The sequence below is a fragment of the Oncorhynchus nerka genome, linkage group LG11, assembly GCF_034236695.1.
Source record: "Oncorhynchus nerka isolate Pitt River linkage group LG11, Oner_Uvic_2.0, whole genome shotgun sequence".
Lineage (NCBI taxonomy): Eukaryota > Metazoa > Chordata > Actinopteri > Salmoniformes > Salmonidae > Oncorhynchus > Oncorhynchus nerka.
In genome coordinates, this window is record NC_088406.1 from 35,864,287 (window position 1) to 35,936,375 (window position 72,089).

Consider the following 72,089-nt stretch of genomic DNA (forward strand, 5'->3'; position numbering starts at 1 on the left):
AAGACCAGAATTTGGAAGAAACAAAGACATTTGACATGAAAAGTTTGTTTGCGGCAGCTTCAAAAGGAGACGAAACCAGACTAAATGGGCTACTACAGTATCTTGAAGTTACCAATAAACATCTCACTGATGTCTCAAATGTGAGACAGAGAGAGAGAGAGAGTGTCTCATTTTCATTCTTGGTCAGAAATGTAACAATGCTCAAGGGCAAATGCTAGAACTACCCATTAAATACGGCCGGTATTTATTGTTCATAACTGATTTATTGATTGCTTGATTGATTGACATTTCTCTGCAGATCAGACAGCCCTGCATGTGGCCATAGAGAGAAAGAGCTTTGACTTTGGGGAGCTGCTGGTACAGGAAAGAACAGATGTTCAGGCCAAAGCCAGTGGAGACTTCTTCCAGCTCCATAGAAGGCTGGGATTCTATTTTGGTTAGTACTAAGTAATAAGTAAACCTTTTTTTGCTTTGGTTTTAGTTTAGTTTGAGACACAGCAAGTTTTTTGAATCACAAACACTATCCCTACTCATGTCTGTACTTTTGCTCCACCCGATTTCGGTTCCAAGATGGCGTAGCAGTCGGACGTCTGTTTTGTCTTGTCCTGCCCCGTCCCATGTATATATAGTTTTCTTTGTATATATTTAGTATATATTTTTTATCTCAATTTCCATCTACGGACTGAACAACCCGCCTCACCCAAAGTGGTACGGATCTGCTATTTTTTTACACTTTAGAACCGGAACCCCCATCAGAAGCTAGCCAGCTAACTAGTTACTAGCTAGTAGTCAGTTGGCCACTGCTAGCGATCATCACCGTTAACTCGGACATCAGCCAGCCTCAGCCCGGTCAATTCCTGCCAGTCTGCACAGCGCGATATCAACCCAGAGCATAACGGACTACTTTTTCTCCGCCACATCTCCGGATTCCTACCGCAAGCTCTGAACCTTTACACCGGATCATCGCAGCTAGCTAGCTGCTATCGGAGTAGCTACTCCTGGCTAACATCCCTGTTCCGAAGCAAGCACCAGTTAGCCTGGAGCTAGGCCCATCTCCCGGCTAGCCGAAGAGGTCCATCAGCCAATTCTTGGCCTAGAATACTTATTTTGCCAATTGGCCTGGACCCTATTACTGACGACACGGAGCCCCGCCGATCCAGCATGGCTGATCTTATTTCACTGTAGAGCCTCCAGCCCTGCTCAATATGCCTTAGCTATGCCTTTTGTTCCACCCCCCACACATGCAGTGACCGCACCAGGATTCAATGGTGCATCTAGAGACAAAACCTCTCTCATCGTCACTCAATGCCTAGGTTTACCTCCACTGTACTCACATCCTACCATACCCTTGTCTGTACATTATACCTTGAATCTAGTCTTGTAGGAAAACCCTCAAACGGATCACTAATACCTTTGACCTTACACAGCTAGTTAGAGGGCCAACCAGGGTGACTTGTTGCTCTAAAACACAGATTGATTTGGTGTTCAGTAATAAACCAGAGAGAGTGACTAAATCATTCAATATGGTTACTGGACTATCTGATCATAATCTGACACTTATAGTCAGAAATCTGACTAAGAGCAGGTTTAACCTCTCTACTGTTAGAAAGCTGGACCAACTAAGAATACCTAAGAGTGAATTAAACTATTTTGAAAACGCAATTAAGGGAATTAATTGGAATGATCTCTTGTCCTATACAGACGTGGAAGCTGATAGTCAAGTTTTTCTATCCACAATCCAGACTACAATAAATGGTTTCCTAAAGAAAATCAAATCCAAACCTGGCCAAAAGAGCACTCTTCCTTGGCTAAATGGAGAAATCTGGAAATTGATGAAAGAACGAGATTATGCTCTAAAAATAGCCCTAAAATCCAAATTAGAGCATGACAGACGTAGGTTTACCATGTTGAGAAATAAGGTGATGAAAGAAATCAGACAGGCCAAGGCAAACTTTTTTATGAACATAATTGGTGAAGCAAAGGGAAATTCTAAATTGATCTGGGAGAATCTAAAAAAGTTAACAGGGAAAGACCATAGTAACACTGCAAAAAGACTAGAAATCATGGTGAATAACAATCTAACACAGGATGCAGTCGAAATAGCAATAGCCTTCAATTCCTACTTTATTGACTCTGTCAGGGTACTGACACAGAACCCATCCACTGGTTTCTTGGGCTCAGTGCTAGTAAATGATGCTCAACCTGTCTTCATCATAAGGGAGGTTTCTGAGTCAAAGGTGAACAAGGTGATTAGCTCACTAAAGAACTCTAAAGCCAAAGATGTGTTTGGGCTGGACTTTCTTAAAAACTACAAAGAGTCACTCATTGGCCCCATTACTAAGGTCACCAACAAATCTATTGGTCTCGGTGTTGCCAAGGGTATGGAAGTCGGCCATAATAATGACCATCTTTAAATCGGGCGACCCTGCTGACGTGAGTAACTACAGGACCATACTACCTGTGGTGTCAAAGGTTGTTGAAAAGTGTGTAGCAGAACAACTGATTGCCCACCTCAACAACAGCCCCTTCACATTACACTCCATGCAGTTAGGCTTCAGAGCGAAACACTCCACAGAAACGGCCAACTGCTTTCTTCTGGAAAATGTGAAGTCTAAGATGGACAAAGGGGCCGTTGTTGGGGTTGTGTTTCTGGACCTAAGGAAGACTTTTGATACTGTTAACCATGATATTCTCATCACAAAATTGTCCAAGTTCAACTTTTCCCCCGATGCCTAGAGATGGATGAAATCATACCTTGAAGGCAGAACTCAGTGAGCAATGAGCTGTCGCCCACTCTTAGCTATGATGTGGGCGTGCCCCGAAGGTCAATACTAGGGCCCCCAGCCTGTACATTAATGATCTGCCTTCTGTCTGTACTAGGTCTGAAGTTCAAATGTATGCAGATGATACAGTGATATATGTGCATGCAAAGAGCAAACAACAAGCTGCACAAGAACTCACTACTGTAAAGGTTACAAAGTGTCTCAGTGACTCGTGTTTGCATCTCAATGTGAAAAAAAAAGTTCTTCACAAAGAGGGCAACAGATGCTACTAAGCCAGATGTCTATGTGTCAGGGGAGAAGCTCCAGGTGGTATCTGATTTTAAGTACCTTGGCATCATACTTGATTCCAATCTCTCTTTTAAAAAGCATGTGAAAAAGGTAATTCAGACCAGACCAACCAAATTCAACCTAGCTAATTTTCGATGTATACAAAATTGTTTGACTACAGAGGTAGCAAAACTGTCCTTCAAATCTATGATACTCCCCCACTTAACATACAGCTTGGCTAGTTTGGCCCAAGCTTGCAGTACAACATTAAAACCAATTCAGTCTGTCTACAAACAGGCTCTCAAAGTGCTTGATAGGAAGCCCAATAGCCATCATCACTGTTACATCCTCAGAAAGCATGAGCTCCTGAGTTGGGAAAATCTTGTGCAATACACCGACGCATGTCTTGTATTCAAGATCCTAAATGGTCTGACTCCCCCTCCACTCAGTATTTTTGTTAACTTCTTGCGACTAGCAATCCCGGATCCGGGAGCGTAATCATAGCCTCAAATGAATTAGCATAACGCAGCTGACATAAATACCCCTAGAAACTTTTCCTATTCATGAAAATCGCAAATGAAATATATTCAAACACAAGCTTAGCCTTTTGTTAATCACACTGTCATCTCAGATTTTCAAAATAAGCCAACGCTAGACAAGCATTTGTGTAAGTTTATCATGGCATAATGCTATGCTAGACTCTGCTGGCAGCAGGCAACATTTTCACAAAAATAAGAAAAGCAACCAAATTAAATAATTTACCTTTGAAGAACTTCGGATGTTTTCACTCAGGAGACTCCCAGTTAGATAGCAAATGTTCCTTTTTTCCAAAAATACAATTTTTTTTAGGCGAAATAGCTTTTGTTTGTTCTTCACGTTTGGCTGAGACACTACAACACCAAACTTTTTTCCAAATTAGCTCCATAATATCGACAGAAACATGGCAAAAGTTGTTTAGAATCAATCCTCAAGGTGTTTTCCACATATCTATTCGATAAAATATCCGTCGGGACAATTGGTTTCTCATAAGAAGTGATTGGAAAAATGGCTACTTGTGTAATTTACGCAAGATTTTCTGCCGGAGCCATCATGTGACCACTTGCTAAATGTGGTCCCTTACGGCTATTCTTCAACATAAATGCGTAAAAAGACGTCACAATGCTTTAGACACCTTGGGGAATACGTAGAAAACGTAAGCTCATTCGTAGCTCATTCACAGCCATATAAGGAGTCATTGGCATGAGGCGGTTTCAAAAAATGCGGCACTTCCTGATTGGATTTTTATCTGGGTTTCACCTGTAACATCAGTTCTGTTGCACTCACAGACAATATCTTTGCAGTTTTGGAAAGTGTTTTCTATCCAAAGCTGTAAATGATATGCATAGTCGAGCATCTTGTCGTGACAAAATTTAAAACGGGAACGTTTTTTATCCAAAAATGAAAATACTGCCCCCTAGTTATTAAAGGTTCATGTATTTACTTGTGAGTGCCCTTGTTCGTTGTGTAGTTCTGAACAGAACTACAGAGTTCACTCTTCCATTCGCTTCTGAAGCTGCTTATTTGAAGATAAGCCAGCTGTACCGATGGTTCCAGTGGGGTGAAGAGAGTAGCGTACGGTGACTTGAGACTCGTAGTAGGATGGGATGGTTTGAAGAGTGTGAGATATTTGACTCAGGACAGCTAATCAGCTGTATCAGTGATTGTCTGAGAGGGGAGTTTGTCGCTTCTTCCTCCTCGTGTTGATAGTCAGGATTTAGACCACTTCAGACATGGGCTGCAGCTCCCTGTCTTTCCTGGTTCAAAGAAAGGTGAGTTTAATTATTCACCTCATGTTGAGGTTCAAAGTTCCAACCATTTCAGACATGTACCTTCCCATCCTACGCATTTCTGGTCTAATGTTAATTTTGTTACCAAGGCATTTTATGCACTCTGGCCTTAAGGGACGGCTCTGTTCATCTGACATACCCTTCTGACCTCACTCGGGGTGTGGCTACTTAATGTGTAAAGGATATGATTAGAAGTTATCTCTTATGACTCCTAAAATCACAGTCATATCTTAACAATAATACTTTCATCATTGTTCATATCATATGCACAACATATTGGATGGAAATTTGACAGATAAAGGGGGTATCCTTTCCAAGTTACAGTATTTAATCCATACAGTTTCAATGACATCACAAAATTAAGAACAATATGACATTAGTTTTCTACATCTCCCTCACTGACCATTCCCCACATTCTTGATGTTAGAATTATTGTTCCATTATCCACTTTTTGGACGTTAGAGAGTTTTGGGCGGGCAAATGTCTCTGGAGACAAAGGGACATTCCTTAAGCCAATACTGGAGGGTAGAGGGAGAGTCCTCTCCTGCTTAATTTACGGTGTGAGAAGGTCTGGTTATTGTCAGCCATTGCCAAGCTGATCTGATCCATTGTGATACTCATATGACAGTCATGACACCACAATGGAACTGTTCAAGTTCACCATTGGCATAGGAGACCTGGAGTTCATGGAGCAGGTCCAGTACAAAGAGGTGTGTACATGGGATCTGTATTGTGAGACCTTTATTTTGATAGATTTTTCTGGCTCTGGGGTAAAGAGCAGGGTATGTGCTCATTTTATGTGTTATTTAATTTTTTCCCCGAGTAAGGTGTGTGGTACTCTGATTGAATTTAACCTTTGCGTCTTATACTGAAGTTGTCATAGTGCCTCTGAATCATCATTCTTTATCATCGGCCTTACAGGTGTTTTAGGTTCTACTCATATCCTACATTGTGCTCACCTACGCCCACCATGCTTATCACCCTCATGGGAAAGACAGTGGAAAAGATTTCCAGAGAGCAAAAGGATCTAGCAACTACAGGTAAATAAACCCACTGACGAGTCAGTCTGAAAGTGATTCTAAAAAGAAAATGGCTTACGATAATGAGTGTATAAAAATACATTACATGTATGTGCTTGTGTGTAAGCAAGTGACTTGCTTAGAAGTCTGGATTGGGTTGTGTGTGTGTCCACAGAGAGCCTGTGTACTATCCTGGACCTGGAGAGCTACCTGCCCATGTGTCTGAAAGAGAAACTGTGCTCAGGAGAGGTGCAGAAGAAAGGATTGTTGGCCGGAGATGAAAGTAGAATGTTTTTCAGGTAAACCCCCTTGGGCTGATTTCCAGGCCAGAAATTAAGCCTAGTCCTGGACTAAAAAGCTATTTCAATGGAGATTCTCCATTAAACATTATTTTTACTCTAGAACTAGACTTAATCTTTGTCCGGGAAACCGGTCCCTTGAGTACCTTCCTATAGTAGGACAAAGGATAGCCTTGCGAGAATACGACACCTGGTTATGTACAGTACCAGTCAAAAGTTTGGACACACCTACTCATTCAAGGGTTTTTCTTTATTTTTTACTATTTTCTACATTGTAGAATAATAGTGAAGACATCAAAACTATGAAATAACACATGGAATCATGTAGTAACCAAAAAAAGTGTTAATATATATATATTTGAGATTCTTCAAAGTAGCCACACTTTGCCTTGATGACAGCTTTGCACACTCTTGGAATTCTCTCAACCAGCTTCACCTAGAATGCTATTCCAACAGTCTTGAAGAAGTTCCCACATATGCTGAGCACTTGTTGGCTGCTTTTCCTTCACTCTGCAGTCCAACTCATCCCAAGCCATCTCAATTGGGTTGAGGTGGGGTGATTGTGGAGGCCAGGCCATCTGAGGCAGCACTCCATCACTCTAATTCTTGGTCAAATAGCCCTTAAACAGCCTGGAGATGTGCTGGGTCATTGTCCTGTTGAAAAACAGATGATAGTCCCACGAATCGCAAACCAGATGGGATAGTGTATCGCTTCAGAATGCTGTGGTAGCCATGATAGTTAAGTTTGCCTTGAATTCAAAATAAATCACTGACAGTGTCACGAGCAAAGCACCCCCACACCTCTTCCTCCACGCCTCACGGTGGGAAACACATATGCAGAGATCATCTGCTCACCTACTCTGTGTCTCAGAAAGACACAGCGGTTAGAACCAAAAATCTCAAATTTGGACTCATCAGACCAAAGGACAGATTTCCACCGGTCTAATGTCCATTGTTCGTGTTTCTTGGCCCAAGCAAGTTTCTTCTTCTTATTTGTGTCCTTTAGTAGTGGTTTCTTTGCAGCAATTCGACCATGAAGGCCTGATTCATGCAGTCTCCTCTGAACATGTGCCTGTTACTTGAACTCCGTGAAGCATTTATTTGGGCTGCAATTTCTGAGGCTGTTAACTCTAATGAACGTATCCTCTGCAGCAGACGTAACTTTGGGTCTTCCTTTCCTGTGGCAGTTCTCACGAGAGCCAGGATCATCATAGCGCTTGGTGGTTTTTGCGATTGCACTTGAAAAAATGTTAAAAAGTTATTGAAATTTTCCATATTGACTGACCTTCATGTCTTAATGATAGACTGTCGTTTTTCTTTGCTTATTTGAGCTGTTCTTGCCATATTATGGACTTTTACCAAACATGGCTATCTATTGCTGGGCTGATGAAACAGTGGATTAGGGCGGCAGGTAGCCTAGTGGTTAGAGTGTTGGACTAGCAACCGAACGTTTGCGAGATCAAATCCCTGAGCCGACAAGGTAAAAATCTGTCGTTCTGCCCCTGAACAAGGCAGTTAACCTACTGTTCCCAGGCTGTCATTGAAAATAAGAATTTGTTCTTAACTGACTTGCCTTGTTAAATAAAAGGTTTAAAAAAGTATATATATTTTGTATACCACCCGTACCTGGTCACAACATAGCTGATTGGCTCAAATGTATTACAAAGGAAATAAATTCCACAAATTAACTTTTAACAAGGCACACCTGTTAATTGAAACGGATTCCAGGTGAATACCTCATGAAGCTGGTTGAGAGAATGCCAAGGTTGTGCAAAGCTGTCATCAAGGCAAAGGATGGCTACTTTGAAGAATCTCAAATATAAAATATTTTTTGGTTACTACATGATTCCGTGTGTGCTATTTCCTAGTTTTGATGTCCTCACTATTATTCTACATTGTAGAAAATAGTACAAATAAAGAAATTCCCTTGAATAAGGTGTCCAAACTTTTGACCGGGTACTGTATGTGAGATTATACAACAGGTGGGTCTAATCCTGCACGCTGATTGGTTAAAACCGCATTCCAGCCAGTGTCTATCCCACAAGTTACCACAGGCTAAATCTATGATGTTAAAAATGCCTATTTACTCTGTTCCATCTGACTGCGCAATCCACTGTCTCATCAGCCCAGCAATTGTTAAACTTGATCTCCAGCGATAAGGACGTTGCCAGTATGACAATGGAACATTCAGAACAAACGACTGGGTCCTGTCCATAGATACAGAACAAAAATAATGAAAGTCTGGGTCTCGTCTCTGGCAACCCGAACCAATAGAACGAACGACCAGCCGGCTTGGGTAGCAACCCTAGATTTGTGTCCGGACTATATCTTATGAATGAAATAGTATGAATAAAATAATACAAATAAAGTTAATGAAAATATGTCAGTCATTATTTGAATATGTTGGAAACCCTTTGTATAAAAGTGATAATGCCATTGAAGCTGGTGTTTGGAGGATATATTGGCACGGTTTGCTGGTAACAACAACTGTGCCAATATATCCTCCAAACACCAGCTTCTCTGGCATTATCACTTAATTAGGCAATGGCTACAGTGGTTCTATTGTTGCAGGTGTGACCTTAAGTATTTTTATACATGTTTAGAGTTGAGGAAGTAAATTGGGAAAAATGACACAGACCTGGGTATAGTCAAGGAGGATCCTGGTAACTGTGACATAATCAGACCCCACCCTCGTGTGCCATCAGACCACACCATAACACGTATGTATGGTGACAAACAGATCTGTAGAGCTAACGGAGGTTATTCCTCATCTGCTCAAGTCCATTATTCAAACTAATAAATCTGAACTATATTTGTATTGGCCTTTATTCGATACATTAATATACATATAAAGAGGTGTTGTCCAGTATGCTACAGAAGGTGCCAGTATGAGGCAACAATGATTAGCAGAACCATATCCACTCAAGCTGACGTATTTGCAGGGAGATGGCTCTATCCTGAAAAGGTTTAGCTTGTCCACTTGCCGCAGCTCCACATCCATGAGCTCTGGAGTCTTGAGTTCATCCTACCTAACCTCACACACCCTAGACAGTGATTTCTGACATGTTTGCATTGGTGTCTGTCAAATCTTACATTAGCACACCAACCATATGACTATTGGATATTATTTCTAGACTGTCAACAAATCCATAAAAAATGTATAATCGATGTTTGGGAATTATAAACAATTGGAAGTGTTTAACTTCATTCCATCCATGAATTGACATAGAATGACTATTAGAAATGGTTGTATATCCTTTGAAAATCCCCTGTTTCATAGACATCTCAAGCCTTGCTGTTACAAATAAAATAAACTGAAAATAAAAAGGTATCAGTTTTGCAAATGCAAACTTTATTTTGGTTAAGGGGGGAATGTTAGTGCAAAGCATAGTTCAAGGATAGGTAAGCTGGAATAACACAACCACTGCCATTCATCTCACATTTCCACTTATGTGGAGCAAAAACACTCACCAGCACCATTAACATCACAGTCCCACATTCTGTTCCTACAACTGTCTAGAGGGCAGCAGACCACTATTTTGTCACAACCTTAAAATAGCATGATTCTTTAAAACTAATACAAACCAACATGGCTAAAGAATGTTAGCATCCAAAATGGCACACTACTTTCGAAATAGTGCACCACTTTTGACTATGACCCTAGGTCAAGTCGTACACTATGTAGTGAATAGGATGCCATTTCAGACATAGAATGTAACTAGGCTTTGGGCCATGGTGATTATGGTTGAGGGGAAGGCTTGGTGAGTTTGGTCAGTGATTCAGCAGCAGCCGTTCAGACTCCCAACATTGTCTGGAATCATCGTGGTATGTAAACGCGGACACCTGTCCAGTATCAGTAGTTAGTTAGAAGCTTGGTCCCCCCCAAAATGGATAGATGTGCACCACTGTGTAGTGTGCACACGTATCTAGGCTTTACACCCTTTCTCTCGCACACACCCACACATACTATTTCATATGAAATGTTTCCACTGGGATTAATTTACATTTAAGTCATTTAGCAGACGCTCTTATCCAGAGTGACATTAGAAAGTGTAACTGTAAACCTGACGTTCTCGGGCTGTAGCATGGCTGTACAACATTATAGAACAAGTAAATCAGGTCAAATGGAACAACAGGTACATCGCTTGGTTCACTGCAGCAACAGTTGGTCCATTTCCACTACACAGATTTACAATCTCGCATTTCAAAAATCCATGACAAGACATTATAAATAGGAACCTTTATTCCAATAGTACAACCCATACATCATTACTATACACACACACACTCTTGTGTGTTCAGATTAGAATTCGATAGCAGCTTCAAGGGCCAGGCACATCAGGAACACAACAGTAGTAAGAGCCAAACAGAATCTAGCTACTGCCCTCAGGGAAGAAAGCTCAATCCATAACATTAAAGGTGCTACACAGAACATCTCCCCTATGTGGAAGCTAGGAGAAGTGCAACAGCACTAGGCTGCATTCAAAACAAATGTACCATCTCCCCCACAACATGGAGACACACGCTTGAGCCTTTTACTTTCGGGTTTTGGTCCACCAGCTTTAAACAGCTGTAAAAAACAAAACGTTTTGTTATTAAAAAGATATTTCACAGCAATTTAGATGGTACAATGATTCCCTCCACTATTCAGTGCTTGTTTTTCTCACACATTGAAAATGAGCGAACCGTGTAGAATTTTAGCAACCAGGAAATTAGAGACATTTTTACATTGGCTGCTTGACCGATTTCCACACAGGCAAGGCAAAACAGCTTTCCCATTTTGACAGATGCCGCTCTGGCGGGAGAAATCAATAGGTGTTTATAACAGCACTGGCGGGCAGGTAAGTAATACTGTGAAACACTTATCATTCCCCTAGTACTGCAGATATATTATGGCAATTTTCTGAATGACAATGCAAAAAAATAAAAGGTGTAGCGCCTTTAAGGCTACATAACCCCTATAAATAAAATTACCTCTATGACTTAACATCGCTTACTGAATGCAGCTAGTTGTGAGACATCAGTTTGCATTGTTTTGTGTCTGATCATATGCGTTACTATGGCACCCGTGTGGAAAAACCTATGGCTTCAGGATGCAGTGTTCAAATAAATAAATTAGCTAAGAACTAAATTAGTGTAGGGCATTTGTCACGTAGAAACAACGAAAGAAACGTAGTCCAAAGACCATAGTTACAGCCCAGTGCCACACACCTATGAAACTCTACTTAACACTATTCATACTTATTATCCTTTAAAAGGAGGACTTTTACTTAGCAATTTAACAATGGCCTTAAATGAAAACATATGCAGAAACAATTTTCGATATAGGATGCGACACCATGCACTGTTTAAGGAAATCCGGCATGGTGTAAAAAGTCAACATTTAAGGTAGAAGGTAACTAATATAACATTTAAGGCTTTTTCCCCCAAGAGCTATCAGGGAGGAGGAAAGAGTAAGCCAAATTAAACTGAGGAAAAACGCAGCATGCTAGACCCATAGAAATATCATTACTTAGACGTAATTATATTTCTATGGCTAGACCCATCTACAAGCATGAGGAGGTAACCTGCCTTTAAAATAACTGGAATGAACCTCGGTTCTCCTTTCTAGGTAGTAGAGAGACAATACAGTTCGGGTTAGGCTAGCAAGTGAAGGAAAAGAGGTATCCCAATAAGCAAGCTAGATCTGTTTTCTGAAGCGAACCAGCTTCTGTTAGCGTCACATTCAAGCTCAGTCTTTAGCCGTACTACGACAGTGGATTTTGCTCATACACCTGCCACTAATTCTAGCAGGCTTGTAACTGCACGTTGCACATGGCTAGTCGAATGCCATACTTTTCATTAAGACTCAGTTGACCAAAGTTAACTCTTCAAAGCTGCTTCGTAGGATACCCCTCAGCTTACCAGAACCCCCAGACAGGTAAAGATCCACAAGGAATCCATTCACTTGTTTACAGTAGTATAGTGGTGAAACAAATAAATATTTTAACCTTCCGGTATGTTCGGTTGTACTTGCACACTTGCAAGTGATCAATTTGGTCTAAGCAAACAGACAATTCCTTTCAAGATCAGGGGATTGATCCTACTGGGTTCACATTATTCAAAAAACAATTAATGTTTTTCCCAAAGGGAGGTTTTGTTCCTTTTGTAAATATTTAGAATGACATTTCGATTCTCTTAGTCCTCATACTGAAAGCGTCACTGGAGAAATTCAAGTAGAGACAACTTAATTTAAGTAACAGAACAAGGTAGGGATAAAAAATAAAAACGACTTCAAAAAGTTAAGGTCTTATCACACACAAGAGGACAGGACAAAATGGTTGTAGCAGTACCTTACTCTATATGGGGAGAGATTGAAGTAAGAATATACTCAGACATGAACCTGATTCATATTAGCATACAAAAATACCCATTCAAATGTAAACATGGGGTGTTATTTCCTGGCCTATTTTCAGCCGCTGCATTGGCAGCTATTAGGCCACTAATGTTGTAAAAGGGCGTGGTTGGTTCCATGACAACCTGGGGATAACTATGGTAATTATTATGTGGAAAGGAAGTAGCCCTACTAGGTTCTCTACTTAGTCCTAGATCACAATACAGTATTCCAGAAAATACTACAAGAAGCAGATGTCCATGTTGTGGTATGAGTAAGTATTCTTCATCATTAGAATAACAATCAAAAACCCTTCATCTGGCACTAAGGTTTAACAGATACCTTTAAGGGCTAAGGACCTACTTTTAAAACACATAAGTCAGCGATTAAACATTGAGAGCAGGAGCAACCGACTAGGGAGAACAGTCAATTGATCACTTGCAAGAACTCTACAACATGTGGACACCTGATTATAATCTTGAATCATTCACCAACCATGACACACAACTGGTGAGGTGAAGACTGCTATCTATCTATAATCTTGAATCATTCACCAACCATGACACACAACTGGTGAGGTGAAGACTGCCATCTATCTATAATCTTGAATCATTCACCAACCATGACACACAACTGGTGAGGTGAAGACTGCTATCTATAGCCTGGGTGATGAGCGGGGATATTTCTATCGTTGCCTAGCTCTGGGCCCTGGGCTAGAGCTCTACCCATGGGGGGCCTGTGCATCTTCCCCATGGCACCTGGGTTATGCTGGAAAGCCTGGAAATCCCCAGCCAGGTAATCAGACACGTTCTGCTTCATCAGCTTGGTCTGACCCGAACCTGGGAACCCGGGTCTGGCTCCTGGTCGGTACTGTGATCCTGGTGTGCTGCAGTCTATGGAGGCCCCTGACGGGCCCCCCTGGAAGGCCAAATCCAGAGGGCCAAGACCATCACTTTTGCCTGCTTGTAGGACACTGCCCCATGGAGCCTGCAGGTAGCACCCATTGGTGGAGCTGGGCATGGTGCCACCCGGTGTGCCGGTTACAGAGGGCGAGGGGGTTGTCTTGTCTGATGGGTGTTTAAGGTAGAAGGCTTGTGGCTGCGAGGCCAGCAGCACGTGGGGATAGTTGAGGGTCTTGGCAGGGAAGACAGGCCCAGAGGGGATTTCTCTCCTGGGGTTCTTGCTGGGGTTGGTTCCCTCAGGCAGGTGCTGCATGTGAGCCAGCTGGTGCTGGTTCCAGGAGTGTTGCTGTTGGAGTTGCTGCTGTAACTGATGTTGTAGCTGTTGCTGCTGATTAACCTGTTGGAGCTGCTGTACCTGATTATGTTGTTGCTGCTGATGAACCTGTTGGAGCTGCTGTACCTGATTATGTTGTTGCTGCTGATGAACCTGTTGGAGCTGCTGTACTTGCTGCTGCTGTAACTGCTGCTTTATGTCAGTGTGGAAAGCAGGTGGCAACCTGTTCATGACAGCTATGTTGGGCTGTAGGCCACCAGCAGGGCCCTGGGACTCTCCAGGGGCCTTCTCTGTGGAGCCCAGCAGGCCGGAGGGAAGGAGGTCCAGATTGTGGGGTGTGTTGACCCTGGAGCTGGCATTGATGAGAAGGTTACGGCTGATGGGGCTGGGGTTGGCAATCTGGCCCTCACACACCGAGGTGGCACCCATTCCGGCCCGAGCCTGACAGAACTGGTTGATCTGGTGCACGATGATGCTCAGGTCTGTGCCCGGCCGGTTGTGGTGCAGGCAGGCCGCCATGGATAGCGGGATGGTGGAGGTAGATACAGTTACGTTTGGCGGGACGTCTGCGTCTGGCAGCTTCCTGGGGCCGTAGGGGGGGCCTGGCTGGGGCTGCAGGGCAGAGGGAGGGCCAGGGCCGGCACCGGAGGCCTGGGGGAACTGCTGAGATGGGGGGAGGCCCTGGGAATGTTGCAGACTGGGTGGAAGCTGGGACTGGGTTACGTCAGGCTGGTGCCGGAGGCCCTGGGGGAGAGGCTGTGACAGGCTCTGGGGGTGCTGCATGCCCTGGGAATGTTGCAGACTAGGTGGAGGCTGGGCCTGGGCTAAGTCAGGCAGGTGCCGGAGACCTTGAGCCTGAGCCACAGCCTGCTGTACTAAAGCTTGTTGGTGAGGAAGAGTCTGGTGCTGCAGCGTCTGAGGATGAAAAAGATGCTGCTGCTGTAAGGTTTGTGGCCGAGTCTGATTTTGCTGTCGTGAAGTCTGCATGTGAGGCAAACTTTGCTGCCGCTGGATATTCTGGGGGTGCGCCAGATTCTGCTGTTGCTGCTGTACAGTTTGCAGCTGGGACAAGCTTGGTTGCCGCTGTAAAGTTTGAGGGTGGGCCATGTTCTGTTGCTGTAAAGTTTTAGGGTGAGGTTGAGGAATATTCTGTGGCTGTGAAGTCACACGATGAGCCATGTTGTGCTGCTGTACAGCATGCTGTGGATGTGGGTGGGGGAGGCCCTGTTTCTGGTTCAATGCCTGGTGTTGGCTTTGGGACATGCCCTGGAGGTGGGGGACAGGCTCGGGGAGATTTAAAGAGCTTTGAGCGACGTGTGACCCGCTGTGGAGGTTCATGGCTGCTTTGGGAAGCAGATGGGCTTGGCTGCCGTCTGTGTCTTTGATGGCGCTTTTCCCGGTCGAAGTGCGGAGGACGGCTAGGAGGCCCGCTCTGGTGCTGCTGACCTGAGACTGGTAGGGGCTGTGGCGCTGGCTGGACGTGTCCAACCCGTTCACTGTGCGGCGGATGTGCTTTCTCTGAGGTACTTTGACACTGTTGGGGAAGATCTTTATGGTCAGAGGCTTGTTGGCGACTTTCTTAGCAAAGGCATCTAATTCTGCTGGGGTTGGATAGTTGGCAGATCTCATCTTCTGTGTAGTGTCCCCTAGGATGGAAAGAAGGACAGAGAGAGACAGAACAAGGAATTTTTGCATAACCAAAGTTTCTTCATTCAACTAGTGACTGGAAAGGATTTACAACTCATTAGGTAGAAATATGAATAGGAAACTGATTTTAGATTTCTATGAAACTATAGTATTCAATTCTATCAGATAAAAACACTTACATTGCTGAAGTCCAGTGTTCATCTGCGTGTGGGAGAGAAATCGGGTTGTAGGGTCACCTGATGATGCTGGCAGACAGGCCAGCATGTCACACTTCCACTAATGCAACATGGGAAACACTCTCCTCACCATGCTGAGAGAGACACGCCACATTGACCATGTAAAATGACTCAGCCATAAGGCTATTTATTTCCTGTACATTGTAACCTTTCTAAAATGGCAGTCAGTTGGTAATCAGCCCGCATTTGTGCCTCAGCCTTTTACAGCAAACACCCTGCCTGCCGCTAGACAGACAGAGCAGGGGGCTTAAGATGGAGACGCCGTTTCTCCTTTCCCAGGGCACAGCAGGACATACTGCATGATGGCTACTGGCTAGAGAACCTCAAGCTAGCTCCACCAATCTCTGTATCTGCATCACAAATTACACCCTATATAGTGTACTACTCCTGACCAGGGCCCATAGAGTGGTGAGGAGGAAGAGGAGCTCCACAGACCCTTAGCCTCCAGAAGTAATTTAGCCATTGCGATGTGTAGAGTTGATATTTTGTCAAGTTTTCTTGAGTCAATTAACTCGACATTATTAATGAGTAATCCAGTAAAGTCAGATTTAATCAACAACTACAAGTCAGTTGAAAAAAGGGTAAGGGTACAAGACCATGTACATATGGAAAAATCCCTACATATCCCATCAAGCCAAGCGGGGAGAGGCTGCCTGTTGTCACAGTTCCAAGACCAGTCAGATACTTCCAGCTAACCCTATGCCAATGAAGATGGTGGATCTCAAAACTGAACTTGGATCAGAGTTAAGTAGCAATGATATCCTACGCCAACTGTCGTCTTACGACATATCTTGAAACGGTCATGACTTTAACAAAATACAATTTAAGTTTCTTTCCAGCAAATGACTTAGTTACATGATTGTATAACTAGCAAAGGAGTTTTGAAGTTGAGAGTACAGTATATGAAGTTTGGTAATGAGGTTGAAAACTAGCATAGTTCAGTTAGCCAGCTGGTTTAAATAAAAATGTATTGGTCACAAAGACATATTTAGATGTTATTGCGGGTGTACCGAAATGCTTGTTTAGCCAGGGAAAATGAGCTCAGGTCTAGTGCTTATATGCAGCTCAGTTGGTAGAGCATGGCACTTGCAACCCCAGGGTTGTGGGTTCGATTGCGATTTTTATTTATCTAACCAAGTCAGTTAAGAACAAATTTTTACTAACAATGACTGCCTACTCCGGCCAATCCCTAATGATGCTGGGCCAATAGTGGGGGACCAGTAAGAAAATGTATGCACTCACTACTGTAAGTCAATCTGGATCAGAGTCTGCTAAATGACTATAATGTAAATGCTTTACAATACTAAGTGATGCAGGACAGCTGTGTTTAAAGTATGTTCTGGAACAAAGCTGAATTTGTCAGAACCCAGAAGTCCCAATGACTCAAGAATGCAAAGTCTTACACTGACCAGTTCTTGAAAAGGATGGAGCTACTAGTTACAATAAATATACTCAGACAGTCTGATGACTAGGTCTACCATAAATGTTATTGCATCATTGCGTAAATATCAATAACAGTCATTCAACGTTGGCTCTGGCCTGGGTAGGGTTTCTCTGATCTAGAATGCGAGGACATTAATATAACTAGTTATGAACAAAGACCGTATAAATACAAACTAGCTGGTGTCATCGTTGAGTAGCATTGTCGTCTAGTAGTCAATAGACCACTTAAAATGTAAATGAGCGCTAACTATTTAGCTACACAATATTAGCGTGCCAAAAAGTACTTTTTTTCCAAACAAACTACACAACAGACATTGTAGTTCTAATCAGTAACGTTGCTTAGGCTAACGTACTGTTTACACGAGAGGTTAACCATTAAGTTAGTCAGTTGATAAAGAAGCAAGCAAGTGTTAAATACCTCGAGTCATAGCACCACAAAGCATTGAACACTTCTTTGTGCTGCTAGCGATCAGCTAGGTTAACTAGCTAACGTTAGCCAGCTATCATAACCGGCGTCTGATAGCTACTGAAGTAAACATTTTACAAAAGGAAACGCTGGAAAGTCATAATTCGCAAAATACATACTCCCCCGCGAAATCAAGAGAAAGGTATTTGAGAAAACATTCTTGCGAGATGATCGAACATCGATATTTTGGTTATGATGTTAGCTCACCGATGCTTTTTCTACTGCTTGCTTTCTGCAACAGAAACTTTGAGAAGGCATGCGCATTAGGCACCCGGAGTTCTAGGCCCTTTATTCGGTATATTTTAGGTGTGCATACTGAATGCCTGACTAATATTCCTTGGTGATCTGACAAGAGAAGGAAGTGCTGAGATTCTTCATGCAAGAGGTTTTAAAAACGAATTATGATAAGGATTGATTGAATGAATGACAGGCCTTGGCTCAAGATAGTAAAGTATTGCATTCTAGCAAGACTAACTGGTTTTACATGCCATGAATGTGTCAGCTAGCTTTGATCATACTGTTCACCCCAGACCATATATCAATATCTATGATGTACACCCACCCTGTTGTCAACTGAATTATTACATTGCCATTAGAAAAACAGCACAACTATTTGTTGTAATTTTATTAGAATGACAGATGACAAATATGGTAATTTTATATAATGTTACAGATTAATAACATTCACACATATGTAGGATCACTTGTGTCCTGTTGAGAAAAAACATCTACATTATCACAAAACTGGTGGCATAAGTACATGCACTGTGAATGATTATCTCTACATTTGACACAACAGTAAAGTGATGATTTTCACACAAAAAATGACAAAAGCACATTTCCAAATTACCTCTGGATCAAACATACAATATCTTCAGTGGTTTGTCTACAAATTGTATGCTTAGCCAGAACAATGCATTTGGACGTGAAGCCACAATGCAACTCAAAAATCAAAATTACAGCTGCTACACAACTGACACATTTTCACAGTATTAGAAAAATTACATTGGCTGCAATGAGTCAAATCAATGAGGGCAGCAAAAAATAAACATAACAGTTTCACAGTCCTTCATAGTAGTAACTTACAGTTGACTTATTACAAAGAATGTTACGATATGTCTGGGAGGGGGAAAGGACAACATTTTTCCAATTGAACATGGTTTGAGAACTGATATTCTTTACAAAAAAGCACTGAGCAAGTTAGAATCGGTCTACTTACATGATAGCTGGACTATTCCCATCTTGGTTTGCCATTTCCCATGATCTTATGTTAAATAGTGCAAGTCACCAAATCAGTGATGATGGCATCCACATATATTAAAAATGAACAAGATCTGCCATTTCCCTATCCTTGTACAAAGGGCTACTCTCCACCTTGTTTAAGATAACGTAAATAGTGATACTAAACAAGAAGAAAGTTAGTCTACCTCCACAAAAAAAGCCAATATAATCAGATGGTGATTATCCATCTTGGAATGAGCTCAACAAACAGATCATAAACATGGAGGTAATGTGGAATGACAATAGTATAACAGCACATATACCCATTTTCACAATTATATTTCATTAAAAGCAAGATAAATTACTAAATACATTGAGTAGCATTGTCTGAACAGGAGTGATATCTTTCTCTGACAAGTGTATGATATACAAAGTTATCTTTAGCTAAAATTACATTGTGCACAGAACCTGAAGGGCTGTCTTACATGGTTTAACATTGACATATTACTATATAAAACTGCAACCCCCCCCCCCCAAAAAAAAAACAAGTGTCTGTCAATGTTAGTCAAGTCACACTAATCAAATGAAACATGAAATTAAGAAATCAACAGAATGAACAAACTCATTTCTTAAACATATCCCAGCTCGTGTTTTTATAATATATATAAAAATCAAAAACTTGTGTATAATAAAAAATGATAAGGTGCAATGACTAGTATTTGGCTATGAGTAACACCATTTTACTTCTTCTTTGACTCAAAAACCCTTCAATATTTCACATACTGAACCTTCTCCAGGGCAAAGAGTTATCTCAATAAATTACCCTGGATCATAGCATCCCACAAAATTCATAATCTCTCCCTCAAACTTCAAGTCAATTCAGTACTTCAACTTACTTTGAGCCAATTCAGAAACATGCATCATAGCCAAAGAAATAAAGGTCTGGCAATCAGGTTTCTGTGATTAGTTTAAAAAAAAAGGCCATTATTGTTGCTATAAATGAAAGTGTTAGGAATAATGTACTAAACATATTATTTTACAACATACAACTAAATGAAAACACATGATTGCTTGTTGAGTGGGAAGAATTCCCAGTTACTCAGAGTTTTGTAGTAGAAGCCTAAATAAATTTGAGGATAGTAAGCACCTTATTTTATGTAGCACTTCATACAAATTGTCACCTGATTGTGAAAACCCATAACTCATCATAAAAGGATACAAATAAAATCAGTTAAATTAAAAGTTATATACAGAGTACAGTAATTTCCATAACCTATACAATAATCACATGATAGCAAGAATGGATAATGACTCAGTAATCATGAAGTGTATAATTGGCAAGGTGAGTACACCTTTGGATGAAAATCACTGAGGTTGCTCTTCTTAACAGCTAACTGTTCACTGAAATTACATGGTAAGGTAGAGACTAGAGGTATATAAGTTAAACAAAAAAAGGCTCAGTTCATGCTAAATGATAACAATGCATCCCATGTGATCTACTGATTGTAAAAGGCTTCCATGATTAAAAAAGTAGTGAACTCGAAGATACATAGAGTATATAAAGGAGCAGCAGTACATGCAGATATTCTGGTCCTGTAGAAATTAAGGCACCAGAGGTTAAAAAAAAATTAACTTCATATAAAAAAATATATATACAATGGGGAGAACAAGTATTTGATACACTGCAGATTTTGCAGGTTTTCCCACTTACAAACCTGCACAAGGCTGGGATGGGCTACAGGACAATAGGCAAGCAGCTTGGTGAGAAGGCAACAATTGTTGGCGCAATTATTAGAAAATGGAAGAAGTTCAAGATGACGGTCAATCACCCTTGGTCTGGGGCTCCATGCAAGATCTCACCTCGCATCAATGATCATGAGGAAGGTGAGGGATCAGCCCAGAACTACACGGCAGGACCTGGTCAATGACCTGAAGAGAACTGGGACCACAGTCTCAAAGAAAACCATTAGTAACACACTACGCCGTCATGGATTAAAATCCTGCAGCACACGCAAGGTCCCCCTGCTCAAGCCAGCGCATGTCCAGGCACGTCTGAAGTTCGCCAATGACCATCTGGATGATCCAGATGAAGAATGGGAGAAGGTCATGTGGTCTGATGAGACAAAAATAGAGCTTTTTGGTCAAAACTCCACTCGCCGTGTTTGGAGGAAGAAGAAGGATGAGTACAACCCCAAGAACAACATCCCAACCGTGAAGCATGGAGGTGGAAACATCATTCTTTGGGGATGCTTTTCTGCAAAGGGGACAGGACGACTGCACCGTATTGAGGGGAGGATGGATGGGGCCATGTATTGCGAGATCCTGGTCAACAACCTCCTTCCCTCAGTAAGAGCATTGAAGATGGGTCGTGGCTGGCCCTTCCAGTATGACAACGACCCGAAACACACAGCCAGGGCAACTAAGGAGTGGCTCCGTAAGAAGCATCTCAAGGTCCTGGAGTGGCCTAGCCAGTCTCTAGACCCGAACCCAATAGAAAATCTTTGGAGGGAGCTGAAAGTCCGTATTGCCCAGCGACAGTCCCGAAACCTGAAGGATCTGGAGAAGGTCTGTATGGAGGAGTGGGCCAAAATCCCTGCTGCAGTGTGTGCAAACCTGGTCAAGCACTACAGGAAACGTATGATCTCTGTAATTGCAAACAAAGGTTTCTGTACCAAATATTAAGTTCTGCTTTTCTGATGTATCAAATACTTATGTCATGCAATAAAATGCTAATTAATTACTTAAAAATCATACAATGTGATTTTCTGGATTTTTGTTTTAGATTCCGTCTCTCACAGTTGAAGTGTACCTATGATAAAAATTACAGACCTCTACATGCTTTGTAAGTAGGAAAAACTGCCAAATCGGCAGTGTATCAAATACTTGTTCTCCCCACTGTGTGTGTGTGTGTGTGTGTGTGTGTGTGTGTGTGTATTGAAGGCAGTCTATGGGAGTGCATAAAACAGATATCGGAGTAGAAGGGAGAGATTGTTTTCAGGCCTGAGCATAGGTCATCTTCTGCAGTAGTGGGATCTGTTGAATAGAAAACAAAAACAATTCAATTTAGGTTAGGTTAGAAAAAAATATTGTATTCTAAGGTTTAATTTCAATATTTCTGAAAAAATTGCATGTAGGCTGGAAAATCCAACAGCACCAATAGGATCCTATGCAACATATTAGCTAATTCATAGAATTACTAGAACAGACATTACCACTCTATTCAAGTCAACGTTCCATGATAGGTGGACCATCTGGCAGCAATAATGAGTGTTATTCTATTTCTATAGACACACTAATATATGTTTCACATACCATAGACCACACCACTAATTACCTTTGATAAGTCAATTCCAGTGAGGGCATTGACGGACACTGGAAGTTCAGCCAGGAGCCGATTCACTTCCCCAGTCACACGGTTGCCCTTCCCGCTCAGGATGACTATCTCATTGGTCCTGGCCAGCGGTGCCGCCACCTTGGCTGCAATCTAGAAAGACATGGGCACATTGAGATGTTTTTTTATTGTGCTCACATCACAAGACAGGTTTAAGGTATATGATGTCATATTACATCAACCTCTGGTTGAACAAATCACTTGTGAGTCACTTTAAAATGGTGTAATCTCCATTTGTACTACCACCTCTAACACTGGCTGACAAAGATACTGTAGATAACTACTGGTGGGTTATGACTGATACTACTGTACTTTGTCCAGTCAAAAAGAAACAAACAAATAAAAGTCAAACACTGGCTTGTCATTATTACAGTGATGAGATTAACTGTTTATTACTGCTTTATTAATATTAAATGTGACTAGGTTTACCTGGGGGCATGATAATGAGTGTGTCTACCAATGTTGTGTTCAAGACCACCTAAAGCGAGACTGATTCAAGACCTAGATCGGAGCAAATCGAGTCAGAGCCAAGACCGAGACCGGGAGAGGGACAAGGGGTCCGAGACCGAGTCAAGACTGAGACCAGAAAAATGTCCAATTCAAAACCACCATTTGCCAAATCACCACAATAAGAGTTAAAAATGTCCAATATTTCTGTGTTCATATTTCAGAACATATGGATTCTTTGGACATTCAGAATACTGAAAAAATGCATGCTGATGGAAAATATAGCGACTCTACAAATTATTACTAACCCAAACACAGTGGGGAACAATGGGCCTTCTACACCTTCAGAGAAGGGCTAAGGATTTATAAAATAATGATTATAATACAATAATGATAATTATATAACTATCTTCAATAATGTTCTGATTTAATCTCTTCAGTTTTTGTTGGAAAGGGTTAACACTGAAGGGAAAAAAAATCCAATCAGGATTTAACTTCACTGATCTCTAGGGAGCTAAATCTAGCTAGTTAAAAATCAGCCATTGGATAGGCTAAATAAAGGTGTCTGGGATTCAACTGTATTAGGACAAAATTTGGAGTGACAGTGGAATCAACCAATCACAATTTGACTTAACGGGTAGGACTGTTTTTACAAAAACATATGGAAACTTCTGCCTTCTTGCTGGCCAACTGGTCACTGCTCAATAGTGAGCTGTAGTTTTCCCACGATCTAGCTAGATGAAGTTTGATTTGAACAAAAGCTATTTGTCACATGCGCAGAATACAACAGGTGTAGTAGACCTTACTGTAAAACGCTTACTTACAAGCCCTTAACCAACAGTGCAGTTCAAAAAAGAGTTAAGAAAATATTTACCAAATAAACGAAAGTAAAAAATAATAAACGAAGTTGCAAGGTTATATACAGGGGGTACCGAGTCAATGTGTGAGGGTACAGGTTAGTCAAGGTAATTTGTACATGTACACTACAGTTCAAAAGTTTGGGGTCACTTAGAAATGTCAGTTTTTGAAAAGAAAGCAATTTTTGTCCTTTAAAATAACATCAAATTGATCAGATATGACGGTAGGGGCGGCAGGTAGCCTAACGGTTAGAGCGTTGGGCCAGTAACCAAAAAGTGTTATGGACAGATAGATTAATCTAAGTTTGAGGTGTTCAGATCACAAAGAAGAACATTCGTGAGACGCCGAAAAGATGCTGGAGGAGCACTTGACGCCATCTGTCAAGCACGGTAGAGACAATGTGATGTTCTGGGGGTGCTTTGGTGGTGGTAAAAGTGGAAGATTTGCACAGGGTAAAAGGGATCTTGAAGATTTTGCAATGCCATGCCATACTCTGTGGACAGCGCTTAAATGGATCCAATTTCCTCCTACAACAGGACAATGACCCAAAACACAGCTCTAAACTATGGAATAACTATTTAGGGAAGAAGCAGTCCGGGTGGCCCTTTTTTTTTTTTTTTTACCTTTATTTAACTAGGGAAGTCACTTAAGAACAAATTCTTATTTTCAATGACGGCCTAGGAACAGTGGGTTAACTGCCTGTTCAGGGGCAGAATGACAGATTTGTACCATGTCAGCTCGGGGATTTGAACTTGCAACCTTTCGGTTCCTAGTCCAACGCTCTAACCACTAGGCAACCCTGCCGCCCCCTAATTGCAGTTTATGGCTTGGGGGTAGAAGCTGTTAAGGAGCCTTTTGGTCGTAGACTTGGTGCTACGGTACTGCTTGCCGTGCGGTAGCAGAAGGAACAGTCTATGACTTGCGTGACTGGAGACTGACAACAATTTGTGGGTCTTTCCTCTGATATCGCCTAGTATATAGGTCCTGGATGGCAGGAAGCTTGGCTTTGAGTACACGTCCTGGTAATCCGTCTGGCCTCGCGGCTTTGTGAATGTTGACCTGTTTAAAGTGAGTCACTGGTACTCCCTGCTTTAGTGTTTGCTTGTAAGCTGGAATCAGGAGGATAGAATTATGGAGAGCTTTGTATGAGTGTGTGGAGTAAAGGTGGTGTGGAGTTTTTTTCCCCCCTCTGGTTGCATATTAGACATTGCACATGCTGGTAGAAATTAGGTGAAACAGATTTAAGTTTGCCTGCATTAAGGTTACCGGCCACTAGGAGCGCTGTTTCTGGATAAGCATTTTCTTTTTTGCTTACGGCCTTATACAGCTCGCTGAGTGCAGTCTTAGTGCCAGCATCTGTTTGTGGTGGTAAATAGACGGCAACAAATAATACAGATGAGAACTCTATTGGTAGATAGTGTGGTCTACAGCTTATCATAAGGTACTCTACCTCAGGCGAGCAATACCTTGAGCCTTCTTTAATATTAGACATCGCACACCAATTGTTTTTGACAAATAGACACACACCCCCGTCCATAGTCTTACCAGGCGTAGCTTCTCTGTCCTGCCGATGCATAGAAAATCCTGCCAGCTTTATCCATGCCGTCATTCAGCCTTTTTATCCAAGCTACTCAATACTGCCCCCCAGTCCCAAAGAAGTTAATAAAGGATAAGCAGTCTAAACTCAGACATAAACCAGCAGGTCCCAATCATAAGAATACAATACCATTAAGTGCCCAGAGTAAACTGCCTGCTACTCAGGCCTAAAAGCTGTAATATGCATATAATTAGTAGATTTGGATAGAAAACACTGAAGTTTCTAAAAACGGTTTGAATGATATCTGTGAGTATAACAGAACTCATATGGCAGGCAAAAACCTGAGAAAAAATCCAACCAGGAAGTGGGAAATCTGAGGTTTGTAGTTTTTCAAGTCATTGTCTATCGAATATACAGTGTCTATGGGGTCATATTGCACTTCCTAAGGCTTCCACTAGATGTCAACAGTCTTTAGAACCATGTTTGAGGCTTCTACTGTGAAGGAGGGGGGAATGAGAGCTGATTGAGTCAGGTGTCTGGCAGAGTGCCATGAGCTCAGTCTCGCGTGCTCCCGTGAGAGTTAGCTGCGTTCCATTGCATGTCTACAGACAAAGGAATTCTCTTGTTGAAACATTATTGAAGATGTATGATAAAAACATCCTAAAGATTGATTCTATACTTCATTTGACATGTTTCTACGAACTGTAATATGACTTTTCGTCAGAACTTTCGCCTGGACTTGCCCACGCCTCCTGAGTTTGGATTTGTGTACTAAACGCGCAAACAAAAAGGAGGTATTTGGACATAAAGTCCATAATTTATCGAACAAAACAAACATTTATTGTGGGACTGGGATTCCTGGGAGTGCATTCTGAAGAAGATCAAAGGTAAGTGAATATTTATAATGCTATTTCTGACTTCTGTTGACTCCACAACATGGCGGGTATCTGCATTGCTTGTTTTTGTGTCTGAGCGCCGTACTCAGATTATTGCATGGTTTTCTTTTTCCGTAAAGTTTTTTTGAAATCTGACACAGCGGTTGCATTAACTTTTTATGGCTGCAGGGGCAGTATTGAGTAGCTTGGTTGAAAAGGTGTCCATTGTAAACGGCCAGCTCCTCAGTCTCAGTTGCTAATATATGCATATTATTATTAGTATGGGATAGAAAACACACTGACGTTTCTAAAACTGTTTGAATTATGTCTGTGAGTATAACAGAACTCATATTGCAGGCAAAAACCTGAGAGATTTTTTCTGGGGGTGGCAGATTTTCAACCTAGCTCTCATTGAAATTACAGCGAGATATGGATGAGTTTTCATTTCCTACGCCTTCCACTAGATGTCAATAGAACTTTGTCTGATGACTAATGTGAAGGGGGGTCGAATGAGACAGGAAATAGTCACCACTGCCACGAGTTGACCATGCTTTCACTATGCGCGTTCACAAGGGAAGGACCTGCGTTCCACCGCTCTTTTGAAGTCATTATAATTCTCCAGTTGGAACGTTATTCTAGATGTATGTAAACAACATTCTAAAGATTGATTCAGTACATCATTTGACATGTTTCTACTGACTGTTACGGAACTTTTGGACATTTCGTCCCGTTATAGTGGACGCGCTTTGTGACTTTGGAATTGTTTACCAAACGCGCTATCCAAAGTAGCTAATTGGACATAAACAACAGACATTATTGAACAAATCAAGCATTTATTGTGGACCTGGGATTCCTAGGACTGCATTCTGATGAACTTCATCAAAGGTAAAGAAACATTTATCATGTGTTTTCTTTTTTCTGTTGACTCCAACATGGAGGCTAATTTTTCTATTGTTCTGAGCGCCGTCTCAGATTATTGCATGCGTTTCTTTTTCCGTAATTTAAAAAAAGAATCTGACACAGCGGTTGCATTAAGGAGAGGTATATCTATAATTCCATGTGTATAACTTGTATTATCATCTACATTTATGATGAGTATTTCTGTAAATTGATGTGGCTCTCTGCAAAATCACCGGATGCTTTGGAACTACTGAACATAACACACCAATGTAAACTGAGATTTTTGGATATAAATATGAACGTTATCGAACAAAACATACATGTATTGTGTAACATGAAGTCCTATGAGTGTCGCACACAGTGGCTGGATTTACAACAAGTTTATCTTTAAAATGGCGTAAAATAGTTGTATGCTTGAGGAATTTTAATTATGGGATTTCTGTGGGTTTTGAATTTGGCGCCCTGCAATTTCACTGGCTGTTGGTGAGGTGGGACGCTACCGTCCCACATATCCCAGAGAGGTTAACATCATGCTGTGTGTGACTGCTGTCTTTCCATCGTCCCTATGCAATGGTGTAGTGGTGCCTGGAGAAGTGGGTATACTCTAATTTTGCCAAAGAAGTTCCCAAACGGCCTGCCCAGTGAAGGAAAGGCACCCTGTGTGACAAAATCCTGTGTTTTTTTAACGAGTTTTGCTATAGATTTTTCAGAATTGCACTCTCAAAATCACACTTTTTTTTTTTAAATAGAAAAAAAAAAGACAGTCCACAACCATGTTTAAACCACATCAAGCTTATTGGGTGGGCCTGCCAGGGCTCCAAACAGACACTCACTGTCCGAGACAGAGTCAAGACCGATCTGACACCAAGACAAGACAGAGATACTCAATATATGGTTTTGAGACTGGTCTTGAGTACTACAACACTGGTGTCTACAGTAAATCTACACATTACTACCTCAACATGAATACATCTGTATTAAGGTCTTGTCAAGGCAGTAGTGATTTAATCTGATTAAATCTAAACAATTCAAACACACATGTAGATACACTGCATTTAAAAACAATAAACACAATATGACTTATGTGACTTAAATCCATAGTGTGTTACCTTGGGTAGGGCCTCCAGGACCAGAGCAGTCTTGGCTGCCTCTCCATACTGCTGGTAGGCCTCAGCCTTCAGCCTCATCTTCTCAGCCTCAGCCTTCCCTATAGCCTCTATGGAGCAGGCCTCTGCCTCGCCTATCCTCCGGATCTTCTCTGCCTCCGCCTGGGCCAACAGAACCTTCTTCATCCTGAAAGACACAACACACTCGTATCAGAACTAAATGGAAACTAGATTGATTTCCGAAACAAACAATTTGTATGTAATTCATATGCTATTATTGTGTGATTACCATTTAACCTGATCACTTAGTAAATACCGGGACATTTTTGCACTGTTAAATGAAGTGCTACCAATCTATATGTCTTGAAGCATTCCAGACTGCACAAAAGTTGAGTGGAATCACTAGTGAAGGACATAGTTTGTATGTTACAGATAGGTATGTTACAGATAGGTAAACATATAATGGGAAATGTGTTCTGTTATAATATAAAAGGTGTTCCTACTTCTGTCCCTCAGCCAGCTGCTGCATCTTGTATGCCTCTGCCTCGGCAGGCCTCTTCACCATGGCGATGAGCTCCTTCTCTGTGCGGACAATCTCCTTCTCCTCAATGGTGATCTGCTTCTTCCTCTGAACCACTTCAATCTCTATCTCCTCCAGCCTGATCTTCTGCTGTTCTTTAGCTGCCTGCAGCTCATAGGCCAGCTGAGCTTCCGCTTTCTGGAGACAGAGGGACAGAGAGAGACATGACCATGACGTCCATGTTGAAGCACACAGACAGAGAGACAGGATCATGTTGATAGAGGAGTTTTAATGTTAAGGTTGGCTGGGGGGAGCATTTGGCTGCTTAGGGCTATATTCAATGTTCATTCCAGGCTCTCTGATCACGTAAGATGTCGCATTACTTAAATTACTAACGCCTAATGATAATTAAGACTCGGATGGACCAACATCATAGAATCATTTAGTAGACTGGAATTTCTACCACACTGTACTGATTTAACTAGCATTCAAGAGTGGAGCGTAAAGTTCATGCAGACCTTGGTGTTGACTTCTTGGTTGAAAGCAGCCTTCTGCAGTTCAAGTTTTCGTTTGGAGTCGGCCATCTTGGTGTCGGCCAGGAACTTGACATCCATCATCTCCTTCTTGCACTCTGCTTCCTGACGAGAGAGTGAGAGAGAATAATATACATGAGAGAGAGGGTGAGAGGAAAAGGGGAAATTAATAAAATGAGCATACAAACCTCTCAAATGAAAAGTATGTATATTAATACAGACAAACAGAGCCCAGAAATAACTGCCTGTCACAACTTCCGCCGAAGTTGGTCCCTCTCCTTGTTCGGGTGGTGTTTGACGGTCGACGTCACCGACCTTCTAGACATTGCTGATCCATTTTTCATTGGTTTTGTCTCGTCTTCCATCACACGTTATTTACTGTTGTGCCTCCTCTCTTACAAAAGCTTTCCAGAACATGCAAACTGCTTTTTATACTGTTCAACATACCTTGTGTCAATTGAAGCTTATCCTCAATACTGACAAAATTAAACTAATGGTGTTTTCTAATGCAAGAAATAGACCTCTGAACCTTTCACCTATTACTACTACTACCTGTCAGGGCAAGGAGATTGAGGTTGTAACTTCATATAAATATCTTGAAATTTTAATTGATGACAGCCTCTTTTAAATGGCATATTCAACAACTTACAAAAAAATTGAAGCTGAAATTGGGATTTTATTTTATTTTAGGAATAAGGCTTGTTTTTCTTTTGAAGCCAGAAGGAGGCTAGTATCAGCTACATGTATGCCTTTACTAGACTATGGGGATATTTTATATGACTGCTTCCGCTCAGTGTTTGAGATCAATTGACACTCTTTACCAAGGCACTTTGAGATTTATTTTAAACTGCAAAACCCTTACGCACCACTGCACTTTGTATACCAGGGTTGGCTGGCCTTCTCTAGTCACTCGTAGGCTCAGTCACTGGTATACTTTTATTCACAAAGCCATTTTGGGTTTATTACCTTTTTATTTGTGCATTTTTATTGTTCAGAAATGTGGTGGGTACTCTTCGTTCACTGGACTTTATCCTGCTAACTGTTCCAAATGTCCGAACTGAATTTGGTAAAAGGGCTTGTATGTACTCTGCGCCATCGTCTTGGAACACCTTACAAAATACTTTTAAACTGGAAGGACTTGACCCGATTGGTGTTTTTAAATCACTGATGAAGGATTTGAGGCTGATTCCCTGACGTGTCAATGTTTTTAATTTGCTGTTTTATACTCTTGTGAATTCAATGGTTTTTACTAGATTATTTGTAGTTCTTCATGATGTCTGCCTATCTTGGCCAGGGCGCTCTTGAAAAATAGATTTTAATCTCAATGAGCCCTTCCTGGTTAAATAAAATAAAACACCTGGTTTCAATCCCATCAATTACATGTTGTGTATTTAACCCTCTGTCTCCCCTTATGTCTTTGTTGGTGATTGTTTGTTGTATGTTTTGTGCAAGTCATGTTCTGGTGTGCGACGGGTTTTGTACCCTTTTTATATTATTTTTGTATATATTGGTTTTCTGAGATTTTTAGCATTTATTAAACTGCTCCATTTATACCAAGTTCACACTCCTGCGCCTGACTTCTCGGTCACCAGCACGCACTCATTACACCGCCCTCTGGAATTAATAAAGTTCATTGAATCTTACTCTTATCCCAGCATCCCTTTCTGCCTCTGCCACACCGATGTCTGCATCCCTCTGAACTGCTGCTGTCTGAGTTTTCCCCAGGGAGCTCAGGTAGTCCAGTTTATCATAGACATCCTACAACACGCACACACACAAGCTCAGATTACAACACACAACCTGAGACACTTGAGGGAACAAAAATGTCAATAAAATGTCCAACAACATGTGATAACATCTAATTGATTGTAGCCCTTGCAGTAAAGAGCTGATAATTAAATGTGGATCTCATTGATGGGGACTGTGACAGTCCTAGGCTAATTCTTATCTATTAGAATTTCTACCAGTCCACAATCAATCATAATCAACAACGGTGAAGACTAGTTAATTGGAGTCACCTCCCAATCAACATCATCCATTAAATTCCATAGGAAAACAAGCACCAATACACATGGAATGTAAAATATATATATATATTTTTTTAAAGTCACACGATAAACACAGCAAAGGCAAAAACAACAACATTCAAAATATAAAAAAAGGTGTGTTTAACTGCCCAACAGACTCACCTTGATAGTGAAGCTGAGGATCTCGATGCCCATCCTGCCCACGTCGGGAGCTGCCACCTCCCTTACCAGCTGGGCAAACTTGTCCCTGTCCTGGTAGATTTGCTCCACTGTCAGTGTGCCTGTGGAGAGGGGAGAGCAGCAGAGCCCGTCAGTGTCTCTACAACACTGGATATAGACCCACTTCCCTTACTGACTACTTTATTAAAGCTATCCCACATGGTTGTCAAATAATCACTGAAATTCATGGGTATTTACAAAGACAAAATGCATTGTTAAAAGCACAGATCTATAAAGTCGTCATCATCATATAGTAAAACATGATAAAAATCTCATAATACAGAACACATAATGTTTACTTTTCAATAGTGCAGTCTATATATTCTTGGATTTCATGTTTGTGGTTTTAGAAGTTACCAATGGTGGAAAAAGTACCCAACTGCCATACTTGAGTAAAAGTAAAGCTACCTTAATCGAAAATGACTCAATTAAAAGTCACCCAGTAAAATTCTACTTGAGTAAAAGTCTAAGTATTTGGTTTAAAATATACTAAGTAAAAGTATAAATAATTTAAAATTCCTTAAATTAAGCAAACTGGATGGCACCCTTTGTTTTTTTCATTTACAGAAAACCAAAGGCACACTCCAACATTCAGATATCATTTACTAGTGACGGGCATTTCGGCTCTTTTCAGTGAGCTGGCTCGTTCGGCTCGGCTCAGCTCACCAAAAGGAGCTGGCTCTTTTGGCTCTCAAATGGCTCATTAAAAAAATATATGTTTTGTATTTTTTCAAGTCAAACAGTTTGAGATACTATGACTATGATTGGTGTTAAAATAAGTAGAATTAAATTAAATCATACTCTACCTTAACCACAACGTATTTAAAAAATGCATTGGTTTGTTATGGAAAAGAATGCTATTAAACATTTTTGGATTTAAAGTATACATTTTGTATGTATATTATCAAATGCATATAAATCTAATCATTCAAAACGAACACAATCTGAACAGTATAATAGAATATTGCACCATATCAAAGAAAAATTAATAACAATTTGCAAAACTGCAGCATCCCACAAATTGAAAATGTAAAAAAAGATGCTATTACATGTGCATTTAAAGATGAACTTTAATGTATATAAACAAAGTGCATATAAATGTAACAAACAGATGCATTGACAATGGCCAGGGTAGAGATGATGGCATCATTTGACTCAAGAAACCGCTTCAACATATAAAATGTTGAATTCCACCTTGTAGTGCAGTCTTGTTTAGGCCTCAGCTCAGGCATCCCCATCTGGTGTTGTGTAGACTTTCGTTTTTCAGCACCTACTGTGCTCCTGTGGAAGTATTCCACAGCTGCTTTCACTTTGTCCACAGTGGGCTTCATCACCTTCAGAGCATCTCTTACAATCAGGTTGATTGTGTGGGCAAGACATGGATGGGTCCATTTAAACATTTTCATGGTTTTGGTTATGTTAGCTGCATTGTCGCTAACAAAACAGACCACTTTTCCATCTACTTGCCATTCTCTGGCCACTCTCAACAGTTCCCCTGCCAAAGTTCTCTGAGGTGTGTCTGTCGCTGAACTCAAAGCAGTCCAGAAGACAAAAAATATTCAATGAAGTGCAAGTAAACGACAAGTAAGAAGTGGTTACCCTTGGCATCCAGCAGTCAGTGCAGTAGCCTTTTGAACTCTTTCCTGCACTGAAGCCTGTGTGCTCTCGTACAGTTGTGGAATAAGTGATTTTTAACGAGTTTTCCTGCTTGGAATTGTGTACATTGGATTTAGACTACTGCTATAATTTCTAAAACCTCTGTCCTCCACGATCAAAAATGCCTGGAAATCGGTGGCAATCATTTTAGCCAATTTTTGTTTTGCTACGGACATAGACTTGGCATAAACTGGTCCATAGAAGACTGCGTTGCTGTGGGTCGCGGAGTAGGCCTACTTAACTGAGTGGATACATCTCCACGTGTGGAAATGGCAAATTCTACACTGTGTTCTAAAATTGTCTACATGATTAAAATGCATCTAAATGCTACTGTGCTTCCGACTCATTTTCCAGCTGTTGTTTTCACAGCTGTGCTTCCTCTCTCTCCTTGACTGCTAAGTGTGTGACTGAGTGAGTTGGCTTGGCCCTCCCTCACTCATCTTTGGTTCATTGGTTGACACTGCGTGTCTGATTGACAGGAACAACAGGTGAGGCTGTTAGTCAGAACAGACAGTCAGAACGAATGTGTGCGTTTGAGCATTTAGGCCTATATTATTTTTTCGTTCTTTGAATTACTTAATTCTATTCATTTAAATCTTCTGATTATTCATATGTTAATTTTTTATATATTTTTATAAATAGATTCGGCTATTCTGGTATGCGTGCCGGCTCCCAACGTTCACCTACAAGAGCCGGCTCTTAGAGCCGACTCGTTCGCGAACGACCCATTACTATCATTTACAAACGAAGCATGTGTGTTTAGTGAGTCCGCCAGATGAGAGGCAGTAGGGATGACCAGGGATGTTTGGTTGGTAAGTGCGTGAATTAGACTATTTTCCTGTGCTGCTAAGCATTCAAAATGTAACGAGTACTTTTGGGTGTCAAGGAAAATGGAGTAAAAAGTGAAATATTTTCTTAAGGAATGTAGTGAAGTAAAAGTACAGATACCCCCCCAAATAATTACTTAAGTAGTACTTTAAAGTATTTTTACTTAAGTACTTTACCCTTTCACACATTCAGGCTCTCATTACATTTAGAAAAATTATTTGAATTTAGACAGGCTATATTTAGTACTTGAACAGCTTGAACAGACTGTTTGAAAAGCTACCTATCAGCAACTTGTTGAAAAACTACCCAGCAAAAACCATGTGTGTATTGTTAAGTTTGTGTTTTAAGTATCCCTATATTTCTGTTATTACGGTGCTATCCCTCTGTTATTAGTGTGCCTACGCAGTAGTCTCATTGTTGATTAATCTAGCCTGAGTGCAATGGCAACCATGTATTGTGCTATTTTCAGTGTTAACATTGGTAGCAGAGGATGGCTAATAACAACAACGTGCCACCTCGTATTGTAATATCCGTTGAGGTCGTATGAAAGTTGGAAAAATTAACTAGGAATCTGGACACGGGTTACTAATCTGGACAAGAAAAAGCAAGCACTCGAAGTAAGAGCAAGCGATACAGCACTGGAAATATCCGTTGAGGATTTGAAGGATGATGACGGTATGGAAACTTTCATTAGAGCACTGGATTCTGTGTTTAATAAAGAAGATGCCTACGAGACATATTCAAACTTTGACAGTGTTACTGGAAACATTTCGGTTGCGATGACGGACTACATAATTGATTTTGAGTTAAAAAACTTTTTTTTTTTTAAACAACAAATCAATACAGGAAGTACATGTGGGAACACAAGTATATATAAATAATATACAAAGGACAATTGGCCTAGGGGCAGGGCTAGGGGGTACAATATCACATTACACAAGGACCTAAAGGGACATAAATAAACTTATTATTCTAACAGCTTTTTTGTTAGTAGAGTATTTAATTGTCTTAAAATAGTTACATTTATTTTTGTAAGGTAAGAAAATGTGGTGTTTTGTTTGTAAATTTACATTTGTGAATATGAAATTTGGCCAAAACAACAATGAAATTAATTACATTTAAAAAATTCAGCTTATTTCTATTGTAGGTAAAGAATCCAAGCAGTACATCTCTCCACAATAGTGTAAAATCTTCATAAATGTGTTCAATTATAAATCTGCTGTTATCTTGCCACAGTTTTCTTACATGAATACAATGCCAACAAAAAGACGCAACACTGTTACTGGGTGGTCATTACAAAAGGAGCAATTTGAGTTTGATGTTTTCCTTAAACTTCTTCATATAGTGGTTGGCAAGATAATATTTATGAGTAATTTGAAAGGAAACTTCCTTAGTTTTGTTAACAAGTAGGTATGTGTGTGGCAACATCCAAACTTTTTCCCAACAGATATTATCAATAAATTAATTCCAATAAGGCATGACATACAACATCCTGCTGAAACAAGGTTTGTATCTCTCTGTTGTTGAATGGATCAAAAGAGAAACAAATCTTTCCTACTGATGAGTCAACAGGGTCAAAGGAAGGTAGGCTCTGAGGGTCAGGTCTTGACACGTTCCTGAACACGTTCTTGAATAATAAAACAACACCTAAAACAATTGCAAAATCTTTAGGTGTTACAGGGACCTTGTAAAGTGATAAGACTTCCTTATAACTGAGTAAAATACCCTCTGCATTTACCAGTTGGCTCACCAATAGGATATTATTTCGGAACCAATATTCTAAAAACAAAGAAGTATTTTTATACAATATATCCCAATTATTCCATGTGTGGAGAAAAAAATATGCTTATAAATTAAGGACCATGACAAGAAAACCTGCCGATGAAAAGCAGAAAGTTTCACTGAAACTTTGTCAATATTATAATTGCAAACCAACATGAAGTTAAGGCCACCAAAAGTAGAGAAGACATGATGAGGAATAAAATTCCACATAGAAGTGGGGATTCTTAGGGATTGTTTTATCCAATTGATCTTAAAAGTATTATTTAAGGTAATAAAGTCCAGAAAATTCAGCCCATCATTCTCATAAGTTGTCATTACAACAGTTTTCCTAATGTAATGGGTACGGTTTCTGCACAGAAAGTTGAAAAGCATCTGGTCTATTGCCTTGCTTATTTTACTGTCAAGATAAATAGATAGAGCGCCATATGTTAGTCTAGAGAGACCTTCAGCCTTGGTTATTAGGACTTCCCTTTAAAGATAATTTTATTTTTAAAATAAGAGCATTAAAATCTAGTAAGCCTCTAGACTTCTGATCCTTTGTAATGGTTATGCCTAAATATGTAAGTTCTTCTTTTACTGAAATACCATAATATGAAGGTGTCACACAATCTTTGACAGCCATGAGTTCACATTTATTAATGTTAAGATATAGACCAGACGCTTTGGAAAAGGATTGTATCACATTGATCGATATGGGAATTTGGTTAGCATCTTTCATAAAAAGTGTAGTATCGTCAGCCAGCTTGCTTATAATAATTTCTTTACCAGCTATGGAAATACCTTGTACAGGACTTTTATTTAAAGAATTTGTAAGAAGTTGGGTGATTAATACAAACAGGTACGGAGAGATAGGACAACCTTGCCTAATTCCTCTCTTTAACTCAAATCTAGGTGAGGTGCCATATTTCAATTTGATAGAACTGTTACCATTTGTATAGAGAGTCATAATAGCCTTAAATAAATAAAAATACCCAAAGCCAAGTCTCTCAAGGGAGTGGAAGAGGAACTGACGCTCTGTGTCAAATGCTTTAAAAAAATCTAAAAAATAATATGAAGCTATCCTCGTTTATTAGGTCTGAGTAGTCAAGTATGTCTAATACTAGTCATTGTTAGAAATATGTATGTTCCTCATAAAGCCAGACTGCAAGTAGTAAGGCTAATATCTTAAAGTCATTATTAAGAAGACAAATTGGACGCCAGTTATCGATGAGCAGCACTTCTTTTTTAGGCTTAGGTATCAGTGTTAAGTTAATGTTTTAAGTATCCCTATATTTCTGTTATTACGGTGCTATCATTATTAGTGTGCCTGCGCAGGAGTCTCATTGTTGATGAACCTGGCCCGAGTGCAATGGAAACCATGTATTGTGCTAATACGTTTGTGTAAAAGTTGTTAAATTGGAACCTTGTCATTGTGTCATTTTAAATTAACGTGTGTGGGACGCATAAGTGATAATGCCCAATAATGCCGGAGGAGCCAGTGTTTCACCCTTCCACAAGATATAGTCCCGACAGATATCGAAGGTTGCTACCCAAGCCGGCTGGTCGTTTGTTCTATCAGTTAGGTTGTCAGAGACGTGACCCAGTCAAGTATTTTTGTTTTGTATCTTTAGACGCAACCCAGTCGTTCGTTCTAAATGTTCCAATGCCATACTGGCTGGCAACATTCTTATACCTTGCTTGCTAGCAAGCAAACTATGGCTAACTTAGTCACGTCAAACAGTTCAGCCAGAATAACAGAAAAGTAGCTGCATTTGCGTTTGTCAAAGCTGTTTTCTAGTGACATTTATTTGGATGCATCCATAACAATGAGTTAATGATGTTCGATTTCACCTGGCATACAAAATGTGCTCTCTCGCCAGGACACTGCTGTTCAAAGAAGCTAGCCAACACCACAGCTAACATAATCACTTCATACTGAAGCTGGAAAGACAGCAAACTAGCTAAACTTTTCCCCCCGTTTTACCTGTTTTCTATTGACATTTCTTTGTATACCTGTATATCAATAAAAATGGCAGTTGATTCATGATTTCGACTGGCTGAGAAAAGCTGCCTGCCCATTATTCTCCTCCCGACACTTTCATTACTATGGAACAGCTAGAGATCGAATTTCAATATTGAAACAATGTTGCAAATGTCGGAGAGACAGACAGCAAGGTTTATACAAATCTCCACTGTTGAGAATATATGCTAGTCTAAAAGAAATTGGAGACAATGTCTAGATGTTTTTTTTATAGTGGATATCAAATGGCTGGGCTGATGTGAGATGGAACAGAGTAAATAGGCATTTCAACGTCATGCATTTAGCCAGTGGTCACTTGTGGAATAGACACGGGTTAAAACTGCATTCTAGACAATCAACATCCAGGATTAGACTCATCTGTTGTATAATGAGGTTTAGCCACTGATTTACATCAGCTAACAGAGAACAAAGCTGAAAACAACCAACTGAAATCAACAGATGACCATAATAGACAAAGATCACTTTGGAAAGATTCTCCTTACCTAGAATTGAGCGTAAATGTCCCTCCAAGGTTTGCAAAACCACTCTTTTGATTTCAGGGACGGATTTGCCCAAAAACTGCTCGCAAGCAATTGCCAAAAGATCATGATCTGTCATCACTTTGATCTGGAGAAAAGATGAAGGAAAGGGTTAGAAGGACTGTGGCCAGGTTGCATGCGCAAATATGAATCACTGTGCTTTAACTTGATCTATGGCTATAAGTTAGTTTACACAAGGATTTAGTCCTTGGTTTACATGAATGTATTTTGCATACCTTGGAACAGAATCTTTCCTGTGACACAGGAAAGATTCCCCCACATTCCCAGTGGGGAAGAAGTTTACGTACACTCAATTAGTATTTGGTAGCATTGCCTTTAAATCAATTTACTTGGGTCAAACACTTCAGGTAGACTTCCACAAGCTTCCCACAATAAATTGGGTGAATTTTGGCCCATTCCTCCTGACATTGCTGGTGTAACTGAGTCAGGTTTGTAGGCCTTCTTGCTCGCACACGCTTTCAGTTCTGTCCGCACATTTTCTATAGGATTGAGGTCAGGGATTTGTGATGGCCACTCCAATACCTGGACTTTGTTGTCCTTAAGCCATTTTGTCACAACTTTGGAAGTATGCTTGGGATCATCATCCATTTGGAATACCCATTTGCAACTGACTGATGTCTTGAGATGATGTGGATATATTGAAGCAACATTTTCCTGCCTCATGAAGCCATCTATTTTGTGAAGTGCACCAGTCCCTCCTGCAGCAAAGCACCCCCACAACACGATGCTGCCACCCCTGTGCTTCACGGTTGGGATGGTGTTCTTCGGCTTGCAAGCCTCTGCCTTTTTCCTCCAAACATAACGATGGTCATTATGGCCAAACAGTTCTATTTTTGTTTCATCAGACCAGAGGACATTTCTCCAAAAAGTACGATATTTGTCCCCATGTGCAGTTGCAAACCGTAGTCTGGCTTTTTTATGGCGGTTTTGGAGCAGTGGCTTCTTCCTTGCTGAACGGCCTTTCAAGTTATGTTGATACAGGACTCGTTTTAATGTGGATATAGATACTTTTGTACCCGTTTCCTCCAGCATCTTCACAAGGTCCTTTGCTGTTGTTCTGGGATTGATTTGCACTTTTTGTACCAAAGTACATTCATCTCTAGGAGACAGAATGCGTCTCCTTCCTGAGTGGTATGACGGCTGCGTGGTCCCATAGTGTTTATACTTGCATACTATTGTTTGTAAAGATGAATGTGGTACCTTCAGGCATTTTGAAATTGCTCCCAAGGATGAACCAGACTTGTGGAGGCCTACAATTTTTTTCTGATGTCTTGGCTGATTTCTTTAGATTTTCCCATGATGTCAAGCAAAGAGGCACTGAGTTTGAAGGTAGACCTTGAAATTCATCCACAGGTACACCGCCAATCGCCAATTAGCCTATCAGAAGCTTCTAAAGTAATGACATAATTTTCTGGAATTTTCCAAGCTATTTAAAGGCACAGTCCAACTTCATGTATGTAAACTTCTGACCCACTGGAATTGTGACACAGTGAATTATAAGTGAAATAATCTGTCTGTAAACAATTGTTGGAAAAAGTACTTGTGTCATGCACAAAGTAGACGTCCTAACCGACTTGCCAAAACTATAGCTTGTTAACAAGAAATTTGTGGGGTGGTTGAAAAACTCCAACCTAAGTGTATGTAAACCTCCAACTTTAACTGTATTTTCCAATTCAATACAATTGACAAAATTATACTTTGTCATTGTTTTCACTGACAACGCATTTTGTGAGACAAACAAAGGAGGCATGTCATGGTGGTAACTGGTCTCTTTCCAGCATTTTATTTTTTACCTGTGCCACCCCAGTGACAGTGATGGCGACCCCTTCAGCAGTCTCAACATCCTCACACTTAGGTTGGAGTGTCATAATCTCCAGTGTAATCCTGTATGAGGAAAAACAGTATTTGAAGTAATCCAGACCTTAAAGGGGCAACCTGCAGTTGAAACAATAACACGTTCTCTTCCCACTGTTTGGGTAAAAAGCTATGCGATGGGGCTGTAGAAATGCAACCACTGAAATTCATAGAGCTATGGATGCAAGGACCCACCAATCCTGAAGTTAACAGGCAGAGGAGAGAAAAAGCTCTGCATCAGTATTATGGGACAATGTTGTCACTGACAAAACATCTGGAGCAGAAGTAATGGGATAATTTGGAGGCTCAGCTGAAATATCTTCTCTCATCATTGAATAAATATTATTGGGAAGTCACATGAGGAGTTTCACAATGGCGACATTTCAGCCATGGAATATTTCTATAGTGGAATGTTTATTGTTTCTGGAGATTTATTACCTCTATTGCCACACACTTCCTTGACACACGGCCAAAATGACTAGAGACTAGTTACTGGCTATTGAGCAAACCTGCCAAATATAACCTGAAGAAAACCTAAACAAAACATTGCATTGCATGCTTTCATGTAAACCCAGGGGATAATGCCTTACAGTCAGTTAATAAACAGAGGACAGCAGCTAACCTACAGTGAAAAAGGGTAAGAATTGTGCCAAGTGACACACTGGAAAGAAGGCAGAAGAGTGAATGTGTACTGTAGTTTAAGAAGGTGAGGCCAAGTGTCCTTTGCAGTGTTTCCATTTGAAACATCCAGAACTCATTAACACAATGTAGGTCAGTAAGTAAAGTGTGGCACAGAATAAAATAGTCTTTCACGCAAGCCAACTGGCTGATTGTCAGGCCGCATATGGGTGTGCTTAGTGAATTATAGGCTATCATTGTGGAAATCTAAGATGTTGGATAACCTGTTGGAGCCGTGTTCATAAATAATAGAGGGTCTCTAATCCTTAGGAAGCCCTTTTATCCAATTTAGTATTTGTACGGAAACGTGTAGGATTATTTAGCCATTGAAGAAATAAAACAAGCCTCCTCCAGGCTATTAGCAAAACAACCCATAACTGCTGATAGAATTGTCTTCATCTATCAGTCTATGCCATCATCAACGGTCTCACCTTTGAATGTCAGTGATGAGCCACCAGGCCCAGGCCCAGCCCCCCACCATGTAGGTCTTCTCATCTGAGCCACAACAGGCACCTGAGAAATGAAACAGACAAGACGTGAGTCAGTGGCACAAGATTTCCATTGGGGAAAGACTTCCATCATTCCTCAGCATTCATTATTGATACTCAGTTGACACCCTTGTCCGAGACCTTCTTAGGTTGTTAGCATAACAAGTCCTTTGTCTTGCTGCCCTGCACTAGCCATGTTACTACAGGGCCAAATGTAAAATGTTTAGGTATAGGCTACTCGTAAACTTCTATAAGGGTAGCCTACATGATTACCTAGCCTTCTGTATAATTTTCCTGCAAGCTCAGAAATCCCTTGGCCTTGGAAGCTAAGTGTATATCCTATTACAGTGTATATAGCTAAGGATGTAGTAACAAAACCAATCAAAACATGGAAGTGTCGGTATCATTTAGCTTAGGGCTGACCCCAATTAGTCGACTGGTCGAGTGTTTGGTCGTTAGGCTATTTGTTCGACCGAGATTGTGTGAGTTACTGCTTGACTAAAACACATATTTGTGTGCCGATCTCAGTGAACTAATCCATTGCGGAGGCCTAGACTGAAAGCCAATTTACGCTTGATCTGAAAATGTGAGCGGAGGCTCCATATCGGGGGTCTGAGACAATTGTGGATTCTCCAGAGGAATGCAGAGGCCAATTCGAGCTTTGTACAGTATCGCCATGCACCTCCCAAATGTTGTAACAACGTGGAGGGCTCTGTATAGCTTCGCATTGACATGATTGGTTGACGGTAGGTGGGGGCGGTAGATCTTGTATAAACACACATTCACTTCCTTGACAACAGCTCTGCACTGCTCTGTGAAGTGCAAGAAGTATGAATGCCCTGACTTCTGCTGAGGCCATAAATGTAAATGCTGCATGACCAATGCAGACGTCAGATTGAAATGCACCCAGCTGTACAACGCACTTCTCTCTCCAGAATGCGCACTCTCCAGCCAACTTGTGGACATTCATTGTTTCATAACTTCATTGTGTGAATTGTTTGCGATTTATTGTTGCGAGTTCAAATCTCATCACGGACAACTTGAGCATGTTAGCTAATTAGCAACTTTTCAACTACTTAATACTTTTAGCTACTTTGCATGTTAGGTAACCCTAACATTAACCCCTTTAGTTAACCCTGACCCTTTAACCTAACTACTAATCTTAACCCTAACCCCTAGCCTGAGCTAAAGTTAGCCACCTAGCTAGAATTCGTAACATATTGTACGTTTTTCAGATTCATAATGGAATAGACAACAGGTGGAAATAATAGGCAATTAGCAAGACACCCCCAATAAAGGAGTTATTCTGCGGGTGGGGACCACAGACCACTTCTCAGTTCCTATGCTTCCTGGCGGATGTTTTGGTCACTTTTGAATGCTGGCGGTGCTTTCACTCTAGTGGTAGCATGAGACGGAGTCTACAACCCACACAAGTGGCTCAGGTAGTGCAGCTCATCCAGGATGGCACATCAATGCGAGCTGTGGCAAGAAGGTTTGCTGTGTCTGTCAGCGTAGTGTCCAGAGCATGGAGGCGCTACCAGGAGACAGGCCAGTACATCAGGAGATGTGGAGGAGGCCGTAGGAGGGCAACAACCCAGCAGCAGGGCCGCTACCTCCGCCTTTGTGCAAGGAGGAGCACTGCCAGTGCCCTGCAAAATTACCTCCAGCAGGCCACAAATGTGCATGTGTCTGCTCAAACGATCAGAAACAGACTTCATGAGGCTGGTATGAGGGCCCGACGTCCACAGGTGGGGGTTGTGCTTTCAGCCGAACACCGTGCAGGACGTTTGGCATTTGCCAGAGAACACCAAGATCGGCAAATTCGCCACTGGCGCCCTGTGCTCTTCACAGATGAAAGCAGGTTCACACTGAGCACATGTGACAGACGTGACAGTCTGGAGACGCCGTGGAGAACGTTCTGCCGCCTGCAACATCCTCCAGCATGACCGGTTTGGCGGTGGGTCAGTCATGGTGTGGGGTGGCATTTCTTTGGGGTGCCGCACAGCCCTCCATGTGCTCTCCAGAGGTAGCCTGACTGCCATTAGGTACCGATATGAGATCCTCAGACCCCTTGTGAGACCATATGCTGGAGCGATTGGCTCTGGGTTCCTCCTAATATAAGACAATGCTAGACCTCATGTGGCTGGAGTGTGTCAGCAGTTCCTGCAAGAGGAAGGCATTGATGCTATGGACTGGCCCGCCCGTTCCCCAGACCTGAATCCAATTGAGCACATCTGGGACATCATGTCTCGCTCCATCCACCAACGCCACGTTGCACCACAGACTGTCCAGGAGTTACTTTAGTCCAGGTCTGGGAGGAGATCCCTCAGGAGACCATCTGCCACCTCATCATACAGGCACGTGGAGGCCACACACACTACTGAGCCTCATTTTGACTTGTTTTAAGGACATTACATCAAAGTTGGATCAGCCTGTAGTGTGGTTTTCCACTTTAATTTTGAGTGTGACACCAAATCCAAATCAAATCAAATCAAATGTATTTATATAGCCCTTCGTACATCAGCTGATATCTCAAAGTGCTGTACAGAAACCCAGCCTAAAACCCCAAACAGCAAACAATGCAGGTGTAAAAGCACAGTGGCTAGGAAAAACTCCCTAGAAAGGCCAAAACCTAGGAAGAAACCTAGTGAGGAACCAGGCTATGTGGGGTGGCCAGTCCTCTTCTGGCTGTGCCGGGTAGAGATTATAACAGAACATGACCAAGATGTTCAAATGTTCATAAATGACCAGCATGGTCGAATAATAATAAGGCAGAACAGTTGAAACTGGAGCAGCAGCACAGTCAGGTGGACTGGGGACAGCAAGGAGTCATCATGTCAGGTAGTCCTGGGGCACGGTCCTAGGGCTCAGGTCCTCCGAGAGAGAGAAAGAAAGAGAGAATTAGAGAGAGCATATGTGGGGTGGCCAGTCCTCTTCTGGCTGTGCCGGGTGGAGATTATAACAGAACGTGGCCAAGATGTTCAAATGTTCATAAATAACCAGCATGGTTGAATAATAGTAAGGCAGAACAGTTGAAACTGGAGCAGCAGCACAGTCAGGTGGACTGGGGACAGGAAGGAGTCATCATGTCAGGTAGTCCTGGGACATGGTCCTAGGGCCCAGGCCAGTTGAAACTGGAGCAGCAGCATGGCCAGGTGGACTGGGGACAGGAAGGAGTCATCATGTCTGGTAGTCCTGGGGCATGGTCCTAGGGCTCAGGTCCTCCGAGAGAGAGAGAGAAAGAGAGAAGGAGAGAGAATTAGAGAACGCACACTTAGATTCACACAGGACACCGAATAGGACAGGAGAAGTACTCCAGATATAACAAACTGACCCTAGCCCCCCGACACATAAACTACTGCAGCATAAATACTGGAGGCTGAGACAGGAGGGGTCAGGAGACACTGTGGCCCCATCCGAGGACACCCCCGGACAGGGCCAAACAGGAAGGATATAACCCCACCCATTTTGCCAAAGCACAGCCCCCACACCACTAGAGGGATATCTTCAACCACCAACTTACCATCCTGAGACAAGGCCGAGTATAGCCCACAAAGATCTCCGCCACGGCACAACCCAAGGGGGGGCGCCAACCCAGACAGGCTGACCACAACAGTGAATCAACCCACCCAGGTGACGCACCCCCCCCAGGGACGGCACGAGAGAGCCCCAGTAAGCCAGTGACTCAGCCCCCGTAACAGGGCTGAGGCAGAGAATCCCAGTGGAAAGAGGGGAACCGGCCAGGCAGAGACAGCAAGGGCGGTTCGTTGCTCCAGAGCCTTTCCGTTCACCTTCCCACTCCTGGGCCAGACTACACTCAATCATATGACCCACTGAAGAGATGAGTCTTCAGTAAAGACTTAAAGGTTGAGACCGAGTTTGCGTCTCTGACATGGGTAGGCAGACCGTTCCATAAAAATGGAGCTCTATAGGAGAAAGCCCTGCCTCCAGCTGTTTGCTTAGAAATTCTAGGGACAATTAGGAGGCCTGCGTCTTGTGACCGTAGCTTACGTGTAGGTCTGTACGGCAGGACCAAATCAGAGAGATAGGTAGGAGCAAGCCCATGTAATGCTTTGTAGGTTAGCAGTAAAACCTTGAAATCAGCCCTTGCTTTGACAGGAAGCCAGTGTAGAGAGGCTAGCACTGGAGTAATATGATCAAATTTTTTGGTTCTAGTCAGGATTCTAGCAGCCGTATTTAGCACTAACTGAAGTTTATTTAGTGCTTTATCCGGGTAGCCGGAAAATAGAGCATTGCAGTAGTCTAACCTAGAAGTGACAAAAGCATGGATTAATTTTTCTGCATCATTTTTGGACAGAAAGTTTCTGATTTTTGCAATGTTACGTAGATGGAAAAAAGCTGTCCTCGAAATGGTCTTGATATGTTCTTCAAAAGAGAGATCAGGGTCCAGAGTAACGCCGAGGTCCTTCACAGTTTTATTTGAGACGACTGTACAACCATTAAGATTAATTGTCAGATTCAACAGAAGATCTCTTTGTTTCTTGGGACCTAGAACAAGCATCTCTGTTTTGTCCGAGTTTAATAGTAAAGTTTGCAGCCATCCACTTCCTTATGTCTGAAACACATTCTTCTAGCGAGGGCAAATTTAGGGGCTTCACCATGTTTCATTGAAATGTTCAGCTGTGTGTCATCCGCATAGCAGTGAAAGTTTACATTATGTTTTCGAATAACATACCCAAGAGGTAGAATATATAGTGAAAACAATAGTGGTCCTAAAACAGAACCTTGAGGAACACCGAAATTTACAGTTGATTTGTCAGAGGACAAACCATTCACAGAGACAAACTGATATCTTTCCGACAGATAAGATCTAAACCAGGCCAGAACATGTCCGTGTAGACCAATTTGGGTTTCCAATCTCTCCAAAAGAATGTGGTGATCGATGGTATCAAAAGCAGCACTAAGGTCTAGGAGCACGAGGACAGATGCAGAGCCTCGGTCCGATGCCATTAAAATGTCATTTACCACCTTCACAAGTGCCGTCTCAGTGCTATAATGGGGTCTAAAACCAGACTGAAGCATTTCGTATACATTGTTTGTCTTCAGGAAGGCAGTGAGTTGCTGCGCAACAGCCTTCTCTAAAATTTTTGAGAGGAATGGAAGATTCGATATAGGCCGATAGTTTTTTATATTTTCTGGGTCAAGGTTTGGCTTTTTCAAGAGAGGCTTTATTACTGCCACTTTTAGTGAGTTTGGTACACATCCAGTGGATAGAGAGCCGTTTATTATGTTCAACATAGGAGGGCCAAGCACAGGAAGCAGCTCTTTCAGTAGTTTAGTTGGAATAGGGTCCAGTATGCAGCTTGAAGGTTTAGAGGCCATGATTATTTTCATCATTGTGTCAAGAGATATAGTACTAAAAGACTTGAGCGTCTCTCTTGATCCTAGGTCCTGGCAGAGTTGTGCAGACTCAGGACAACTGAGGTTTGGAGGAATACGCAGGTTTAAAGAGGAGTCCGTAATTTGCTTTCTAATAATCATAATCTTTTCCTCAAAGAAGTTCATGAATTTATCACTGCTAAAGTGAAAGTCATCCTCTCTTGAGGAATGCTGCTTTTTAGTTAGCTTTGCGACAGTATCTAAAAGGAATTTCGGATTGTTCTTATTTTCCTCAATTAAGTTAGAAAAATAGGATGATCGAGCAGCAGTAAGGGCTCTTCGGTACTGCACGGTACCGTCCTTCCAAGCTAGTCGGAAGACTTCCAGTTTGGTGTGGCGCCATTTCCGTTCCAATTTTCTGGAAGCTTGCTTCAGAGCTCGGGTATTTTCTGTGTACCAGGGAGCTAGTTTCTTATGAGACATTTTTTTAGTTTTTAGGGGTGCAACTGCATCTAGGGTATTGCGCAAGGTTAAATTGAGATCCTCAGTTAGGTGGTTAACGGATTTTTGTCCTCTGGCGTCCTTGGGTAGGCAGAGGGAGTCTGGAAGGGCATCAAGGAATCTTTGTGTTGTCTGTGAATTTATAGCACGACTTTTGATGTTCCTTGGTTGGGGTCTGAGCAGATTATTTGTTGCAATTGCAAACGTAATAAAATGGTGGTCCGATAGTCCAGGATTATGAGGAAAAACATTAAGATCCACAACATTTATTCCATGGGACAAAACTAGGTCCAGCGTATGACTGTGACAGTGAGTGGGTCCAGAGACATGTTGGACAAAACCCACTGAGTCGATGATGGCTCCGAAAGCCTTTTGGAGTGGGTCTGTGGACTTTTCCATGTGAATATTAAAGTCACCAAAGATTAGAATATTATCTGCAATGACTACAAGGTCCGATAGGAATTCAGGGAACTCAGTGAGAAACGCTGTATATGGCCCAGGAGGCCTGTAAACAGTAGCTATAAAAAGTGATTGAGTAGGCTGCATAGATTTCATGACTAGAAGCTCAAAAGACGAAAACGTCTTTTTTTTTTTTGTAAATTGAAATTTGCTATCGTAAATGTTAGCAACACCTCGGCCTTTGCAGGATGCACGGGGGATATGGTCACTAGTGTAGCCAGGAGGTGAGGCCTCATTTAACACAGTAAATTCATCAGGCTTAAGCCATGTTTCAGTCAGGCCAATCACATCAAGATTATGATCAGTGATTAGTTCATTGACTATAATTGCCTTTGAAGTAAGGGATCTAACATTAAGTAGCCCTATTTTGAGATGTGAGGTATCATGATCTCTTTCAGTAATGACAGGAATGGAGGTGGTCTTTATCCTAGTCAGATTGATAAGGCGAACACCGCCATGTTTAGTTTTGCCCAACCTAGGTCGAGGCACAGACACGGTCTCAATGGTGATAGCTGAGCTGACTACGCTAGTGGCAGACTCCACTATGCTGGCAGGCTGGCTAATAGCCTGCTGCCTGGCCTGCACCCAATTTCATTGTGGAGCTAGAGGAGTTAGAGCCCTGTCTATGTTGGTAGATAAGATGAGAGCACCCCTCCAGCTAGGATGGAGTCCGTCACTCCTCAGCAGGTCAGGCTTGGTCCTGTTTGTGGGTGAGTCCCAGAAAGAGGGCCAATTATCTACAAATTCTATCTTTTGGGAGGGGCAGAAAACAGTTTTCAACCAGCGATTGAGTTGTGAGACTCTGCTGTAGAGCTCATCACTCCCCCTAACTGGGAGGGGGCCAGAGACAATTACTCGATGCCGACATCTTTCTAGCTGATATGCACGCAGAAGCTATGTTGCGCTTGGTGATCTCTGACTGTTTCATCCTAACATCGTTGGTGCCGACGTGGATAACAATATCTCTATACTCTCTATACTCGCCAGTTTTAGCTTTAGCCAGCACCATCTTCAGATTAGCCTTAACGTCGGTAGCCCTGCCCCCGGGTAAACAGTGTATGATCGCTGGATGATTCGCTTTAAGTCTAATACTGCGGGTAATGGAGTCGCCAATGACTAGAGTTTTCAATTTGTCAGAGCTAATGGTGGGAAGCTTCGGCGTCTCAGACCCCGTAACGGGAGGAGTAGAGACCAGAGAAGACTCGGCCTCTGACACCGACCCGCTGCTTAATGGGGAAAACCGGTTGAAAGTTTCTGTCGGCTGAATGAGCGACACCGGTTGAGCGTTCCTACAGCATTTCCTTCCAGAAACCGTGAGAAAATTGTCCGGCTGCGGGGACTGTGCCAGGGGATTTATACTACTATCTGTACTTACTGGTGGCACAGACGCTGTTTCATCCTTTCCTACACTGAAATTACCCTTGCCTAACGATTGCGTCTGAAGCTGGGCTTGCAGTACAGCTATCCTCGCCGTAAGGCGAGCACAGCGGCTGCAATTAGAAGGCATCATGTTAATGTTACTACTTAGCTTCGGCTGTTGGAGGTCCTGACGAATCGTGTCCAGATAAAGCGTCCGGAGTGAAAAAGTTGAGGAAAAAATAAATAAATATATGAACGGTAATTAAAAAGTGAAAACCGTAAAGTTGTCAGGTAGCAAAATAGGTTGGCAACAAAACGCACAGCAACTCGAAAACAAGCCTGCAAGTTGTGACCAGACCTCCATGGGTTGATAAATTTGATTTCCATTGATAATTTGTGTGATTTTGTTGTCAGCACATTCAACTATGTAAAGAAAAAAGTATGACTGCTAACCACTACGCAGAGACTATATCGTTGTCACCTCACAGTCAACATAGCTACTGGAACTAATGGGTTAGTAAACCTGCTACAATCATGCAGTAGTGTACAGTCAGAACACAGTTTAACAGTTACACCGGCAGGCCCCAGGGGCATTAAATTAATTAAACCAAAATCTTACCTTGAATTGTTAAGATTTCCATTTTTGGCTAGCCATAACCAGCTAGCTAATATAACACCCTTCTCTGTTTGAGCCAGGTGTTTGTATAGGCTAAACTAGCTGTTGGCATTCAGCTAGCTAAATAAACATTTTAAAAAAATACAACCAAATAAAGCTAGCTCTCTCTTGCACCTCCTTAAATTTTAGAAGAAATACATTTGTTCAAAACTGTTTAACAATTGTCTTTCTCTCTGAGTCAACTACTCACCACATTTTATGCTGTGTGCAAGCTAGCTTTAGTTTATTATTTCAGTACTAGATTAATTCTCTGATCCTTTGATTGGGTGGACATGTCAATTCATGCTGCAAGAGCTCTGATAGGTTGGAGGACGTCCTCCGGAAGTTGTCATATTACTGTGCAAGTCTATGGAAGGGGGTGAGAACCAAGAGCCTCCTGGATTTTTTTTTATTGAAATCAATGCACCCAGAGGAGGACAGAAACTAGCTGTCCTCCAGCTACAGCCTTGGTGTGACCCTAGAGTGTGCTGCTGAGGCTACTTTAGACTTTCATTGCAAAACAGTGTGTTTTAATCAATTATTTGGAGAAGTTAAGACATTTGCTAAAGTTTTATCTAAAAAAGGACAACTTTAAATGTTTCAATATTTTTGTTTTTATGAAATTCACCGAGGATGGTCCTCCCCTTCCTCCCATGAGGAGCCTACATTTTACCATACGAAACATATCATACTAAATTATATCTCATATTTACGTACAGAACAATACAAAATTCTCTGACACCAGGTTGGTTAACCAGCTGGTAACAACCTAGCCCAAGATGTACTCTCAAGGAGCCTAACTTTACTGTTACTTCTTAAGGTTCTTTCAGGACCCTGTCTTTCAAAGATAATTCGCAAAAATCCAAATAACTTCACAGATCTTCAGTGTAAAGGGTTTAAACACTGTTTTCCATGCTTGTTCAATGAACCATAAACAATTAATGAACATTCACCTGTGGAACAGCCGTTAAGACACTAACAGCTTACAGATGGTAGTAGGCAATTGAGGTCACAGTTCTGAAAACTTAGGACACTAAAGTGGCCTTTCTACAGACTCTGAAAAACACCAAAAGAAAGATGCCCAGGGTCCCTGCTCATCTGTGTGAACGTGCCTTAGGCATGCTGCAAGGAGGTATGAGGACTGCAGATGTGGCCAGGGCAATAAATCGCAATGTCCGTACTGTGAGACGACAGCGCTACAGGGAGACAGGATGGACAGCTGATCGTCCTCACAGTGGCAGACCCCGTGTAACAACACCTGCACAGGATCGGTACATCCAAACATCACACATACGGGACAGGTACAGGATGGCAACAACTGCCCGAGTTACCCCAGGAAGGCACAATCCCTCCATCAGTGCTCAGACTGTCCGCAATAGGCTGAGAGAGGCTGGACTGAGGGCTTGTAGGCCTGTTGTAAGGCAGGTCCTCACCAGACATCACTGGCAACAATGTCACCTATGGGCATAAACCCACCGTCGGTGGACCAGACAGGACTGGCAAAAAGTGCTAATCACTGACGAGTCGCGGTTGTGTCTCACCAGGGGTGATGGTCGGATTTGCGTTTATCGTCAAAGGATCAATCTCAACACTGTGCGTTACAAGGAAGACATCCTCCTCCCTCATGTGGTATCTTTCCTGCAGGCTCATCCTGACATGACCCTCCAGCATGACAATGCCACCTGCCATACTGCTCGTTCTGTGCATGATTTCCTGCAAGACAAGGAATGTCAGTGTTCTGCCATGACCAGCAAAGAGCCCGGATGTCAATCCCATTGAGCACGTCTGGGACCTGTTGAATCGGAGGGTGAGGGCTAGGGCCATTCCCCCAATAAATGTCCGGGAACTTGCAGGTGCCTTGGTGGAAGAGTGGGGTAACATCTCACAGCATGAACTGGCAAATCTGGTGCAGGCCATGAGGAGGAGATCCACTGCAGTAATTAATGCAGCTGGTACCCACACCAGATACGGACTTACTTTTGATTTTGACCCCCCTTTGTTCAGGGACACATTATTTCATTTATGTTAGTCACATGTCTGTGGCACTTGTTCAGTTTATGTCTTAGTTGTTGGATCTTGTTATGTTCATACAAATATTTACACATTTTAAGTTGGCTGGAAAATAAACGCAGTTGACAGTGAGACGTTTCAATTTTTGCTGAGTATGTTATTTTCAGAGGTAGACTGGCCCTTGCAGCCAAACACTCCATCTATCGATTCTCTATTGTGATACGGTTCTAGAAACACAATACACACTTAACGTATACTGTTTTAACTGGCTTTATTACAGTTGCAGACGACAGCAACACGTTTATGGCGGCCTTCTTCGGTTACACACAGGTGTTCCGAGCATGCTAGATTGCTAATTAGTACAGGTGGTCCCTCGGTCTTCCGTAAACAGTAAACACGGAAATATAGCTGTGTGGGAACACTAACCCTATAAAAGGTGTGTATCAATGTAACCTTTCGTTTTTTTGAGAATGGTTTCTCTGATATGAAAGATACAGTCCTTATGCTTCACAAATCATATTGCAAGCAATGTGTGTTAATGTACAGACTGAGCGGTGCTCCAAACAAAACTACCCAGACAATAAAACTTGCCCGTACAGATAAAACTCCCCCACAGAAGACGCCTTCGTCCATTGACTCTTAATGTGTAATGTAATACAACTTAGAGACATTATCAATGGCTAGTAACAACTAACGTTAGTGAAGAGACAGGATTTATGTTTATCCATCGAGCAAAAGCAACGCAATTACTGTTTCATTAACTAGCTAACGTTAGCTATACATTAACTGAAAACACTTGGCAAACGAACAGGTTAACAAAATACCCACACATAACAATTAAGCATTTTGTTGGCTAGCTAACGTTAGCATGCAGAACACCTAACGTTACCAGAAACAACCACGGCTTCATTTGGTCCAACTGTAAGGCAGCTACCCATCTTCTTCCGGTGATATATCCTCCCAAATATGCGTGAAACCGTTCTGTATTGTAATATACTTTGGTTGTGTGGTTAAAAAAAAGTCAATATTCACAGCGTCTCTGCCACTATTCAATCTCCTGCAAGCCCTCGCCCCAAATCAAGACTGTGACGTAGCTAACGTTTGCCCTGCCCACTTCAGGGGGCTCCCTCCCTTCCCATGCAGTGTGCACTCGTAGCCGCTAGGGAGTAGCATTTTCTAAACTGTACTGTCTTTGGTAATAACCGATGGTAGTAGCGAGCATCTACTGTCTACTATCTGACTAACGTTTCGCCCTGCCTGTCTGTATCAACGATGCACACATATGGAGCCAGATACTTGCCAAAAGGTTGAACAAACATATCATTATCATTATAACAAAATATATACGTAAATTATTAGGATTGTAAGAAAAGCCATGCGTGAAACAAAGGTTACGTATGTAACCTTCGTTATGTTTCACTATATTGGATCACTGAAATATATTGGTATACCCGTACCAGATTTAGTCGGTGCTAGGGGACCCTGGCCAGCCAGCGGCAAAGTCCCAGCGCGGCATCGAGACACAGGGGCCATCAATGTGGAAGGGGCGGGGGGAGGTCTCTGCACAGACCCCGGAAGGGGAGGCAACGCCCAGGACCGCTGAACCAACCGCAGAGGGAGATTTCCACATTTACCCGATAGGGAGGTTCCACATTTACCCAGCTGGCCGCAGCACAAATATCAGTGAGGGGCTCTCCTCTCAGTAGAGCCCAGGAAGCAGCCACACCTCGTGTTGAATGTGCCACCACAGATCCCAGCACTGGCCTGCCAGCCAAGCGGTATGCTGTCATAATCATGTCCACAATCCAGAGAGAGCGTTTGCTTTGATTGCCCAGCCCACAGGACTCTCTCACCATAGCAGACAAAGAGCTGATCTGTTGTTCTAACTGACCGTGTCCGCTCCTCATAGGCAGCCAGTGCCCACACAGGGCACAGCATGTCGGAGGGAGGCCCAGACTCCCTCGCCACTGCCAGAGGGTCGTAAGCAGACAGGATAAAAGAGATGTTCACATGCCTGTCTGACAGAATCATCGGGAGGAATGAACGGTTGGGGCGGAGAGATATACTCCTCTTACCGGGGTCCATCTGGTAGCACTCAGAACTTACCAAAAGAGCATTGAGCTCACCCACCCTCTTCATGGAAGAAAATTCTACCAAATAAGCCACCTTCTTAGAGAGGTCTTTCAGGGAGGCAGACTCCAACGGTTTGAAAGGCGGCTTTGCCAAAGCTGCCAAGACCACACCCAGATCCCAACTTGCCATTGAGTGGTTCCTAACTGGAGGTAGGCGACAAACACCCTTCATAAACCTGGAGATCAAGGGACGCCCCACTGGCCTGTCCATCCACCCCACATGGCACGCCGATATAGTGGCCAAATACCTTCTGGGTGTAGAGGTTGCCAAGCCCTCATCCAAGCGAGACTGCAGGTATTGAAGGACATACTGCACCCCGCATGACTCGGGCACAACCTCAATAACAGTGCACCAAGAGCAAAACAACTGCCCATGCAACTGTAGCCGGTGCCCCTGCGCTCTGCATGGTGTTCATTATGCCCTCCTGTAGTCCTAACATGGACCGTTGGTGCCGTTCAGCGGCCAAGCCCACAGACTGAGGCGGTGTGGTCTCGGATGCCACAGAGTTCACCCGGTCTGAGACAGCAGGTCGGGTCTCAGGGGCAGTTGCCAAGGTGTCCCAGACAACAGGGACAAGAGAAGGCTGAACCAGGGTCGTCTGGGCCAGTATGGCGTTACCAGCATCCTGGTCCTGTCCAGCACAGCCTAGATCAGGGGAAAAGGGGGAAATGTGTAAAGCTCCAGCCCTGGCCAATCATAAGCCAGAGCATCCAAGCCCAGATGTCCAGTGTGCATTGCAAACAGGTCCACCTGCGCTCTCCCAAACTTGTCCCACAGGTGCTGCACCCCTGGTGATGTAGGCTCCAGTCCCAAGGTGGTGGTCCCTCCCTCAAGAGCATATTCGCTGCCACATTCAGGATGCTAGGTACGTGCGCTGCGCGTAGAGGCGCTAGACGTCACTGAGCCCAGAGAAGAAGCTCCTGTGCCATAAGATGGAGGTGGTGGGACCTCAGTCCACCCTGATGGTTGAGGTAAGCCACCACCATTCTCACCAGGACATATCTTCCCTTCGGGTGTGGAAGGAAAGACCGCAGGGATAGCAGTACAGCTCAGAGCTCTAATGTATTGATGTGTCTGCCGCTCCAAGGAGGTAGCAAACAGCCTCTGGCCAACCTGCCCTTGGTCACATCCCCCCCAGACGATCTGAAAGGCATCTGTGCTGACCAGCTCCCGGCGGCACATCCTCAGCATCTCCATCCCCTTAGAGAAAGGAGCGACAGCGCCACCTCAACAATGCCCTGAGGCACTGTGTGATCACCCGCAGCTGGCGGTGACGGTGGCGCTTTGGGTGCAGCCGGTGGGAGTTGAACCACTGTTGAAGAGGCCGGAGATGGAGTAGGCCCAGGGGAATCAGCAACGAGGCTGTGGTCAGCAATCCCAACATGCATTGTCAGGACCGACACCACCCACCCCTGCTGAAGGTGGTCAAGGCAAGATAAGATCGCCTGAACCGGTGACGGTTGACAGGTTGTTTTTCCATCGCACACTGTGCCCCTCCCCGCTGTCGTCCCTCAGCACAAGGCGATGGGGCAGGAGAGGGATACCACTGTCATTTGGGTGCAGGTGGGTGGCGACGGTCCATCTGCCTCGAACCCGGGTCCTGAGGAGGCGGCATGAACCGTCTCATGGTCTCCTAGTCCCTACGAATCTTATCGGTCCACTCGAGAATGTAATCAACCCCTTGGCCAAATGTCAGACCTGGGGTGATGGGGAGAGTGGCAAATGTGCTCTGGAGAGCAGCTGGCATACGGGATTGGGCCAGCCAGAGATGGTGCTGGGAGGTAATCACCTGCGCCATGGCCCGTTTGTTGGCATGGGCCACATCCCTCTGAAGCAGGGACAGCAGGCTCGTGCAGCCGGGGCAACAGAGTCTGCAGGTAAGCCTTGGATGCATTGGTAAGGCGGCCAAGAGAGCAGAAGGACCCATATGTGGCTTTCAAGTCCTCATCAAAAACTCTGGAGGGTCCCGGCTTCAGTCGTGGGTCCGGTCCGGGAGGACCAAGGAAGCTATCATGGTGTCCATGGTTGGGTACTCCCGGAGGCCGAGTGACTCCGCACACGCAACATAACTCCATGGTCCAATCTCTGCTTTTTAATCGGAAGCGACCCCTCGCAGAGGACCAGCTCTCCTGCAAGACCTAGCGGAACTCAGCAGAGATGGGGACAAATGGAGAGTCATCACTGTCCACCAATTTGATGTCCAGTGCAGTGGCTACCCGAGTGAGTAGGCTCCTCATTATTAAAAGAGACCCTAGCTAACAGGTCTCTAAATATAGCCTCTAAATACATTTTAAACAAAATAATTGAAGAAGCACTGGCTGATAGGGAAAACAGATCTGGTAATAAGAATAGGTTACAGATAGTCTTGACCATTTGGGACCCCTTGGCTATTTCACTCAGGACAGGTTATAGCCCAGACTTAATCAATATTTTGTTTTGTCTCATTAATTGATATGGATATAGCCTCTGCGTGATGGGGTTGTGCAACGCAAATGGCTATAACAAGTCTACATACAGAGAGGAATTCACTAATACAATCGTCAAAATGCCTAATATAAGGCCTTCCCAAATACTGGAAAAAGTGTGATTGATTAGGTTACATGATCACCACAGTAGACCCACGCGTCTATAAAAAATAAATTATGCAATTATATGGCCATTAAATAACACACAACAGAATGGCATATTTAGATAGCGGAATAGGCATAGCCTAAATCATATTTACTTTCTATTTGGCAGCTCAGGCGGATATTCTAGACAAGGCTCTTCTGTGCCTTTATCCTTCTCACACAAGTCATTGGCTCAAGCCTTCAGGGCTCTCGAGTGGCGCAGCGGTCTAAGGCACTGCATCTCATATCGATCCCACTAAAGGGACCCCAACACAAGTTGTCTTCATTTTCTCGTGGACATCTGTATGGTTTAAGGTACAAACTTATGAAAGTTTGCTTCGTAAGTGTAATATCTTGCGTGGAAGTATACTCACTGACTGTTTGTAGCCTGGAGCAGCTGGCCACATGGCCAGCCCCTCCTCTTGAGTGCTCCACTCGCTGCACAGGGTTGATCTGTATCTTCCTCCCGTGATTTGTCGTACTTGTGTTTCGTTAGCGTTATACTACGACTCTGTGTGCATCCATTAGCATGGTGGCTCTTGCTGCCACAAACTGTAATTTACCTTACACAACTTGACAACTGGCTTGTTCCATGTGTGTGTTGTGAATTGCTTTAACCACGCCTTAGGTGCAGGTTCTCTGCAGGTATTTTTTCTTGTTCTTTCCCCTGCAGAGTGTAAGAATACTGTGGTGGGGCTTTCCACTACGTTGAGACATTAACTTGGGAGTTCCTTAACTGAATTACTTCATCATATGGTGCTGTTTTTACTGCTTGGATATTAAACCGGCTAGGTAACATTGCAGTTGGTGTAAACAAAAAACAGATAAATCAAATCCATTACCTGGTTGCTGTTTTTTTTGTCTGCTTGCTTTTCCCACACGGGTCTTCCATGTTTTTTTGCAGAGATACTGGGTAATTTATCCCTCCCTGGGTTCCTATTCCTCCAAGCAGATCACGACATAAGCTCTTCAAGGGCCTTGGACCCCTGCTCCGTTGCCTTGTTGGCTTGGCTGAGCTTATGGCTTCACTTTGTGAGAGGTGATGGTGGCATCCCCCCTGGGGATCCGCATACCTTGTGTATGCACTGCCTGGGTTTGAGCCACGCGGAGAGGGTGGTAGAGCGCCCTACCGCATGTGCGAGTGGGTCGGCCAGGCTCTGGCTCAGGCTGGGGACAAGCTCCCTGCCTCAGGAGTGGTTCTGGAGCAACGAACCGCCCTTGCTGTCTCTGCCTGGCCAGTTCCCCTCTTTCCACTGGGATTCGCTGCCTCTAACCCTATTACAGGGGCTGAGTCACTGGCTTACTGGGGCTCTCTCATGCCGTCCCTGGAAGGGGTGCGTCACCTGAGTGGGTTGATTCACTGTTGTGGTCATCCTGTCTGGGTTGCCCCCCCCTTGGGCTGTGCCGTGGCGGAGGTCTTTGTGGGCTATACTCAGCCTTGTGTCAGGATGGTAAGTTGGTGGTTGAAGATGGGTGGGGTTATATCCTTCCTGTTTGGCCCTGTACGGGGGTGTCCTCGGATGGGGCCACAGTGTCTCCTGACCCCTCCTGTCTCAGCCTCCAGTATTTATGCTGCAGTAGTTTGTGTCGGGGGGCTAGGGTCAGTTTGTTATATCTGGAGTACTTCTCTTGTCCTATTCGGTGTCCTGTGTGAATCTGAGGGGGCGTTCTCTAATTCTCTCCTTCTCTCTTTCTTTCTCTCTCTCTGAGGACCTGAGCCCTAGAACCATGCCCCAGGACTACCGGACATGATGACTCCTTGCTGTCCCCAGTCCACCTGGCCATGCTGCTGCTCCAGTTTCAACTGTTCTGCCTTATTATTATTCGACCATGCTGGTCATTTATGAACATTTGAACATCTTGGCCATGTTCTGTTATAATCTCCACCCGGCACAGCCAGAAGAGGACTGGCCACCCCACATATGCTCTCTCTAATTATCTTTCTTTCTCTCTCTCGGAGGACCTGAGCCCTAGGACCGTGCCCCAGGACTACCTGACATGATGACTCCTTGCTGTCCCCAGTCCACCTGACTGTGCTGCTGCTCCAGTTTCAACTGTTCTGCCTTATTATTATTCGACCATGCTGGTCATTTATGAACATTTGAACATCTTGGCCATGTTCTGTTATAATCTCCACCCGGCACAGCCAGAAGAGGACTGGCCACCCCACATAGCCTGGTTCCTCTCTAGGTTTCTTCCTAGGTTTTGGCCTTTCTAGGGAGTTTTTCCTAGCCACCGTGCTTCTACACCTGCATTGCTTGCTGTTTGGGGTTTTAGGCTGGGTTTCTGTACAGCACTTTGAGATATCAGCTGATGTACGAAGGGCTATATAAATACATTTTATTTTATTTTATTTTATTTTTGGTGCACCCGCAAGCTGTTAGTCCCTCTGCTGGGCCCGGTACCACTCCCAGGAAGCTTGGCCGGAGCCACCGCAGGCAGAGCCCATCTGCTGCTAGTCCTGGACGGTGACAGGAGTCACCACCTTGAACGGAAGGCGCATGCCCTGCATCAGGAGGTTGATAGCTTTGATGGCGACGACAGCTGTTCCCTGTTGGCCAGTGATAGGCAGTTCCTGGGGGACGATGCTGGCACTGTTCACCACCGTGAGCGGGGATACCAGACTGACAGGCCATCAGAAGCCGGCAGCAGGGCTTCATCAGCCCCAGTGGCTCAAGAGCATAACTTCTTATGGCTTGAATCCCGCTAAAGGGATCGATATGACAACAGCCAGTGAAAGTGCAGGGCGCCAAATTCAAAACAACAGAAATCTCATCATTAAAATTCCTCAAACATAGAAGTATTTAACACCCTTTTAAAGATAATCATGTTGTAAATCCAGCCACAGTGTCTGATTTCAAAAAGGCTTTACGACGAAAGCACACTAAACAATTATGTTAGGTCTGCACCTAGTCACAGAAAAACACAGCCATTTTTCCAGCCAAAGAAAGGAGTCACAAAAAGCAGAAATAGAGATAAAATTAATCACTAACCTTTGATGATCTTCATCAGATGACACTCATAGGACTTCATGTTAGACAATACATGTATGTTTTGTTCGATAAAGTTCATATTTATATACAAAAATCAGAGTTTACATTGGTGCGTTATGTTTAGTAGTTCCAAAACATCCGGTGATTTTGCAGAGAACCACATCAATTTACAGAAATACTCATAATAAACATTGATAAAAGATACAACTATTATGCATGGAATTATAGATACACTTCTCCTTAATGCAACCGCTGTGTCAGATAAAAAAAATATATATAATAATAATAATAAGCACACCATGCAATAATCTGAGTACAGCGCTCAGAGAACAAATCAAGCCATACAGATATCCGCCATGTTGTGGAGTCAACAGAAGTCAGAAATAACATTATAAATATTCACTTACCTTTGATGATCTTCATCAGAATGCACTCCCAGGAATCCCAGTTCCACAATAAATGTTTGATTTGTTTGATAAAGTCCATAATTTATGTCCAAATACCTCCTTTCTGTTTACGCGTTTAGCCCAATAATCCAAATTCATGACGCGCGAGCAGATGAAAAGTTCCGTTACAGTCCGTAGAAACATGTCGAACGAAGTATAGAATCAATCTTTAGGATGTTTTTATTATAAATGTTCAATAACGTTCCAACTGGGGAATTCCTTTGTCTTCAGAAATGCAATGGAACTCAAGCTAACTCTCACCTGAACGTACGTGGTCAGCTCATGCCACTCTGTCAGACCACTGACTCATTCAGCTCCCATTCCCCCCTCCTTCACAGTAGAAGCATCAAACAAGGTTCTAAAGACTGTTGACATCTAGTGGAAGCCTTAGGAAGTGCAATTTGACCCCATAGACACTGTATATTTGATAGACAAATAATTGAAAAACTACAAACCTCAGATTTCCCACTTCCTGGTTGGATTTTTTCTCAGTTTTTTGCCTGTCATATGAGTTCTGTTATACTCACAGACATCAATCAAACAGTTTTAGAAACTTCAGAGTGTTTTCTATCCAAATCTACTAATAATATGCATATATTAGCAACTGGGCCTGAGTAGCAGGCAGTGTACTCTGGGCACCTTATTCATCCAAGCTACTCAATACTGCCCCCAGCCATAAGAAGTTTTAAGGGGAGCCCTATAATAAAGACGGTTATAAAATACAAATAGAGTTCTAAAATTATTCCGCAAGACATCAATACCCAAAATTATAGCCTAAATTGCAATGCCTACAAGTTGAAGGCCTATTTTGAATTATTAAAGTGATATGCTTAAGAATTTTGAATTCAGTAAACAAATGGATTAGACATTTTTATTCTCTTTTATTTAGTTCCTATTGCAACTCAGACAAATGCCTGAATGGATGACATACTGACTGACTGAACTGACTGAAGGATGGATTAAATGTTCCAAATATGTTGGAATGATGGGTTGCACGGATCATGCATGCTCTGCACTTTATTTGGCTAGTAGGCAAATAGTCCTACATTAGGGTATAATGACTATGGCTGCATGTCTCCAGAAGGGCATCGTCTGAGGCTGAGGCGTGCTTTTCTGAATAGGCATGGTGCTGTGGTGCTGCATGGATATTTTTATTTAACCTTTATTTAACTAGGCCAAGTCAGTTAATAACAAATTATTATTTACAATGACGGCCTACGCTGGCCCTCTTGGGCCTACCCTGGCCCCCTTGGGCCAATCAGTGTATCAAAATGGTGACTGAGATATCACATGTGACTAACGTATGTACAGTTGACTATTAATTTAGTAAATGCCGGATCTCTATGGCAAGATTCATCATTCACCCAAGTTTCGACAAAATCAGGCTAGTGGTGTCTTAGATATCGCGTTAGTTAGGGGTCCCTAATAAATACAAAATATCCCTGAGCATCTGTGCTAAATTCCATCACTCTATGTCAAACAGATCAAGAGATATAAACATGTGCCCATTATGGCGCCACCTTGAGGTCGACATGAATGTTCTTGCATATGTTAAGTCTTGACAGTATGTTGTTACAATACACAGTGGTGGAAAAAGTACTCAATTGTCATACTTGAGTAAAAGTAAAGATTCCTTTAACAGAAAATGACTCAAGTAAAAGTGAAATTTACCCAGTAAAATACTACTTCAGTAAAAGTCTAAAAGTATCTGGTTTTAAATGTACTTAAGTAGAGTGGTATAAAAAGTACCAAATTGTCATACTTGTGTAAAAGTATGAAGTAAAAGTAAATACTATACATCAAATTCCTTATATTAAGCAAACTGGACGGTACTATTTTCGTATTATTTTACATTACGGACAGAAAGGGGCACACACCAACACTCAGACATAATTTACAAACACAGTAGTTGTGTTTCGTGAGTACGCCAGATCAGAGGCAGTATGGATGACAAAGCGTTATATATTGATAGGTGCCATAATTCTGCCCTACTTGAGAATTCTAAATGTAACGAGTACTTTTGTGTCAGGGAAAATGTAAGGAGTAAAAAGTACATTATTTTCTTTAGGAATGTAGTGGAGTAAAAGTAAAAGTTGTCAAAAATATAAATAGTAAAGTAAAGCACAGATACCCCAAAAAACAACTTAAGTAGTACTTAAAAGTATTTTTACTTCATTTACACCACTGACAATACGGATATCGTTGACTGATTTATATGCATTTATCTGCCAGACCACGCCCACGTGAATGTTTATTGGTCAATAGCGGCAATATTGTTTTAGGTACTAGTCTGGAAAATATAGCGTTGAAAGGCTTTGTCCATAAATGCCACATATCAAGTTTTGTGCAGATGGGTCATTTGGTTCCAGAAGAGTAGCGTTGTAAGTGTTTTTCACAAAATTCTAAATGGTGGAAAATCCATCATAGCAGACCTTATGGTTCACTGAAGCAAATTTGTAAGGAGAGGGACCTACATACAGAATTTCGTGATTTTTGATCAAACGGGGTGAGGTCGTGACATTTCAAAGTTAGCATTTTCAATCTCTTGTTATAGCGCCACCATCTGGTCAATCAGTGTTATTTAATACGCTTAATTAAAATATATATATATCTGAGTTGTGCTTGTTGTTCAAACGCGTTTCTCCCCTCTCATTGGCTAGAATGGTCCCACCTGATCTGAACCTCCTCCCGACTGCCTTCTAGTCTGAGTACCAGTCTCTTTAGCTAACATTTCACTCCTTGCCACTCCTTCTCATTGCCAAAGAGTCTTTGGCACATGACATGGAGTACAGGGAGTGGATTAGTTAAAGAGACTGGTGCCCAGGCTAACCGCCTTCCATTTTGAAGACATTTATTTTAATTGTAAACTAAATTATCTTACATTCTGCAATAAATAGTTCACCCAACTAAAGATCAACGTCTGGAAAGGCAGTTCTATGTGGACGCGTGATGAACTGCTCTCAACCGGTGCCAGTGACCTTTATTTAGGGAATCGGCAGTACCGTGTAATAGACATTTTCAAACACATCCTGCTCTGATAATGGGGCTTTTGGCCTAATAGTATTAATGTATAATGTCAGCTCTAGGCCTACTGAAGTTGAGCTGAGTCTGCTGAGTGCCATGCCATATCATATTTTTTGTGTGCCACCCTGTGGTCCAAATCTATAACAGCTTGTTATTGACAGTGTTTCATGGAATACTGTACCACATAGTTTTTCATAGACAGGTGTAGGCCATCATCATATCATCGTATCATTAGCATCATCATCATTCTTGCAACTAATGGATAATTCCAATGAGCTCATTTTATACTTTCTGGTAGTAGTATGTTTTTGGCATTTGTTTCATTAGTCTATTGTTGATATTGTCCCAAAATCTTTTGCATGTCAGCAAGAAAGTTTAAAATGTATAACTTTCAAAATACAGAAATATAGCCTGTATGATGTATTTGACATTATATGATGCAAAATGCATATCTGGGACTAGAAGTCAGAGGATGCACGTCAAAATGCTGAATTTGTTGCTCCTAGTCTACAGTTAGCGACAGTAGTCCCAGATAGTGTGAAAATAATGTGAAATATTCTGGCTAATTAAGTCTAAATGCTTGTCATTTTCCCCACCTAATCCAACTCAATAGTTAATCTGCCAGCCAGTGGAGTGGGTAAATCAGAATATGCATGGCACCAGCGACAGCCTGCCTGTCTGCTCCACATGAATCCCAAACCTCTCCTCTCCCTTTGAACATATGTCCTCCAGGCGAGTCGTTAAAAGAATCCCAGCGCTCTGGAGAGAGGAGAGAAGAAGCAGAGTCTGATCTGGCTTTTTTCTCCTGTTTGTTAAAGCCCACAACCTTATAACTGCGACTCGTCTAATGTGCGGCGTTCACAGTTGGTTTGGTTGCCTTGCCTGTCTTCTCTCACAGAGACAGAGAGAGGAGCAGGAGCTCTTGGATAAAGATTCACCGTAATTACTTTCACTCCACAACTACTGAGAGAGAGAGGGAGAGAGAGAGAGAGAGATGGAAGCCAATGTTGCATTAACGACCCGTTGTGCAATGGCAGCAATTATCAAGTGCAACACTGCAGTTACGGGCCTGTCCGCCATCATCAGGATTACATATATGTATATGTATTTCCTGGAGGATTGGAGAATGGCGTGTCTGTCGCTGTGGAAAATGACTTTTTAGAGATGTCATTATTTATTTATTTGCAGTGCACAGTCTGAGAGCAGTGGGATCGATTCATGGGATTTGCGTTGTAAATCAGCTCATTTAGAGATACTGAAATAATTGTGTTGATGCAACTTCTAACTCGTTCCCACTGTTTGAATGTCCTAGCTTGTATTCCAAACTGATATGTTCTGAAGTGAAAAAAATGTGAAACACAATCTAAAACACACCACACACATTTTACAGTTACCATCCGTACAACACAGTAAATGTCCAGTCTGTTGTCCTCAATGCTGCAGTTTATAGTCCACTCACAGACTAATGCATCTAGTAAAATAGTACCCCAGCATGGCCCATAGATATCTTTCCTCTCTAATACTCAGGCTACTCCAGACTGCTGCATGGGAACAGACTTCTAAGAGCATCATTGGCTCTCATTACCTTGAAGCCTTCAGGCATGGCAGTAACTAGGGCAGGCTATATGAGTGAAGAAAGTACATCCGTAGCCCCACACACACAGGCCCAACAGAACCTCCTGCTGTTTCCTCCATTTGTCTTTGAAAGTCTATCTGAACAAGATCTCTGCCCGCTCAACTGTTAAAATGCATAGAATATCATATGAAAGGACACAGAAATTAGTGGACCACTGCCACTATACAGTCTTAGAAAAAAGGTTCCAAAAGGGATCTTCAGCTGTCCCCATAAGATAACCTTTTTGGTTCCAGGTACAACCGTTTTTGGTTCCAGGTAGAACTATTTTGGGTTCCATGTAGAACCTTCAGTGTAAAGGTTTCTACCTGGAACTTTTTTTTATATGAACCTTTATTTAACTAGGCAAGTCAGTTAAGAACTCATTCTTATTTACAATGATGGCATACCACGGCCAAACCCTAACCCGGACAACGCTGGGCCAATTGTGCACCACCCTATGGGAATCCCAATCACAACAGATTGTGTTACAGCCTTGAACCGAACCAGGGTCTGTAGTGACACCTCTAGCACTGAGATGCAGTGCCTTAGACCGCTGTGCCAACTTAAAAGGGTTCTTCAAAGGGTTCTGCTATGGGGACAGCTGAAGAGACGTTTTAAGTTCTAGATAGCAAGAGTGTATGTCTATGTGATGATTTGTGTACAGCATGTGACTATACTGACATCAGTTGGAGTTGACAGCTTGCATAGTTTCAACACAGCCATCCAATGGGAGCATGGGAATAGAGTTGTACACACACACTCCAGGCCATGGAAGCACATGAATGGGGAAGAGGGTGGCTTAGCGTCTGCTCAGAGTGACAGTGACAGGATGGGGACATGACTGGCTGACGCACAACTTAACAGCAGATGCTGTGCTGCATTGAGCTGCAGACTGGTGTGTGTGTGCGTGTCCGTGTGTCGTGCTTGTGTGTGTATTTTGGTGGGAGAATGAGATCGTACAGTAATGACCATCTTTACAAAATCATTCAATTTAATAACCTGAATCTGTCTTCTGTAAACTATGTAAGGAATGATTTAACCATGACTGGGAGGCAGAGGAAGAAGGCAGAGTATTGAATGCTTCTCTGGACGGCCAAACAAAACTGCATAGTGTTTCTGGCTCTGAGCTCCACGGAGAAGTACTGAGGTCCTCCGAGGCCCCATTCACTGGGGAAAAGATTTAGCTCAATCCAACGTGAAGGTCAATTTGTCTCTGTATCTGCCAAAGCCAACTAAACCTCAATGAATTGTGTGTTTGGATCTGTACTTAGAGACATACCCTCCCATGGGACTGATACATTTATCATTGCATAAATGAGCAGGCGATTGGTACGAGATGGAACTGGACTTTTTGGTTAGACCTCTACTGTAGAATACACAGATCCCCTTCCAATTCCAATTAAGGTTATGATTGACCAACACGTGTTTCCAGTGTATGTTTAACATGAAGAGTTGCGCCTCTTACTCTTATGCGGTGACTACATATCCAACCCATTCACTCACTGAGATGATCCAGTGAGATCCACCCAGAGACAGTATGGCATCATACTCTGAACATTCTGCAGATTGGGGAGAATAGAGTATGTTGAGGACCAACTCTACAATACTGCAGTGTTATCACATCAGACTTGTAGACTTGTGTGATGATGAGTCAACAAAGTTTCAGATTTCTACACTAATTATAGGATAATCTCATGCAATCCCTCCCAGCCATGGAGCTAGCCTCCCTCCAGCCCCCTCTTCACACTTCTGATTATCTCCAAGACTTTCACCACAGTTCCCTGAGCGCTTGTGTATGTGTATGTGTGTGTGTAATCCACTTTCACTGCGTTTCAGTTCCCTGCCCAACAATGGCACTTCCTGTTTTATCATTTAGATGCTTGTTATTCAGGCAGGTCACCCGTGATACAAGTCAGTATTCGACATCCATCCATGTCTGAGGACGTCGGGTGATGATGTGCCACCAACTGGTCTGGTGCAGCGTGGGACAGAAACCTGGATAGGAACACCAGTGTCATGTTCATAAGCCTATGCAATGGAGAACGTTTTTAAACTCTTTTTTTGAGTGCACTTAAAGTTTCTTTTCCGAGCGACAGCGTGTGCGTTTGTAGCACTTCAGTCCGCAGGTAGTATAACTTTTCATTACATTTCATTACATTTCACTATAGTACAACGGTTTGATTTGTCTAATCTTAGCAATTTCTTCTTAGCTAGCTACATAGCCGTCTTTGTATCAAAGATAATTGCGTAATTATCGTATTTCGTCGTCCTAACGTAGTCTACACTGCTATCTGCCCAGCAGCTAGCCAGCTAGCTAACGTCCACCGTCTACCGAATAGCAGCACTGTAAAAACTATTACACTCAACTGAACGACTTGATTAGTGTAGTGTTAGCTAGCTACATAGTTGTCTTTGCTGTCTTCGTATCCAAGATAATTGTGTAGTTTAGAGTGTGTAGTCTTAGAGTGATTATCTTAATTTACCGAGGTTAGCTAGCCAGCTATTTGTCGTCCTTAACGTAGGAGACACTGCTAGCTAGCCAACAGCTAGCCAACGTCTACCGAATAGAACTTCCTCACTCAACAACCCGGTCGCATTCCGCTTCGCTCCACAGGTAGTATCACATTTTCATTTCATTTCATTACAGTACAACGGTTTGATTTGTTTGATCGTAGCTAGCTACACAGCTAGCTACATAGCCGTCTTTGTATCAAAGATAATTGTGTAGTCTAGAGCGATTTTCTAGGTTAGCTAGCCAGCTATTGTCGTTCTTTTAACGCAACGTAACGTAATCAACACTGCTAGCTAGCCAGCTAGCCCCCGAATAGCAGCACTGTAGAAACTATCACACTCAACGGAACGACTTGATTAGTGTAGTGTCAACAACGCAGCCACTGCCAGCTAGCCTACAAAGTCCACAACGCAGCCACTGCCAGCTAGCCTACTTCAGCAGTACTGTATCATTTTAATCATTTTAGTCAATAAGATTCTTGCTACTTAAGCTTAACTTTCTGAACATTCGAGACGTGTAGTCCACTTGTCATTCCAATCTCCTTTGCATTAGCGTAGCCTCTTCTGTAGCCTGTCAACTATGTGTCTGTCTATCCCTGTTCTCTCCTCTCTGCACAGACCATACAAACGCTCCACACCGCGTGGCCGCGGCCACCCTAATCTGGTGGTCCCAGCGCGCACGACCCACGTGGAGTTCCAGGTCTCCGGTAGCCTCTGGAACTGCCGATCTGCGGCCAACAAGGCAGAGTTCATCTCAGCCTATGCCTCCCTCCAGTCCCTCGACTTCTTGGCACTGACGGAAACATGGATCACCACAGATAACACTGCTACTCCTACTGCTCTCTCTTCGTCCGCCCACGTGTTCTCGCACACCCCGAGAGCTTCTGGTCAGCAGGGTGGTGGCACCAGGATCCTCATCTCTCCCAAGTGGTCATTCTCTCTTTCTCCCCTTACCCATCTGTCTATCGCCTCCTTTGAATTCCATGCTGTCACAGTTACCAGCCCTTTCAAGCTTAACATCCTTATCATTTATCGCCCTCCAGGTTCCCTCGGAGAGTTCATCAATGAGCTTGATGCCTTGATAAGCTCCTTTCCTGAGGACGGCTCACCTCTCACAGTTCTGGGCGAATTTAACCTCCCCACGTCTACCTTTGACTCATTCCTCTCTGCCTCCTTCTTTCCACTCCTCTCCTCTTTTGACCTCACCCTCTCACCTTCCCCCCCCCTACTCACAAGGCAGGCAATACGCTCGACCTCATCTTTACTAGATGCTGTTCTTCCACTAACCTCATTGCAACTCCCCTCCAAGTCTCCGACCACTACCTTGTATCCTTTTCCCTCTCGCTCTCATCCAACACTTCCCACACTGCCCCTACTCGGATGGTATCGCGCCGTCCCAACCTTCGCTCTCTCTCCCCCGCTACTCTCTCCTCTTCCATCCTATCATCTCTTCCCTCTGCTCAAACCTTCTCCAACCTATCTCCTGATTCTGCCTCCTCAACCCTCCTCTCCTCCCTTTCTGCATCCTTTGACTCTCTATGTCCCCTATCCTCCAGGCCGGCTCGGTCCTCCCCTCCCGCTCCGTGGCTCGACGACTCATTGCGAGCTCACAGAACAGGGCTCCGGGCAGCCGAGCGGAAATGGAGGAAAACTCGCCTCCCTGCGGACCTGGCATCCTTTCACTCCCTCCTCTCTACATTTTCCTCTTCTGTCTCTGCTGCTAAAGCCACTTTCTACCACTCTAAATTCCAAGCATCTGCCTCTAACCCTAGGAAGCTCTTTGCCACCTTCTCCTCCCTCCTGAATCCTCCTCCCCCTCCCCCCCTCCTCCCTCTCTGCAGATGACTTCGTCAACCATTTTGAAAAGAAGGTCGACGACATCCGATCCTCGTTTGCTAAGTCAAACGACACCGCTGGTTCTGCTCACACTGCCCTACCCTGTGCTCTGGCCTCTTTCTCCCCTCTCTCCAGATGAAATCTCGCGTCTTGTGACGGCCGGCCGCCCAACAACCTGCCCGCTTGACCCTATCCCCTCCTCTCTTCTCCAGACCATTTCCGGAGACCTTCTCCCTTACCTCACCTCGCTCATCAACTCATCCCTGACTGCTGGCTACGTCCCTTCCGTCTTCAAGAGAGCGAGAGTTGCACCCCTTCTGAAAAAACCTACACTCGATCCCTCCGATGTCAACAACTACAGACCAGTATCCCTTCTTTCTTTTCTCTCCAAAACTCTTGAACGTGCCGTCCTTGGCCAGCTCTCCCGCTATCTCTCTCAGAATGACCTTCTTGATCCAAATCAGTCAGGTTTCAAGACTAGTCATTCAACTGAGACTGCTCTTCTCTGTATCACGGAGGCGCTCCGCACTGCTAAAGCTAACTCTCTCTCCTCTGCTCTCATCCTTCTAGACCTATCGGCTGCCTTCGATACTGTGAACCATCAGATCCTCCTCTCCACCCTCTCCGAGTTGGGCATCTCCGGCGCGGCCCACGCTTGGATTGCGTCCTACCTGACAGGTCGCTCCTACCAGGTGGCGTGGCGAGAATCCGTCTCCACACCACGTGCTCTCACCACTGGTGTCCCCCAGGGCTCTGTTCTAGGCCCTCTCCTATTCTCGCTATACACCAAGTCACTTGGCTCTGTCATAACCTCACATGGTCTCTCCTATCATTGCTATGCAGACGACACACAATTAATCTTCTCCTTTCCCCCTTCTGATGACCAGGTGGCGAATCGCATCTCTGCATGTCTGGCAGACATATCAGTGTGGATGACGGATCACCACCTCAAGCTGAACCTCGGCAAGACGGAGCTGCTCTTCCTCCCGGGAAGGACTGCCCGTTCCATGATCTCGCCATCACGGTTGACAACTCCATTGTGTCCTCCTCCCAGAGCGCTAAGAACCTTGGCGTGATCCTGGACAACACCCTGTCGTTCTCAACTAACATCAAGGCGGTGGCCCGTTCCTGTAGGTTCATGCTCTACAACATCCGCAGAGTACGACCCTGCCTCACACAGGAAGTGGCGCAGGTCCTAATCCAGGCACTTGTCATCTCCCGTCTGGATTACTGCAACTCGCTGTTGGCTGGGCTCCCTGCCTGTGCCATTAAACCCCTACAACTCATCCAGAACGCCGCAGCCCGTCTGGTGTTCAACCTTCCCAAGTTCTCTCACGTCACCCCGCTCCTCCGCTCCCTCCACTGGCTTCCAGTTGAAGCTCGCATCCGCTACAAGACCATGGTGCTTGCCTACGGAGCTGTGAGGGGAACGGCACCTCAGTACCTCCAGGCTCTGATCAGGCCCTACACCCAAACAAGGGCACTGCGTTCATCCACCTCTGGCCTGCTCGCCTCCCTACCACTGAGGAAGTACAGTTCCCGCTCAGCCCAGTGAAAACTGTTCGCTGCTCTGGCCCCCCAATGGTGGAACAAACTCCCTCACGACGCCAGGACAGCGGACTCAATCACCACCTTCCGGAGACACCTGAAACCCCACCTCTTTAAGGAATACCTAGGATAGGATAAAGTAATCCTTCTCACCCCCCCCCCCTTAAAAGATTTAGATGCACTATTGTAAAGTGGCTGTTCCACTGGATGTCATAAGGTGAACGCACCAATTTGTAAGTCGCTCTGGATAAGAGCGTCTGCTAAATGACTTAAATGTAAATGTAATGTAAATGATGTGGAAACCGGCCACTAGGGGCAGTTTTGCTAAGGAGTTAACCTTAACCTTTGCCTTTACCGTAACCATTCAGAGTTAATGCCTAACCTTAAGCTTAACATTAAAAATGTGGAGTTAGTGCCTAAACGTACCCTTAAACACCACTAAATTTGACGTTTGGAACAACTTTGAAGTTCGAAGTTTGAGAAACATGGTAGAATGTCTAATTCTGACGTGAGACTGTGAGAGCTTGTAGCGTTGTTTGGCTTTTGGGCGTTGATAGCAAAATCATCCTGTTCTCATGTCCCGTCTCTAAGATCATTGTGTATTATATACATGGTCAGATTTTTTTGCATTTAAACTAAAGTAAACCAGTTGGCATTTTATACCTTTGACAAAGGCTTCAAGCTGAAACGTCGCTGCTAATGAATTGAGTGAAAATAAAATAATATTTAATGTTTAAATATGTACATGAATACCTATACTTTTAGACATATTTACTGTACACAACCCTCGGCGTGTTTTTATACAACATTGACTCTGTTAGGTTTTTGCATCAAGAACCTTTTAGTGGATGTTCTATAATAGTCAACAAATCTGTCATCAGAGGATACGTAGTGCCTTTAGATCTCTAACAACCGACAAAATGTTATCTTTTGCTGAAAGATGCTGTAGAATAGATTATAAAGGGGCTTTGATTCATCAACCTCAGCCTGAACTGTAATGACCAGCAAAGGGCCTGAAATCAGGAAGAACACAGAAGATCCAGAGGATAAGAGAATAAGATGCCTTTATGAACAAGTCATTGTGATCTTAAAACCCACTTGGATTAAAGTAGGCCTACTGTAGTTGTAAAAGAATATCAGTCCATTCATGTAGTATTACTAAAATTCAACAAAATGCTCATAACCAGCTTCACGAGGCATATGATGATGTCATTGCTCAAAATTACATTTAGCCTTAGTTCCTTCTGTCTTTTTAAAGTCAGACGATAAATTATTCTCCAGTATCTTGGATTGACGGGGGTGACAAGAGTGCTTGAGATTGTTACATCAACCCACTCAGTAAATATTGAGTAGTCTCTCTAAATCCCCCTTTGTTCCTCAATCTATGCTGCCCCTTTCTTTCTGTTGGGTTATTATGTATCCTTCAGGATCTCTCTCTCTCTCTCCCAGACCCTTCTATCTGTACATCCTCTCTCTCTCTCTCAGACCCTTCTATCTGTACCTCCTCTCTCTCTCTCTCTCTCTCTCTCTCTCAGACCCTTATATCTGTACCTCCTCTCTCGCTCTCTCTCTCTCTCTCAGACCCTTCTATCTGTACCTCCTCTCTCTCTCTCTCTCTCTCTCTCTCTCTCAGACCCTTCTATCTGTACCTCCTCTCTCTCTCTCTCTCTCTCTCAGACCCTTCTATCTGTACCTCCTCTCTCTCTCTCTCTCTCTCTCTCTCTCTCTCTCTCTCTCTCTCTCTCTCTCTCTCAGACCCTTCTATCTGTACCTCCTCTCTCTCTCTCTCTCTCTCTCTCAGACCCTTCTATCTGCACCTCCTCTCTCTCTCTCTCTCTCTCTCTCTCTCTCTCTCTCTCTCAGACCCTTCTATCTGTACCTCCTCTCTCTCTCTCTCTCTCTCTCTCTCTCTCTCTCTCTCAGACCCTTCTATCTGCACCTCCTCTCTCTCTCTCTCTCTCTCTCTCAGACCCTTC

At 43.0% G+C, this 72,089-nt stretch overlaps 3 protein-coding genes across 7 annotated transcripts in view; 1 reads left to right on the plus strand and 2 right to left on the minus strand.

The window, feature by feature from the left end:
• Positions 1-8,575, plus strand: part of LOC115136775 (P2X purinoceptor 5-like) — a 22,629-nt gene extending 14,054 nt beyond the window's left edge. Inside the window, exons 15-18 of the transcript XR_010465048.1 lie at positions 299-436; positions 5,798-5,916; positions 6,071-6,194; positions 8,320-8,575. The gene's annotated coding sequence lies outside the window, so the exon portion shown is untranslated. The remainder of the gene's footprint in view (positions 1-298; positions 437-5,797; positions 5,917-6,070; positions 6,195-8,319) is intronic.
• A 950-nt stretch (positions 8,576-9,525) lies between these two features.
• Positions 9,526-17,871, minus strand: LOC115136776 (protein FAM222B-like). 4 transcript variants are annotated; one of them, XM_029672543.2, is made up of 3 exons: positions 17,803-17,871; positions 15,630-15,726; positions 9,526-15,449 (listed from the first exon to the last, which is right to left on the minus strand). In XM_029672543.2, the coding sequence occupies exons 1-3, from the start codon at positions 17,857-17,859 to the stop codon at positions 13,219-13,221; spliced, it is 2,385 nt and encodes a 794-aa protein (XP_029528403.2). In that variant the 5' UTR covers positions 17,860-17,871; the 3' UTR covers positions 9,526-13,218. The 4 variants fall into 4 exon arrangements, with proteins under 4 accessions (XP_029528403.2, XP_029528406.2, XP_029528407.2 ...); XM_029672546.2 differs by having other exon boundaries at positions 15,630-15,760; positions 17,803-17,844; XM_029672547.2 differs by having other exon boundaries at positions 17,548-17,843.
• Positions 17,872-18,205: 334 nt separating this feature from the next.
• On the minus strand, positions 18,206-52,469 carry flot2b (flotillin 2b). Of its 2 annotated transcripts, none has more exons than XM_029672548.2 (11): positions 52,288-52,469; positions 41,018-41,099; positions 39,848-39,938; positions 37,998-38,121; positions 31,173-31,291; positions 30,628-30,741; positions 28,969-29,088; positions 28,434-28,648; positions 27,934-28,117; positions 22,151-22,300; positions 18,206-21,849 (listed from the first exon to the last, which is right to left on the minus strand). In XM_029672548.2, the coding sequence occupies exons 1-11, from the start codon at positions 52,334-52,336 to the stop codon at positions 21,811-21,813; spliced, it is 1,287 nt and encodes a 428-aa protein (XP_029528408.2). In that variant the 5' UTR covers positions 52,337-52,469; the 3' UTR covers positions 18,206-21,810. The 2 variants fall into 2 exon arrangements, with proteins under 2 accessions (XP_029528408.2, XP_064880541.1); XM_065024469.1 differs by lacking the exon at positions 52,288-52,469 and adding an exon at positions 52,227-52,250.
• Positions 52,470-72,089: the final 19,620 nt, after the last annotated feature.

What these genes read in the sequence shown, in the direction of transcription:
- LOC115136776 (XM_029672543.2), bottom strand. Translation starts at nt 17,859, where the DNA reads ATGCGCATGCCTTCTCAAAGTTTCTGTTGCAGAAAGCAAGCAGTAGAA. An exon ending in AAGCAGTAGAAAAAGCATCG is followed by an intron (nt 15,727 to 17,802) that starts GTGAGCTAACAT and finishes ATGTTGCATTAG; the next exon opens with TGGAAGTGTGACATGCTGGC. An exon ending in GAACACTGGACTTCAGCAAT is followed by an intron (nt 15,450 to 15,629) that starts GTAAGTGTTTTT and finishes TTTCCATCCTAG; the next exon opens with GGGACACTACACAGAAGATG.
- flot2b (XM_029672548.2), bottom strand. Translation starts at nt 52,336, where the DNA reads ATGGGTAGCTGCCTTACAGTTGGACCAAATGAAGCCGTGGTTGTTTCT. An exon ending in TGAAGCCGTGGTTGTTTCTG is followed by an intron (nt 41,100 to 52,287) that starts GTAACGTTAGGT and finishes TTCATTTCTCAG; the next exon opens with GTGCCTGTTGTGGCTCAGAT. An exon ending in ACATTTACGCTCAATTCTAG is followed by an intron (nt 31,292 to 37,997) that starts GTAAGGAGAATC and finishes CCCTCTCCACAG; the next exon opens with GCACACTGACAGTGGAGCAA.